We start from the raw sequence: 64,347 nt of genomic DNA, 5'->3' as shown, positions 1-64,347 counted from the left end.
CAAAAAGAACAGGAGTACTTGTGGCACCTTAGAGACTAACAAATTTATTAGAGCATAAGCTTTCGTGGACTACAGCCCACTTGCATCCGAAGAAGTGGGCTGTAGTCCACGAAAGCTTATGCTCTAATAAATTTGTTAGTCTCTAAGGTGCCACAAGTACTCCTGTTCTTTTTGAGTATATACCTGGGAGCTGGCAAATGCCTGTTAAATGGCTTCATTACCACTTGAATGGCTCTTTAACAGTTTCAATGTTGTGCTAATAGGTCTGGCAGGCTGGAAGGCTTTTTCACTTTTAAGTTACTAGATCCCCTCTGGAGTAAGAGTCACCAGGCTGCAGCAGCTAGCTGTCGGAGCCTGCAGGAAGGATCAGAACAGGGATAGGAAGAGGCTGGAGGGTGGACACTAAAACCCAGGGGTGCCCCAAATTTTTGGGTGCCCTACGCAGCCGTGTACACTGCATATGCCTAAGGATGGCCCTGTCCAGGAACGTGGCCTTTCACATCCAAAAGGTCTGCAGCCACTGCTCATCATCCCTAACCTGCATTACAATGCTATCCCACCAATTAGTGTTCATTTCTCAGACCCAGAAGCTCCTATGCACCTTGTGGTGTTGCTCTGTAAATGCCAGAAGCAACCTGACATTTTTATTCCCTGTCTCAATTATCCATCCATTGTCCTCATGCATCTCACCTTCATCTGCACACCACCAGGTGTAGTGGTAGTCGCTGAAGTTCCACAGATAAAGGAGAAACTACAACCCTGTATTAGCAATGATCGTGAGAATTGTGCTGAGCAGTGCAGAGTCCATGCTTCTGCCAGAGAGATGGTGGAGACTGAAAAGACGTGTACAGTACTTCAGGAATTTAAAAAATAGCATGAAAATTATGAGATGAAGTAAACATTATGTGATGGAGAAAGCGGGATTGTGGGAATTTGACCCCTAGTTCCCAGAAATCACTGGGTGAATTGGTGGTATCCCACAAGCGCCAGGAAAAAGTCCCACAAGGCATTGTGCCAGACAGCAGTATTGGGCATCTTGGGATACCTATCCATGGTGCATTGCATTTTCAAATACACTGAAGGGCATATGATATTTATGAAAAAATATATATTTTCCAGTTCTCCACAACGCTCATACAGAGAAAACTGGATTCTTATATGCTGGGAGGAATTTTAGATGTGTTGTGACTATAGTTAATGGAGAGAGAGACAGTTTTAACATCAAGTTCTCTCTCTCTCTCTCTCTCTCTCTCTCTCTTTCTTAACAGCTACACTACATTTTTTAATCTGTGCAGTAAAAAGAGTTACTTTTTTATCCTGCAGAATCTTTTATAGATAAAGACATTTAATCCCCCGAGAGTGTAATAAGGAAGCTGCAGACCACTCAGAGTCCAGTTCTGCTCCTGTTCGCTCCAGTGGTGCAGGATCAACATAATGAGGGACAACCTGGCCACACTGAAGTCAATGGGAGTTTGGCCATTGATTTAAATGGGGTCAAAATTTCACCCAAGGTCTAAGTGGATGCACAGAAAAACCTTCTGGGAGTGTTGGAAGAACAGGGCATTATTTCTAAACGATACTCAGGTTGACATGATGTGCAAAATGTTTAAAATGTTAATCACATTGGCTTTTGTCAAAGACTTAAACTGAGGCCTTGCAAAGAAAGAATGGGATAATATTGAAAAAATAATAAAGTATACCTTAATATAGTAGATCTATGGCAATTCAAGGCTAACTTCTGTAACTTTGTAATAGGTGGCTCAGAGGGCCAAGCAGACCTGACTTCCAGCACCTGGAGCACCTAACTTCCAGCCCTTTGCTTCTCGGTCAGGGTGGTAGAGGTGCCTGTTCCTGACCTTAAGCCAGTGATCTTCAGCTTTTCACCCACATCTGGGTCTATGCCCCTAAGAGGGTGAGGTAGGAGGAACCAGGCCTCCTCCACGGGATCCCAGCCCAGGGCCCTGTTGGAAGCCACACTGGCAAGGTCCTCCCTCCAGTGAGTTTAAGTTGCTTCCCTGGGCTACTTCCTACCTATAGATCCATTCAGTTTAGAGCATGGCCCCTATAGTCCAATGGTCAGTCACCTCACACCCCAAATAGTCCAAAGGAGCAGGACACTTCTTGATCTGCACATTCTCAAAGGGGAGGAGGTGATTAAAGAAGGTGCTGCCTGAGGGTCTTACCTGCTCTGTGGTCCCCTCTCAGGTGCCCTCTTCTTGGAGAAGGGTTCCTCTCTCCTGCAGCCTGTCCACGACCCTTTGCCTAGGCTTCTGAGCATCTTTTAACCTGCTCCTCCAGTCACAGCATGATTGGCAGGTCTGGAGGGGTGGGGCTACCTGGGCCCAGTATTGCCTTTTAACCCCTTCGAGCCCAGGGTGGGGTTTGTATAACTCATGACAGTCTTATTCTACACAATCAAAGTTACACAAATTTAACAGCAATACATTACAGCTCAGTGTGGAAGAGCAGGGGATTGGACCACCAGGGGGAGATGCTCCCAAATTAATTTATCCTGAAAATTTCCCAGGGGAGTGATTCATAACATTACTAAGGAAGTCTTCTCTGAGGCTGTGTCTCTGTGTTATCATATTGGTGAGGTTTGCCTTTTTAAGTAAGTAGAAGAGTAGGAAAACATGTATGCTGTTTTTTGTTGGCAATGTGAATCATTTTAGCTCTTTGGGAAAATGTTGGGACTTAACATTTGCAAGTGGTAATGGAACATTTTAGCAGCAAAGACACGTACATTGATGATGCACAATTAAACTGACTATTAGCAGCTGGTAGTACAGCTTAAGAGATGCCAAAATCTGGTTTTGGTTACACTGATGTAGCCCCAAAGATGGTGTAATCTGAGATGGAAATTTGGCTGAAGATGTTTACAGCCTCCAAACTGGCATCTCGTAATGCCTTCCTTCATTTATAAGAACTCTATACTTTAGGCAAACTGTGTTTCATTTCAATGGTAAACTTAGCTTTGAATCCCATATGGCAGCATCCAAACCAATCCTACTTGCCATTGTCTGGAAATGTTTAGAAGTTCTGGAATACTACACGCAACCCTGTAAGAGGAGAATTTAGCACAATGTGCTTATGTTATCTTGCTTGCTATTTTATCTTATATGTTTTACTGATTTGTTTATTCTTTTAATCACATTAGAATACAAAAGCTTACTCTTCTTTTCTTTTCTTACTCTATTTTAGTTTGAAAGAAACACCACTGAACCTCACACTATCCTTATATAAATAACTAGTGAATCCCGTAATGTGGCCAGGCCAAAAGGTTTTTTTTAAATAAACTCCACTCAGAGTTATTGAGACAAAGAAACTAGAGTGATTCAAGAAACATTTTAAAAAGCCATTTGAAAAAAGCAAACTAACAAAATGGAGGAACATAGATCAGCTAAATAGCCTTTTATCATTCCCATGTTCCTTTAGATACTCTCTTCCCCTCGCTTTTCATTTCTTAATGATCTATAATTTTTCATCTCCAAGAGTAAGAAAAAAGGTTTTAAAAAAGTGTAGATCAAAAAGATCCCCTATCCTTTAAGCACTAGAATAACAAGCAGTCTACAATCCATCTTTCTGGACTGAGAGAAGCTAGGTAACCATCTTTTGTTCTGGTCCTCATGCTCCATTATTTTCAATCCATGTACCCAAGACATATAACAATTGATGTCACTGAAATCTATTTGAGCTGAATTAGACAATGCTAAGTGCTTTAGAAGTGCCTGTATCTATCTTTAAAGGTCTTCACAGTGAGCACTAGTATATCAATGAGTTACACCTCTTCCCTTTGTCGTCATCTGCATTAATAATGGACTGTGAGCATGCCTCCAGCTCTTGTCCAAAGCTTTTTGTTTTTACACATTCCACATAAGATTTGATGATGAAAAGTAAAAGTTAAATGAACTACAAGCAAAGTAGTCGGATTTGTTTTATTGGAACATTATGACAGCTTATTTTATCCATTTACTTGTTGATTTGTGAGGATTATATTGCGCTCTTAGAAGGCTGCTGCATGACAGCATTTAACACCTGTGGAAAGAAGCTGTGCTTTGAACTGCTGGTGTAGTGTTAAAAAAAAAAGAAGAAAAAAAAAGAAAAGATGATCTAAGAAAATCCCCTAAAGACTCATTAAGAAGCTTACTGTCTGCACATTAGTGTATTGTGCTAAATATATTTGCTGATTTTGATGTCAACAGCAACTAACACGTATGAAAAGCTTATGCAACATCAACGAGGTTAGTAAAATAAAATAAAAACATTCAGTTTAAGGGGCTAGATTAAACTAAACTGTGATTAACAGTTTACCACTACAAACAGTATCAAAAGGCAACAAGGAAATGACTGCATTATGTACAGCCACCACTACTATAAAGGTTGTAAAATAAAGTTCTGGGAGTGCAATCCAGATCAGTGAGAGGTTGTGTCACTGTCTGTCCTGTAGCTCTAGGTGCCTTAAATGCTCTGCTGCTGTGACTCATAGCCTGGGCACTAGAAGCCAGCAGACAAGTATGCAGGTCACATCCTGAGTGTCTGCGTGCTGTGCATCTCTGGATAAGCAACTCTGCCTCCTGCAGCCTGCCTACAGTCCTATACTGGCTTCCACCAGCCTTGGCTACTACTTGCATCATGAACCCAACAAACCCCCATGCCTGAATTTTCCTATAACTATGTGCCCTGAAGTGAGGGTTGCCAACTTGCTAATTGCACAAAACCAAACAGCCTTGCCCCATCCCTGCCCCACCTCCGCTCCTGCCCCGCCCCTTCTCTGAGACCTTGCCCCCATTCACTCCAGCCCCCCTCCCTCTGTTGCTTGCTCTTCCCCACCCTCACTCACTTTAACTGGGCTGGAGCTGGGGGTTGGGGTGCAGGAGGGTGGGAGGGCTTCAGATGGTGGTGCAGGTTCTGGGGTGGGGCTGGGGCCAAGGGGTTTGGGTGAGGGAGGGAGCTCAGGGTTGGGGTAGGGGGTTGAGGTGTGGGAGGGGGTGTGGGCTCTGGGAGTGAGTTTGGGTATGGGAGGGAGTTCCAACCTGGGGCAGGGGGTTCAGGGTGCAGGCTCTGGCTGGGCGGGGCTTACCTCAGGTTGCTCCCAGTTGGTGGCGCAGTGGGGCTAAGGCAGACTCCCTGCCTGCCTTGGCTCCGCGCTGTTCCTGGAAGCAGCTGCCTGTGCCCACAGGTGCTGCCCCCACAGCTCCCACTGGCCGCGGTTCCTGGCCAATGGGAGCTGTGGAGCCGGCGTTGGGGGTGAGGGCAGCACACAGAGCTTCCCTGATCAGCCTGGGCCTAAGGGCCAGACATGGTGGCCACTTCTGGGGAGCTGCACAGAGGCAGGGCAGGCAGGGAGCCTGCCTGAGCCCCACTGCGCCACCAACAGGACTTTTAACGGCCCGGTCAGCAGTGCTGACCAGAGCTGCCAGCATCCAAACCGGACACCTGGCAACTCTACCTAAAGTATCCAGCCCTCTCCTGGACCACTCAGAGAAATAATAAGTTTCGCTTGTTCCTTTAAAGAGACAAAAGCACATTATAACATTAACTTAACTGGGATAAATACACCCTGCCCTTCAAACACACTATTGAGCTGGTTTATAGTAAAAATAAAACAAAATCTATTAACAGTGGGACTCAGGTTAAGTGATGCCAAGTAAAAGGAAAACAGTAGAAAGGGTTACAGGCAAATAAAAGTGAAAATGCATCTAAAAGTCTAAAACTTACTTTAGCAAGCTACAGACTTTGTTCAAGATGGTTTCTCTCACTAATCATTCTTCTTCCCAGCCATGGCTGACTTTCCCTCAGTCAGGACCTTCCACAGAATTACAGGGTGCTGGCTTCCCTTGCCTTCCCAGTTGAAAGATCTTTGCCTAAGCAAGTTTTTCACCTAAATTCATTTGCCAGAGACTTCAAACCCTCCTTTGTTTAAGGACCGACCCATCTTTCTCAGCTTGTAAGTGCTCTGGCCCCTTGTGTCTGCTGAGGGATGGATGTCCAGATGGCTTCTCCTTTCTCTTTATATCTTCCCAAACTCACTGTTTTGTCCCCAGAGTCAGGCTGACCTCATGCTGTTCTTCCCTTACTGTTGATGTCCCATCCCCAGATGATTTTTATGTAAATGGGGCTTCCATTGTTTTTGGCCACACCTTGCTTAATTTCATTGGAGACAGGTAGATAGCTGTGACAGTCCTGCCTGTCTGGGAGGGAACATGTTTCTCTCTGAGTTTGGTCACAGACTTTAAAGCCTAAAATAATTGTTTCCATATTTCCTCATATAGCGTTAATACATACATGTCACAGTAATATTAATCACCAGTGTGTCATCAGCTTTCAGAAAAGACCTTACTTGATACACTTGTATAATACAGTAATATTGTGTACAATCAGTTGATTCAATTACTTATCATTTGAGGGTCAGACCCCCTGTCTCTATAGCCCAGGGAAATTTTCTCTCATCTTCTGGGGAGTAGACACCATGCTGTCTTCTCTCCTGCTTGATTACTTTGTTTACCTAATATGTAAACAGACCTTCATTGTCTCTGCCTGACGACCAGCCTGGACAGACAAGCAGATATACATTATTTTGTCGAGGGCAGAATGGGTTTATGGATTTCTTGCCAAACACCTTTTAAGAACATAATTCTAGCCCCTACCCATAGCTGGTTGTACACACCCTGTATATACATCATGCAAGGATATTAATGATCAGTGAGTCACTGGTTTTCCAATGGTATCTTACATGCCACCTTTTAGATACAGATTATGATAACTGTGTATTCGGTGTCGTGAGCATGTCATGTCTGACAAGAGCTGCTGGCACAGAATAGTGAAACACAAATGGGCCTCTCTATTACAGTAAGAACTATTGATGTGTATATTTTTTCTATGGGTTGTTAAAAATATATAAATAAACCTCTATGTCATGGTGAAAACAGGCCAAATTAATGTTATTCACAAAGGCTCTGATCCAGGATGGCACTTAAGCATGTACTTACATCCATTCCTGTCCAGGAAAGCATGTAAACCTATCCTTAGCTTTAGCATATGCTTAAGTCCCATTGACTTCAACGGGTTGTGAGTAAAGCTGGGTGAAATTTTTCAGCTGACTTTTTTTCTTCTTTTTTTTTTTTTGGCAAAATGTAGATTTGCATTGACAAACATTTTGTGAATTCGTAACAAATTCACCACCTCCTCCTTATCCTGGCTGCTCCAATTTGGCTTGCAAAATCCAGCAAAAGCAGAGGCAGAAAGACAGCTTGGTTGCCTGTTATTTCTCCACCATAGTAGCCCTCACGCTTAGGTGGAGAAACTGCACGGAATTCCAGTAGCCCTGAAAAATGTGTGATATTCCAGCTGGGCTGCCAGGAGGTGTGATGAGGTTGCCAACTGTGTGAGTGACATGCAAGATGCCTGATACCGTGAATAGTGTGTGCATTATAATTACAGATGGATGAAAAATGCATTTATTTTCCCTTGTGAATATTCATTCACATTTTAGAATGAATTTACTTTGACCATACACATACCCTTTTGTGTTCACTTTCCATGAACATTGAACAGTTGTTTTACTAGCACAAATGTTTACACAAAGAAACTTTCCAAGTCACATGCACAAATATTTGCAGAAACAAAATTTTCCCTTTGCATATGCGGGTAATTGTGTCTCATAGACTCGGACTGTAAGGTCAGAAGGGACCATTATGATTTTCTAGCCTGACCTCCTACATAACGCAGGCCACAGAATCTCACCCACCAGTCCTGTGACAAACCCCTGACCTATATCTGAGCTATTGAAGTCCTCAACTTGTGATTTAAAGACTTCAAGGTGCAGAGAATCCTCCAGCAAGTGACCCATGCCACACACTGCAGAGGAAGGCGAAAACCCCCCAGGGCCTCTGCCAATCTGCCCTGGAGGAAAATTCCTTCCTGACCCCAAATATGGTGCTCAGCTAAACCCTGAGCATGTGGGCAAGACTCACCAGCCAGACACCCAGGAAAGAATTCTCTGTAGTAACTCAGATCCCACCCTGTCTAGTGTCCCATCACAGGTCATATTTGCCACTAATAGTCAAAGATCAATTAATTGCCCAAATTAGCCTATCCCATCATACCATCCCTTCCATAAACTTATCAAGCTTAGTCTTGAAGCCAGATATGTCTTTTGCCTCCACTGCTGCCCTTGGAAGGCTGTTCCAGAACTTCACTCCTCTAATGGTTAGAAACTTTTGTCTAATTTCAACTCTAAACTTCCTGATGGCCAGTTTATATCCATTTGTTCTTGTGTCCACATTGGTACTGAGCTTAAATAATTCCTTTCCCCTTCCCTGGTATTTATCCCTCTGATATATTTATAGAGAGAAATCATATCTCCCCTCAACCTTCTTTTGGTTAGGCTAAACTAGCTCTTTGAGTCCCCTTTCATAAGACAGGTTTTCCATTCCTCGGATCATCCTAGTAGCCCTTCTCTATACCTGTTCCAGTTTGAATTCATCCTTCTTAAACATGGGAGAGCAGAGGTCTCACCAGTGCCTTGTATAATGGTACTAACACCTCCTTATCTCTACTGGAAATACCTCGCCTGATGCATCCCAAGACCACATTAGCTTTTTTCACAGCCATATCACATTCGCGGCTAATAGTCATCCTGTGATCAACGAATACTCTGAGGTCCTTCTCCTCCTCTGTTAGTTCCAACTGATGTGTCCCCAGTTTATAACAAAAATTCTTGTTATTAATCCCTAAATGCATGACCTTGCACTTTTCACTATTAAATTTCATCCTATTACTATTACTCCAGTCTACAAGGCCATCCAGATCTTCCTGTAGGATATCCTGGTCCCTCTCTGTATTGGCAATACCTCCCAGGAACTATGTTAGCAATTCTCCAGTCATACGATACAACCCCTGAGTTTACAGATTCACTAAGAAATTCTTACTAATGGGCTTGCAATTTCATGTGCCAGTTCCTTTAATATTCTTGGATGAAGATTATCTGGGCCCCCCGATTTAGTCCCATTAAGCTGTTTGAGTTTCGCTTCTACCTGGGAGGTGGTAATATCTACCTCCATATCCTCATTCACATTTGTCATCCTACCATTATCCCTAAACTCCTCATTAAAGACTGAGGCAAAGTATTTGTTTAGATATTGGGCCATGCCTAAATTATCCTTAACCTCCACTCTATCCTCAGTGTTTGGCGGTCCCACTTCTTCTTTATTTGTTTTCTTCTTATTTATATGGCTATAGAACCTTTTACTTCCGGTTTTAATTCCCTTTGCGAAGTCCAACTCTACATGGATTTTGGCCTTTCTCACTTTATCCCTAAATGTTTTGACCTCAATAAGGTAGCTTTCCTTGCTGATCCCTCCCATCTTCCACTCCTTGTAGGCTTTCTGCTTTTTCTTAATCACCTCTCTGAGATCTTTGCTCATCCAGCTTGGTCTACAACTCCTGCCTATGAGTTTTTTTCCCCTTTCTTGGGATGCAGGCTTCTGATAATTTCTGCAGTAGTGTTTGCATGCTCAACCAATCAAGGAACATAAACAAAACTACATTATTTATCGCACTAATTACAACCAGCAGCACAACTCAAAGTTTACATATTTGTGGCCAATCAATTGAGGAAAAAATTCCAAATGATATTGGTAGAAAATACAAGCCTAATTGTAATTCAGATCTAATTTTAATATTCAATCTAGCAATTTCCATAGGATTTTGTCCTTCTCCTTGTGCGGTATGCAGGAAACTATTGAGAATAGACAAGCTAAGAAGTTAAAGGGTAGGAGCGAAGCTCTGGATATGGGTGAAAAATTCTTTAACATACGTGCTCCTGGGGGGTTAGTAAAGACAGTAAATGGAGCTTAGGGCACTTCCATTCTCAAGTGAGAGTCTCAGTTGGGAAGGATGAGATTGGACTGATCTATGGGAATAGACCAAAGTGCACTAAGGAACTTTTAGCACCTAGCAGCAGGGTCCATTCAGTTAGAGCGCGGGCCGCGGCAGGCTAGTGTGAGGTAGATTTACATCCCAGCTTGCCACACAACTGTTCCTCTAGACAACCCTTCAGGAAAGATAGCAAAGGTGGTGGGAGCAGGAGATGGGAGAGAGAGACAGATTCCACTGGCAGAACATTTGGCCCACTATCAGTAAGTGTTTCACAATGGAGAATGCATAATGCAATATAAAGTTACTGAAGTTAGGGTAAATGTTCAGTGCAGTATGCCGGGAACTAAGCACTATTCTCCCATTAACATTAATTAAATGGGAACACAGGGTTAATTCCCTGAGCACTGTGCTGAAATCAGACTCCATAATATCCACACTGCTGTTCTACTTAAGTCACTAGAAGCTGCTTCACACTCCTAGACAGAGCTCGTAAAAGAAAGTATTTTCTCAGGTAGGAAGATTACATGCTAGTGTTCTGCACCAAATGGTTCAAATAGAACCCATTTGTCTGGGAAACAGCAATGTTTTACATTTGGTAAAAACACCTACAGCTGGCAGGTAGCATCTCTCTCAAAGTATTTCTAAATGTGATCATTATTCAAACACCTGGGAGACTCAGCTATCCCAGGCCTCCCTATTTTGTTGTTATAGAGATTTACAAACCCTTGAAGCAGAGATACCAATGACTTATGTTTTTCTTCCTACAAAATAGGCTGCTCAAGTCAAATTTTAATATTCAATCTAGTAAAACTAAACCACTAAATAATTTGCATTGAGATTAATGGCAAGAAGAATGATTTATATCCCTTTATGATTTATAAATAAATTCTGATTTTTTCTGGTTGTTATTGCTCCCTTCCACTCCCCACTCCCACTATTTACCTTAGAAATAGTAGGAAAGTCCAGTTTGGTCTTTCAAAATTTTGTGAGAGGACTCACTGAAGGTCTTAGATATGTGGACTGTGAACCCTAAACTGAAGGGCCAGTGTGTTGAATTTAACAAAGCTGTTTTTTCTCCCAAAGTTTTATATGGTGTTGGTATTAAATAGGTGTTAACAAATAAGCAAACAACTTTGAACAGTGTGAGTTCAAATTACCTCTCAATTAATAATCAGGTTCATTTGCAAGATACTTAGAATCATAGAATCATAGAATCATAGAATATCAGAGTTGGAAGGGACCTCAAGAGGTCATCTAGTCCAACCCCCTGCTCAAAGCAGGACCAATTCCCAGCTAAATCATCCCAGCCAGGGCTTTGTCAAGCCGGGCCTTAAAAACCTCCAAGGAAGGAGACTCCACCACCTCCCTAGGTAACGCATTCCAGTGTTTCACCACCCTCCTAGTGAAATAGTTTTTCCTGATATCCAACCTGGACCTCCCCCACTGCAACTTGAGACCATTGCTCCTTGTTCTGTAATCTGCCACCACTGAGAACAGCCGAGCTCCATCCCCTTTGGAACCCCCCTTCAGGTAGTTGAAGGCTGCTATCAAATCCCCCCTCATTCTTCTCTTCTGGCGACTAAACAATCCCAGTTCCCTCAGCCTCTCCTCATAAGTCATGTGCTCCAGACCCCTAATCATTTTTGTTGCCCGCCGCTGGACTCTTTCCAATTTTTCCACATCCTTCTTGTAGTGTGGGGACCAAAACTGGACACAGTATTCCAGATGAGGCCTCACCAATGTCGAATAAAGGGGAACGATCACGTTCCTCGATCTGCTGGCAATGCCCCTACTTATACAGCCCAAAATGCCGTTAGCCTTCTTGGCAACAAGAGCACACTGTTGACTCATATCCAGCTTCTCGTCCACTGTGACCCCTCGGTCCTTTTCTGCAGAACTGCTACCTAGCCATTCGGTCCCTAGTCTGTAGCAGTGCATGGGATTCTTCCGTCCTAAGTGCAGGACTCTGCACTTGTCCTTGTTGAACATCATCAGGTTTTTTTCGGCCCAATCCTCTAATTTGTCTAGGTCCCTCTGTAGCCGATCCCTACCCTCTAGTGTATCTACCACGCCTCCTAGTTTAGTGTCATCTGCAAACTTGCTGAGAGTGCAGTCCACACACCACACTTCTTTGGCAGTAATTGATTAGATGTATCTTGATTGTAGCTTTTGACGTAGTCCCACATGACATTCTCATAAACAACCTAGGAATCTATGGTCTAGCTGAAATTATTATAAGGTGGGTGCACAATTGGTTGAAAGACTATACTAAAAATTGTTATCAATATTCACTGTCAAACTTGGGAGGGTGTATCTGGTGGGGTCAGTCCTGAGCCTGATACTATGCAATATTTTCATTATTGACTTGGTAATGGAGTGGTGAGTATGCTTATAAAATGACATCAAGCTGGGAGGGGACATGAGCACTTTGGAGGACAGGATTAGAATTCAAAACAACCTTGACAAACTAGAGAGTTGGTCTGAAATAAACAATATGAAATTCAACAGAGGCAAGTGCAAAAGTACTGTACTTAGGAAGGAAAAAAATCAAATGCACAACTAAAAATTGGGGTATAACTGGCTAGGTGGTAGTACTGCTGAAAAGGATCTGGGGGCTATAGGAGACCACAAATTGAATATAAGTCAATAATGCCATTATGAAAAAGACTAACACCACAGGATGACATATTAACAGGACGGTTGTATAGAAGAGTAAAACACAAGAAGTTAGTTTCCCATTCTACTCAGCACTGGTGAGGCCTCAGCTGGCATACTGCATTCAATTCTGGGCATCACACTGTAGGAAAGATGTGAATAAATTGGAGAGAGTCCAGAGGAGAGCAACACAAATGATACAAGGTTTAGAAAACCTGACCTATGCGGAAAGGTTAAAAGAATTGGGCATGTTTAGTCCTGAGGAAAGAAGACTGAGGGGGGACCAGATATATTAAGAGCTGTTATGAAGAGGACAGTAAGCAATTGTTCTCCAAATCCATTGAAGGTAGAAAAAGATGTAACATGCTTAAGCTGCAGCAACTGAGATTGAGGTCAGATATAAGGGGAGTTAAGCTGTGGAATAGGCTTCCCAAGGAGGTTGTAAAATCCCCATCATTGGAGTTTTTAAGAAGAGGTTGGATTTGGAGAAATACCTGTCAGGTTTAGGTTTACTTGGTCCTGCCTCAGTGCAGGGGGCTGGACTTGATGACTTCTCAAGGTCCCTTCCAGCCCTACATTTCTGTAATTTGTGGTATCTCTGATATAATCTTACCTTTCTCCATTGGTCCACAGAGTCTGTCAGGTTTTACTTACACACCAGAAAGAAGCAAAGAGGGCATAGATCCAGGCCAGCCCTTTTTCAGGTGCAGGTCACTTTTCAATAGAGAAAGGCCTGAACCAAAATCCTGGATCAAATACCCCTAACCTTATGGGGTATTTGGGATCCTGCTGTGAATTAGAAAAAAAATAGGACTGGGGATTTTTTCTTTAAAAAGGACACCACTATACAAATTACGTACGCACATTTTGTTATATGAAGGATAGCATTCACTGTTTTACGATGGAAACTGCATCAGTAGCCAAATTCTGGCTAATGCTGGAAAAGTCATGTAATCTCACCCATTACCAAAGGGACACATATGTCAACTGCGAAAGCTGTGTTCATACATACCTATATTCTGTCTGAAGCCAGCTGTATACACAACACTCTCTCCCATTCTATTCCTGCTAAGAGATGGAATGATTTGTGCAGAGGGACTCATTGCCTCATTCAGGCAGCTGCATTTGCCTATGTGCACAGGTGTGTGTGGATCATGTTCACTTCCCCGGTGACCATGCACCATCACCACCCTCTGTCCCAGGGGATCTGCAGATTCTCTGCAAACTGTTCTCTGCAACTTTCCAAAGGAAGTAAAAATCAGTGGTATTATCAGCTTTCACCATGTGCTCCTGTTGATGCCTGTACAGAAGGTTTTTCTGGAAGGAACATATTTCACCACTAGCCTGTTTTTAGTCCCATGTTTTTAACGCTGTCATAAAAGATCAAATCCAGAAAATGAAGTGCAGCACTCAAAATACACATCAATAGGTCTACTCTGTTATTTCACTCTTACGCACATCTCCAGTATCTTGAGTGTATCTCATATGCTCTGCCCAGTATTTTGCTTTTCATATGTTTAAAATGTGAGGCTGTGTAACACTTCAGTTTGTGTACACTTCAGTTATGTGTCCATGTAAATGCACACAACATACTATACATTCGCATGTACTAACAGCAGCTATTTTGTGGCTTTTTTGATTAAGAAGCCACAGCAATACTAAAATGTATTGGACTTGAGCTGTTCCTTAAATTAATACAATGAATAAGAGGCTAACCTGTTTAGGTCATCAGCAACACATTTATCTTTTAGGATTCTTTGCTGGAAAATTAAATTGTTATTGAGTGAACAATTACTTTTACAAAAGTGCTAAATTCTTTCAAATAGGAAAACTTCATTATTTTATCATTTACTACTATACTATAGTTTGGGTGGCTGAAAGACTAATTAATATTTCAATGATTCACATTAGAAAAACAAACAAACAAAAAATAGCCCCAAAGCTATAGGTGAAATTTTTCATAAGACTAGCTAGGAAAAAACACATGAGGCCAGCAGGGCCACCCCAAACAAAAAAAAAAGCCAGAGTGCCGCCGCCAAAGCAAAAAACGACAACAAAAAACGGAGTGCCGTCCCTTGAAAAGAGCTGCCCCCAAAGGGCTGGAATGCCACCCCTTGAGAAGTGGCGCCCCAAGCACACGCTTAGAATGCTGGTGCCTAAGCCGGCCCTGCAGGCAAGCTTCTGGGAATCACACTCCAACAGGCAGGCACTTGTTTTGCATTTAATCTGATAAACCGTAAGGTGATCTTTCATACTGATTGTACTTATCATTAAGGAAAAATCAGTTATTACTTACCAAGGAGAAGATGAGTGGAAATTGATTCTGAAGGGTTCAAATACTCAGAATTTAAGTTAAAACTATCTAGGGTCAGGTCCTCTATGTTTCCAATTTGTTCACTTTATTCAAGAGTAAAATACAGTGAAATTAGCTTGCCTTTATTTCACTGATCACAGCTTGCTCATTTATTTTTAACATTTTACCAGGCCTCCCATGCTGTTTTCCTTAAAGCCTCTCCTACTGTCAAGTTACATTCCATCTACCTGACTTTGTTACATGCTGCCCTTGTCACTGTGACTTCCTCTCTTTTAGCTTCCTTCTGACTCTTAGACCTTGTCATGCAGAGGATAACTGCCTGCCCGTCTGTTTTATAAAGCTTAGCTGACACAACTGTATTTAACCATTATTTTATTTAACAATTGTCAGGACTGATGATCAGAAATTTGTTGCTGGCCCACGGAAATTTGTTGTTGTTCCACTAGCCTCCTGGGACAGAACCACAGAGGCAACTCCTTGTTCAGTGGAGAAAGGGCCTGCTCCAGTTGCCGTGGAATGTTGAATTAGGCTTTCTGCACCACCCCTTTTTTTCAAGACTGAGCCTATCTTCAGGAACAAAGTCTGCGGCCTCACCGCACTCATTACCACCTATGACAGCTAAACTCCTAGAAGGGCATTGGGAGATTCCATTGAGCCTGGTGAAGGAAAGTCCTAGGAGTACCTAGGCCCAGTGTACTGTTGACTTCAGTGGGAGCTGCAGGTGCTCAACCATGCTGAAACTGAAGCCCCTAAATGGTAAAGTAGGGGGCTAGTTTTCCTTCAGCTTGATTAAATGCCAGTCAACAGGGAAGACAAATTTAAAAGGGTTACAACCTGAATGGTACTAACAGCTCCATCCCTAAGTCTGCCAGGGCGAACAAGAAAAGGACCATGAGGCTTGAAGAAATAAGAGATGAAATAAAGTGGGGCGGGGGAGTGGTGGTGAGGGGGAAAGCTTACTGTCAAGGGAGATTCTCTCCTTCATCTGGAATTCTAGGATGGGATGATAGGGGTAATGGGGAGAGGTGAAGGCATGACAATGGTAAATGGAGGAGTCATATAGCACTTAGAGATTGTTACTCCACCCCCCCCCCACTCACTGGTCAGATTATTAAAATCAACCTCAGAGGATTGTCCTAAACCTTGTCTGACCCCACGGCCATAAAAGGGGGGTAACTGCAGCAGTAGAGCTGACTTAATGGTAAGTAAGGCCATAGCCATGGGTTGCAGGGAAAAGTTGCAGGCCCCAAGGAGCATTAGTGGGGAGTAGGAAGCTGATTTTAATCTCAAAATGTGCAGGCTGATGTGGTTTTCATTTTGGCTTTAATAAGCAGCCTCTCAGTCCAGCAATGTTTTGGTTTTACTACATTATGAGACCACCAGGCCACAAATTTTATTGAGCTAATTTCCATATCCTCTATGTGATAATTAAATATTCCCATGGAATCCACTCCCCCTTTGATGGGTACACCTATTAGAAGAGGCCTATTTAGATAGACACACAGAAAATACATACTGTATAAATGTATTAGTAAAGTTATCAAGTTGCAGCTATCATATCTTGCAGTCTGTACTGCATTTCCTTGCACCACGTATTTTATTAAGTAAATAGTAGCCCATAACAAGAAGTATAGTTATGCTGGACAATCAGATGCATTTTAGATATTCATACCAAAGACCAAATGCTTTCAATGACCTCAGAAGTGTGCACTATGACTACGTTAGTTATTGCTTATAGAATGTGTATTATCACACTTTTAAAATAACTGGCTAATGAGAGGAGATCAGTAGAGTTATATCAAATACTTGTACAGTCTGAACTTGCCTCAGCCACCTTCCTGGTTCTTGTCATTTGAAATAAACAAAGGCTTATTTAGTGAATTATAATTATATTGACAATGTAATATGTCCATTGAATCAGAGTTTTTACACATGGATCGGATGTCGCAGATATAGCTGCAAAGACATCTTTTGAAATTGGCCTCCTTAAAATTGAACCAGATTTCATATCTGAATTGTAATGTCAGCATAAGCCATTCTATCATGAAAGGTAATTAATCTGAGTTTCATTTTGTGTAGAGGCAAGAGTTTTGCCATGGGTGGTCCAGGTATATACAGCTTTACTTCTCAAAAGGATTTGATTTTTATTATGTGTATTTCTAGTAAAGTAACCCATTTTTTAATTCTATCTAGGCAGTGTGCTCAACATCTCCTAGAGCAGTGGTCTCCAAACTTTTTTGATCACGCACCCCCTGCCGCGCAGGCTCTACCATTTTTGCCAAAGCAAAAAAAAAAAAAAAAAAAGCGCTCCTTCTGCCGCGCACCCCCAAGGATCCTCTTGCGCACCCCCTAGGGGGTGCGCACCCCTCTTTGGAGACCACTGTCCTAGAGGATCAAGAATATTGCCATGTAGGCCCTTGGGATGGCATAATCTTTCAGTATCACTTGACATTTTTCACTCTTAAATCAGGACATAAGTGTCAGCAGTGACTTGCCAGGAAAAACATATCCATTGATACATAGCATCACTTCTCAATGAAATATTAGCCTGGTACCAACTGCTTGCTTATTTATTATACTATTTGAACAACACGAATATATGAACTATTCAACCACAGTATGAAAAAGATAAATATGACACACAAGCACAGATTTCACATAAGTTAAAATGTTGTTTCAAGGGGATATAAATGGAGTATAGGGATTACATTAAGCAAAGGAAAATATAGGGCTGGATATCAAGAAAACATTTCCTAACAGTGATGTCTGTTAGATAGTGGAACAATCCCACAAGAGAAGGGGTGGAGGCCACATTGCTTATCTAAAACTAGACTAGATAAAGCACTCTTCTATATGGCGGAAGAAACAATGCTGCAGTGGCACAGGAAAGGGACAAGCTAGCCAAATAGGCTTTTTCTATATCTAATTTCTCTGATTCAATGGATTTTTTTTATACAAGCCAATTTGTATAATTTATGGAAGATGTGTAAATAGAGTAAGTGGATTTCAGCTGTAATTTTGCAAAACACAATATACCATCATTTGAATTTGATACCAAATTAAATTTGTGCTAGCAATTCAGACTGTGACATGATTTCCCTTTGTTTAAGGAATAATATCTAATGCTTTGTAGAACAGGATACATCAATATGGGAATGACTGCTAAGATTGATTAGTGGGTGAAATCATTGTTGTACAATTGCTGTTGAAATATAAAAATTCAGCCATTAGAAAAATCCAACAGCTTATTCATAAAACTAAACAGCTGTACTTTCATGTATTGGCTAACATTTGACAAAAACCCACAGTAGGTGTATTTTCTGTGCCAGTGTTTCTTAAACTGTGCGGCTCCAACTTTTTATTGGCAAGCTGATGCAAAACCCCGGGGAAAATGGTTTCAGATGGAGAAGAAAAGGAATATATATGGTTTTGCTTACTGCTTGATAGAATGGAATCTCCAATAGTGAATATTTACTGGTAGTACTTGAAAGGTAATGCCTAATTTGCTCATCTGAAAGTGGAAATGAACAAGAAAAAAAATACAACAGGCTACCTTATCCACTTTAAATGTTTTAAAAATATAATTCCAAAATGCCCAATTCCCCCCTCCATTTCGCCAGTGAAGGCTACATTCTCCCCTCCACCACATTTAAAATAAATTACATGGAGGGTACCTAAGTATATTTTTGTAAGAGGAGGAAGAATGCCTTTGACAAAGTCTGAGAAACAATATACGCCAATCTAAATGTATCTGTTAAATGGTACAGTGTATACCTGTCATTCACCTGTACCAACTCCATCCAAACGGAATGATTAAACCTTCCCCTCTCAGTTTCTATAACAGAAATCAAGACATTGTATTAGAACAGAATTGCCACACAGCTGCCGATTGATTCATATCTTACCATAGAGTGGTAGGGTATGAAGGGTTGTGTGTTCCGGGGTGAGTACCTTCTCACAACCCCTGCAAAAATATCTCTCATAGGAAAGTTAAAGACTTACCTGCTTTGAGTGCCTTTGGGCTGTTGGGAAAGGCTCTTCTTCACCCGAAGAAGGTGAATATTAGGAGTCTTTGGAGCCACTATAAACAATGGCTCTGTGCCCTGAAAGCAAGTGAGACTGAGACCCCTTCCTAAGAGACCACCAACTTTCCTTTCTCATGTCCCTTCTCAAATCACCCTTCTTTGATTAGTCCTGTATGATACTTGTCTGTTATGTTTTACACTGTTTTGGACTCATTTGTGCCTTTAGATGATTATAATCTCTCTGCACAAGGACTCTGCTCTTTGTTGGACACACTGTGAAATCCTGACTCCATTGAAATCAATGGCAAAACTCCCGTTGTCTTCAATGGGGCCTAGATTTCACCCATATCTATTTTACAGTAGCATGCACACTTACTCAGCTGTATAAATAACTGATATGACAGAACTTGAACAGCCGCTATGTCAAAGACATCAGTTTTCATTTTGGTCAGTCCTGTGAAAAGGGCTCTATCATGCAGCTAAGGCCACAAATATAATACATGCCTTTAAATTATTAAAAATTGGATAGGAAATCAGTCTGATCCTAAATGTTTCTTTTAATTCTACAATCAGCTGCTTTGTCACCGAGAAAGTAAAAATACAAAACAGTAGCGACAGGGTCCGATCCTCCACTGCCATGAACATCATGTAGTTATTTACACCAGTGCAAAGTGGGTGTAAAGAACTATCGAATCAGATTTCGCTACACATCTACTAGTAGCATCTTATAATCACTTTGCATAGGTACAAAAACTACATAATGTTCAAGGCCTCAGAGAATAAAGTCCACAATATTTGGGGCAGCAGTTCTCAAACTGTGGGTTGAGACCCCAAAGTGGGGTGTGACCCCGTTTTAATGGGGTTGCCAGGGCTGGTGTCAGACTTGCAGCGCCCGGGGCAGCCTGAAGCTGAAGCCCAAGCCCCACCACGGAGCTCAGGCTTTGGCCTTGAGTGGCGGGGCTCAGATTACAGGCCTCCTGTCCTGGACTGAAGCCCTTGGGCCCCCTGCCTTGGGTGGCAGGGCTTGGGCTTTGGCCCCCCTGTCAGGGCCGCCGGACTCGGGCGGGCTCAGGCTTCTGTCTCCCCTCCTGGGATCCTGTAGTAATTTTTGTTGTCAGAAGGGGGTCGCGGTGCAATGAAGTTTGAGAACCCCTGATTTGGGGGATCTAAACGGAGAGAGCAATATGGTAAACTCTGTTGTTAGATGTGCTTTGACAATTAAGTATGTTTAATAACAGAACTGTATCAACAAATACACAAACAAGAACCATGTTAACTTCAGCTCCAGCAGAAATGACTGTTCATGGAAAGTTTAATATTGGTGAAGTGAGATAAAATTGGGAGGTAAGCAAGTAGGGCTTGATTCTGTTCTCATTTACATTGATTTCACACCAGTGTAACACCATTAACTTCAATAGGGTTACTCCTGATTTACTCCAATGTAAGTGAGCTCAGCATCACAGAGAATCAGTTCACAATGTTTTCCGTGTTTATAGTTCTCAGTCATTAAGATAATGTTTTAAACAATGGAGAATGAAAGTAAATTAAACAGATGGTATTGTTCTTTTAACTTTGATAACAGAGCAAATAACTTCTCTCATCTTCTCCAAAAATAATTGAGAGTTAGAACCTCCTGACAATTCTGATTGGGTCCATTACAAGTCATATAAGAATTTTTATGAGACCTCGAGAACAATAATGTGCTCCAGCTGAGTAGCAGGATAGCTATTTAATCATTTTCTGCATATTCCCACTTTTTTGAGTGATCTAATATTAAAGTGTGAACTAGAATAATAGTGTACCTTTAACTAGGTGTCAGAGAAAGCAAACTTGTAGATTCTGCAGAAATACAATTTAATGGCCAAGCCATACTCTTTGGCACTCTTTACAGTATTACAGTCAGTGTACTTTTTTTTTACTTGTAGAGCAGTAGGCAAAAGATTGTCATCATCCACTTGATATTAAGTTATGTTTTAAACCCAAATAGTAAAATATGGATCTGGAGCTAAGATAACTCATGGGTAACATTAAAAATTTTAAAAATAAATGATAGGGAAAGACACCAGATAGCACTGCAGACACGTTGTACAGTTGTAATACATACATACATGGCACACATTTGCAGAAATTTCTTCCTATGTCAGCCACCTATTTATTAGAGATATTACATTCAGACAAATTGAACAGGAAAACCCTACAAATATGTAAATCCCTGCCACAGACACACACATTTCCCAAACATTATGTATACTCTAAAAACTATATATTTTTTTTCTGGGGTGGTGGTGGTGCACATTTCTCACATTTGCCTCTGGTTTGGATACTGAAGTTTATGGATTAGTTATACCATGTGATTTACCTGTGCTATAGCCAGCTCATCTGACTACACATGCTTTACTGCAAGCATTAAAAATGGTAATTTAGTAATACCCCTTTCTAAGAAATATGAAAATATTTTAATGTTAATTATTAGCAATGGATTATTGAAAAGACTAAAACATTTCCTTTAACCATTGAGTACATAGCCCTGTAATCTCATATACTTGAAAAACTATACTCCGCTACATCTTTTCTTCTTGTACATATATATTATTATACACTTCCTTAGTGTGAAGAAAAGTGGTACATTTTAATTGTCACCTTTTTTCTGTCTTTAATAGGAATGAAACTGTAGAAGTGATTTGAATCGTCTCCACAAACTGGGCTAATCCGATTTCAAATCACTTAAGGTGGCAACAAATCCACGTTATGCTTTCCTGGTCCTATCTCCATCTTGCAATACATGGATTTGCTTTAAGACCCTTGTTAGGCAATGCATTTGGTCTTTGCATTACTTGCACCTTTCCCCTTCATGCTTCACTAACCTTGCATGTAGTCCCAAAACTATGCTTGCACTGATATGCATCTCCTTTTCCTTTTTGGCTCTGTTGTGCCTAGGAGAACAGAGCCTTAGTTATATTCTTAACGAGCATTATTTATTCCCTTGAACGTTAACCACTCCTTTTCATTTTTGTGGTCTTCTACGAGTTCAAAAAACTGACTTTAAAAACCAACCCAATTTTATAGGGTCTGATTCTGTTTGCAACTAAGCTGGTAAATCATTAGTAATGACCAAAGTCAATGGTGTTCCACCCAGTGTAAGAGCCTGAGCCTTTGAGTTGCAGATTGCCATCAACTCTAAGAGAAGTCAGTGGGAGCTCAGCATCTTGCAGGACTGAGCTCTAAATTAAATTATTTATTAGGCCTACAACATTTCCTGACGGTATCCCACTGTGAAGTTGGGAACCAGAAAGCAGATACACGTATCTATCATTTTTCTTAAATTGGCATCATTTATAAATGAGAGGGCCAGTCACCCAATGGAAGAGAAAAGTCTGTCTTGCAGCTAAAGGAACTAAGGGAGGTTCTCTTGTGTATCTACCAGAAGGTGAGAATCCATAAGGTTGGTCAAGTGTCTTACTAGGGGACCTCATGGGGTTAATGTGTTTTATAGAGGTGGAAATGCACACGGCGAGTGAAGGTTTAATGGGACATGGTTAGAGCAATTCATAGGAGAACTTTGAATCGGTGAAGGGAAGTCCAAAGGAGTTGGCCATTTCAGTAAGGAGTGCACATAGAAATAAGCTGCTCATGAGGGAGTGACAGGACCGGCTCTAGCTTTTTTGCCGCCCCAAGCAAAAAAAACGAAAAAAAAACCCCAAAACCCCAGGGAGCGTGGTCATGGCGGCTCGCAGGGGGGTGAAGGGCGGTGCCTCGCAGCTGGGCGAGAAGGGCTCCCCCCCCCGGCCTTGGGCTGCCTCTCCCGGCTGGGCAGGCAGAGCCCCCAGGGGCTGCAGGAGGTGCTGGCTCAGCCACTCCTTTAAAGGTGGCTCGGCTGGGCTGAGCTGAGAGCGGCGTGGGAGGCGGAGGCCGGTGCAGGCGGCGGGGAGTGGTGCATCCCGGGGAGCCCGGTGGCACAGTGAGCGGCGGGGATAGCTAGTTCCTGCACCCTGGGCCGGGGTCCGTGCCCCTGCAGGGCTGGGCTGGGACTGGCGGAGTGCAGGGAGCCAGCCGGGAGCCCCGGAGCTGCAGACCAGGCTGCCAACGCAAAAAAAAAAAAAAAAGAACCACGGCAGGGCAGCCGGAATGTGCCGCCCCAAGATTGTAAGGGGCGGCATTCCAGCCAATGTGCCACCCCAGGCAAGTGCTTTCTCATCTGGTGCCTAGAGCCGGCCCTGGGGAGTGAGCATGCGTGGTTGCGTCTTGGGGTGGAGTCTCAAGGGGAGCTGCAAGTATAAGGAGAATTGCATGCATGGTGAGTGTATGGGGGAGAGATGTACGCAAGAGATTTTTCTACTAAGACAAGAAACATCTTGACTCTCCCTACCCCAGGGTGCTACTGTCTTTTAAGTGGAGAAAGGGAAGTCAGTAACCAATTATCTCCAACAAAGATTTGTGCTATAGCAAAGGCTGGTGGAACCTATGGTATCTTGTCTTGTTCTTATAATAAACAACAAAGAGACTTAATTCACTAACAGACATAACACATGACAAAACAGAACATAATATAGGCTTTGCCTGGGTGGATGCCTAATGTTCCAATGTCTTCCAAGGGCCTGGTCCTGCTTCTCTGACGCACGTGACTAATCCAGTTGAAGACCAGTGCTACTTATCTGAATAAGGGCAGCAGCATCAGGTTAGGCAATTTTGCTTTTTTTCCTATAGCTTAACCTTAAAAATTGACATGTAAATTTTATTTCCATTGGTTAGTATAATGAACAAGTAGAACAAAGCACAATAAATATCAAAGCAAAATTAAAAAACAAAATAAATGGATCATAAAATAGTGGCTACTGCTTCTGTTTAGTGTGATGAATAATAATAATAAATAAGAATACAACAGAGAAGATAAATTATGCTACAAACATGGCAGTATCTTATTTGACTATACTTGTTATCAAGAAGACATGCAGTCCAGAAACTCATGGCATACACATTGGCAAAAGCCATAAACCATGAGAATAACAAGGCTCGAAGGAACAAGGCTGACGAAAACGACCCCCAGGGTGACTTTCTTAGATACCAGTAAGTAGATCCCTAAAGGCAAGGAACTAAAGTATAGTAAACCTAACAACCAAATGAGCACTCGAATTGAGGTCTGGAAGAGCAAGGATGTACAGTTCCACACTGTCCAGTTGTGGGATACAGTTGCAACAGAGTCAAAACTCGTGGGCCTGTAGAATTCCACCACCGGGGTGGAGTTCAGAGTCTGTGGGCTTTCTCTCTGCACTTCCATGATGGTTATAACCAGGCAGTTGGAGGAAGCGTGAGAAGGGCTAACAAGAGATGCCAGCCTTTTGGGAGTTAGCAACAGTTCTGTAGGATTATCTGGTAGGCACTTCTTCCCCTTTCCCCCACAAGCCAAATTCACAAGGATGTTGTTGTCGTCAGGAAGACTACTAACCTCATCATCAGGCAGGCATGTCTCAAACCTACAGAATGGGCACACTATGACTCCCTGAGGAGAATCCCCGAAGTCTATGATCTTGCAAAGGCATTTGGCACATACTCTGTGACAACACTCCAGCACTTTTGGTTTCCTCTGTCTCTGATTATAGCGGTTGTAACAGATCTTGCACTCAAGCTCATCTAAACCCTGGGACTCCACAGTATCCTCTGGTAGTTGACTGATCATTTCTTCTAATGGTTTGTAGACGTATGATGATGGGAGTCAAAAATAAATGCTTCACTAAGGATGCTATTAGGGCGCCTCTCAGATTATCACATCACCCATATCAGTCAGGAAAACATCATCACAAGTACCAGTAATCTTCATTCATTTTCAGCTTCTGTCAATGACTTTGTACTGTGTGTCCTTCACTCTGTGCCATGGATCCATGTAAACAAGACAATGTGGAGTTTCTGTAGAGGAAAGAGAGTCTAGCATTGTTAGCACTGAATTGACAAGTCTTTTACAGCTTTATCTTCCCAACAACATTTAAAAAGCTCTCTAAAAGCATTCTTAAAATAGTTTTTGTGTGTCAGACAGGGCATATACAGCAACCTTGCTGATTATAAAATTTTATACCACTCCAGACATTTATGTATCTTTAGTCTCATGTATAGCCCCATTGCCTCTCTAACCCCATTAAACCCTTATTGGATCCTCGTTCTGTTAGATTTGTTCACTTATCTAGGACCCTGTTTTTTATTTTTCTCTCTTTACAGCTTACACCGCTGTAAGCGCACCTCTTTTCCATTATGCCTCAAAGCCAAACTCACAGGGCAATGAGGCGTGGGCTTTTACTATCCAGTCAACAGTCCCCCTTAAAAATATATTTTGAGCCCAACCAGTACATCTCCCAAGTGCTCTGTCCCTTTTTTCCTGGTGCTTCTGACTTTCTATGCTGTGATGACTGGTTGTAGACCCCTAACTAGAAAGAAGGTTGTAGGAAACTTGCATTGCTGCACCCCTTGTTCTGGGTGGGGTTTCTGCCATCAGGACCTGCAGCTTGGGTTGTGCTGACATAAAGAAACAAGTCCCGCTATGTAACAGATATTGTGTGTATTATCCTGGCTTTGGGGCATGTTACAGATATTAAATACAAAATATTAACCAATGCTGCCTACATTGGATAATAATAATTGTCAACCTCTTTAAACCAGTGCAATGTGCCAGAGGGCAAAAAACTTCCCATAATATTACCCCAAATTCATTCACATTCTTGGCCAAAAAACTACGTTTCACAACATGTTTTGAAGACCACAGCAAATTCATGCTCTGGCAGAGTACCAGAGACAGTGTGGACACAGCTAGCTACTTGCCACTATGAACACCCTGTCCTAATACTCTGATCCAGCTGAGCTGTGCTTGCAGAGGTGGATTAAAATTTCCCAGGGCCCAGGGCTAGAGCAAATGGGTGGGCCCTCCCCCCCCCACTTCTGCCTATGGTCCTGCCCACAGCCCCACCCCTTTCTGCCCCTTCCCTGGGATCTGCCCCTGTTCCACGCATGGTCCCCCCATTCCGCCTGCCTCACAACCTGTTTGCTCCTTTCTGTACCCCCCCCCCCGCCACCACGGCCTCCAGACCAGAGAAGCTCTGTCCCCGTGCCATGAGCCTGGGTCCGTAGCAGGGAGTGAGAACTTCTGCAGGGGACCAGGATCGGGGCTCTGGGGTTTCTCCTGCCCTGCCTGCCAGGTGCTTGTGCCAGAGAGCAGGATCGGGCATGGGGACTGCCCCTGCTGCCCTGCGGCTTTTGTCAGGGACAGGGTCGGGGCACTCGGGGCTTCCTCTGCCAGGGATGGGGCTGGGGTCCACTGTGGGGGCTTTCCTCACCCAGGAGCTTTTGCCAGGGAGAGGGTTGAAAGGTGCGGGGGGGGGCTTCCCCCGTCCCGCAGCTTTTGCCAGGGTTGGGGGCCACTGGGGGGGGGGGAGGGTTCTCCTGTTCCACAGCTTCTGCTGGGGCCACAGGAGGAGCTTCCTCCATCCCATGGCTTCTGCCACGGTCAGGGGGTTACTGGCTGTCGAGAGAAGTCTTTTGGGTATTACTGTGTAGTCCTAATCAAAACTTAGCTCTCTACATATTTTTGTTTTCTGGCCCTGATGAGCGTTTCCAGGCTTCACCACAGCCTAAGTCCTTGTATTTGTATTTGTCTATCAATCTTTAAACTTTATTTTCTTGACCATTAGTTTTGGCAAGGTCTTGATTTTTTTCCTCTCGGGAAATTTATATCTTCATCTTACACTGAGGCAGAATAGTCTCTCTTTTTAGATTCTTCTGTCAATTAATTGTCATCCTCTCAGGCGACCAAACATCTCCTTTATGGATCTCTTATTCCAATGTACTTGTATTTTGTAATATTTGTCTTAACTTCCTGTTCAAATTGGGTTCAATTCTCCACTTCTAGGTTTTTAAAATTTACTTTCTTTCCACAAGATACAACACTTTGTTTTCCATTGCTGTTTCGTTCAATGAAATAGAACAAACATATAATAATATACTCCTGTGAGAATTTATAATATACAGACCCCATCATTCATTTTCTTAACTTATTTCTACATCTTCTCACTTCATTTGCTAATCTTTCCATACATCCTCCACATCTTATTCATAAGTTAAATTATTATTTGTATTGTGTTAGCAATTGGAGGCATTATGCTAGGCACTGTAAACACATAATACAAACAGCTGGTCCCTGCTGCACAGAACTTAAAATCTAAGTATACCAGGAGACACAAGAGGTGGATATTTTACACCTCTACCCCAATATAAAGTGACCCGATATAACACAAATACGGATATAACACGGTAAAGCAGTGCTCCGGGGGAGTGGGGCTGCGCACTCCGATGGATCAAAGCAAGTTCGATATAATGCGGTTTCACCTATAACGCAGTAAGATTTTTTGGCTCCCGAGGACAGCATTATGTCAGGGTAGAGGTGTATATCTCACATGACCCGTGGTTACTTTTTGCACATCTTTATTCATTCACACTAGTCTTTATTTTACTCCTAGTATCTCTAGATGACCTTTAGTCATACATAAATGCCACGAGATACTAATCCATCAGGAATTTGGGAAACCTACAAAATGGGCACAGTAAGATGAAATGCTGCCCTTCAGGGATCCTAAGTCCCCCAGAAAAGGCTTAAAAAAAAACCTAAAAAAATTCTGGGCCTTGGATTTATAAAACCTGAGTCTCATCTGGCTTTTTGTACTGGATGTGAGATAGGGCAGTGAATTCATCAATTCACAATTAGAGTTGGTCAAAAATTCTGTCAAAACTATTTTTTGACAGAAAATTGGGAGTTTGAGAAACCAAATTTTTTTCACAAAGAGTCTGCTTGCCACGGAAAATTTCAACTTCTTGTTAAAAACCCTCAAGCCCTAAATTTTCAGATTTGAACCAAAAATGAAAGTCAAACATTTCTGCAGCAAACCAACCCATTTTCCAACCAACTCTACTCATAATTTTAATCACATTCGCTTGCATACCATAAACATGTATTGTATGCTAAAAAAAGTATTTCGGTGTAGCAAAAAATACAGTATTTTGCTCAATTCTATTCTCTTTATTTGGCCAGATTCAGCACTACTATAAGACATCAAAATTCCATTGAAGTTATAAAAGTAGTAGATTTGGCTCATTATTTCAGATTCCCTGAACCCCTTCTTCTGGCCTTCAAGTAACCCACCCAACCTCTCCAGGCTCATCATCACAAGCAAGCGCCACACAGACCAGAACACACCAACTCAAAGCGGCACCACGCCCTGCCACAACAACAGATGCAAAACCTGCAGCTGTATCTCCACGGTTATGGTGATCAATACCCCCACAACACGCCTTTCAAGATTCCTGGGTCCAACAACTGCCTATCACAACATGTGGTGTACCTCATCCAGTGCACTAAATGCCCCAATGACAACAGTGGGTGAAACCAGACAGACAATCACTATGCTCTCGAATGAGCTCACGCAGCAAAATGATAAAAAAAAAAAAAAAAAAAATACAAAAACACACTATCACCTGTATGTGAACACTTTTCACAAAACGATCACTCTGTATCTGACCTCTCAGTCCTCATCATCAACAGAAGCAGGCACAACGCTTTCAAAAGATGAGCCTGGGAACTTAAATTCATAACTTTGCTAGACACTAAAAATCTTGGTCTTAGAGACACGGGATTTATGGCTTTTTACAACAATCGGTTACCTACTAACCTCCCTTTTTGTACTATGACTACAGGGATGTTAACAGGCCACCTCACCCTGATTGGTCCCTTTGCATATGTACAAACTACTTATGCTAAACTATCTGTTCGACCTTGTATTTAGCTGTGACGCTGGGAGTACTTTTCCCAGAAGAGCTCTGTGTAGTTCCAAAAACTTGTCTCTTGCGCCAACAGAAGTTGGGCCAATAAAAGATATTACCTCGCCCACCTTCTCTCTCTAATCTCCTGGGACTGACTTGGCTACAACACGGCATACAAAAAAGCACGGAGGCAGCCGGGAAGCTGGAGGTGGGGTATGTGTAGCAGCACAGATTCCTGTGCTTATGGGAACTCGAGTCCAGGGGGACACACTAGCACGGCTAAAGAGAGGTTAGAAATCAGTGTTAGTCATGCAAGAAGTTCCCTCTGTATCACAGTTCAGGCACGGTGACAGGGCACTGTTTGTGGGATGCTTGCCTCACGGCTGCTGTGTAGATAAACACACGACTCCATTCGTCAGGGCTATCCAGCCAGTGCTTTTTACTAGCACTCCATTCACACAAATTTGTGTGTGCGTGGAAGTTTATGGTTATAGGTACACTATATGCAAATATTCATATTAGCTCAGTCATTAATTTGCATAAAATATTACCTGGAGCTGTGCAAAACTTGGTAGTTATGAAAAAAGCACTGAGAGAATAACTGGCCAAGGAGCAGGGGAAATGGGTGCTAGTTGTCTGTGTGGGGCCCATTTAAGGGAGTTTTACTCCCCTTACTTGAGCTTGCTTGCTTAATGTAGACTTTTGTAGAGGGTTGCAGACTGGCAGTGTTCATTTGAAAACTGCTCTGCTGCTGCACCCATTTGCTTGGGGGTGGGGGGGAGGGATGTTGCTGGCTTGCAAGGGAGGCATGATGGTGATCCTGAAGGGGAAGCAGGGTGATGTCAGGTGCTTAAACTATCTGGTTGAATCTCTTTCTGTGTCTCCAAGAGGTTATGCAACAAAGTGGGAGGCAGCCAAGTTGCTAGCTGCAGGAGCAGGTGCCCTTTTGTTTCCCTGTGGGCTGGTAACCACCAGAGAAACCTCTGGTGCTTGGGAATATGTCACAAGTGCTGCTGCACTCTACTGAACATGGAACAAATCATTTTTTAGGCTTACAAGCCATTTTTAGGCTTACAGGAGCCCTTTCCTGTTCCTGATGGAGCTGCTCCACCTCAGCAAGTACTGAGAAGGTTAGGGATCTATTGCTATGTTAGCAGAGATTCCCCCAGCCTTTCCCAAAGAGCTTCCTTGAAGATCCTCTTTCTTCCAACTGGAAGTCAAACTGGAGGGAGCAGGAGAAAATTTACAGGGGAAATAAAAATAAACGTAATTCCCTGGGGAAAGAATCCCTTACAAAAGCTCACTTGCAAGGAGCAGAGGAAACATCTGCTCTCTTCCATGGGGTCAGGGCAAAGTATTTCAGCAAATATGCCAGCAGGAGGAGCTTTGAGTTAAAAAAAACAAAAACAAAAAAGGAACTGGCATAATCTCACTAGTTCGGATGGAAATACCCTGATATAACTATAGTCCAGAGCAGGGCATCCATATTAGAGGAATCCTATTTACAAGAAGTATTTAGACTTCACTACAAAGGCCACACTTTGTCTTTAAAGCTCTGTAGCTGATTTTTTTACTATATACCATCCACACCTATATTATAAATCAACAGCTCCTCCAACAAAAGCTCTTTACAAATGACAATAACCCAGTCCAAAATTACAAAGATGAAACAGCCAGAGGCACATTGCCCTTCAAAAGAAGAGACTTTTTAAAGCTATCAAAATACTTTCCTTCAGAAATCTCACAGAAGCTTTGATCACGTCTAGCTTTCCCAACAAATTGCAACCTCTTCTTCGGTATTGATTGAAAACCATATCTCCTGTAGACCAGTGCATTCATATTCAACCACTTCCAACTATATACTGTCTCAGCCGCCCATATCACTGGATTTTTCCAGCTTGTGCTATGCAGGCTGCTAAAATAAAAAAACTGCTTTACTATTGCTGACATTTGTATACACTACATTCAAAGCTCTGGCAGCTATAGTGTGTTCAACCTGTTTCATGCCACATTTCTGCTCGCATTGGACAGTTTTTAACAATGAGCATTTGCCTGTCAGCTCTAATCAATGTGTCACTTTGCATTAGTTACAGGATGTGGGATATCGATCTGTTCTTGGTTTAAAGTCACCTGTGTAACTACACTGAAAAGTGCCTTAGTGCATTCTTTGCATGATGAAATGATTCTTACTGGGCGAGGGAGAGAAGTGTGTTTTTTTTAATAAGGCTTTCAAAGAAAACCCAAGAAATACTGTGCATGGAAGAGAAAATTTGCAACATGTGCAGCTTAAAGATTTTATTAATATTTTATAAATAGCTAATAACACATACAATAAATCTGAGTCAGGGTCTGCTTTTTACCAGAGATTAGAAGAGCACTTAGCACAGTGGGGGCTCTAAGTATTGCTGTGACACAAACAACACTAGAATACAAAATATAGAAAATTGACATTCGGGTACAGGTGCATGAAGCAAGTGAATAGCATATACAATTGTGTTACAGTTACAAAAAGTATAAATACATGTGTTAAACTGTCACAAACCATATGTAATTCTTCCTTGTACCAATAGTCTAGGTGAGATTTTTAGGAGTCTCTTCTCCTTACTAATGCACATGTAACTTAGAGTATATTTATTTTTCTGAATGGGTGAGTGAGTGCCTTGGCCTTTGAAAGTTTATAATATGCAGTAACATAAAGGGTTTAAGGTATTGTGTGGTTTAAGGGATAACAATGTAATCAATGGGTAACACTGTTTTTCCGATTCCGTTGGTAAAGGTCCCTTGTGTAGGCAGGGCAGACATTACTTACCTTGTTTTGTATCTAATAAAGAGTGATCGTTACCTACTACAGTACTGTACTTTGGCTTGGTATGTACTTTCCACCACATTTTTGCCTATACATGTGCAGAGATCACCAGACTCCACTACATGTAACCTAGTGTAATTTGCATTACTTCTTAATTATTCTAATACTAAAACTATGTGCCGAATAGCAAGTGAAAGTGACAGGAATAGCTGAGGATGTTTATTGAAAACACAATACCCTGCATAACTTCCCTTTAGGTCTAGACAGAGGCTAAGACAATGCAGATACAAATCTTACAACTGACTATGACGTAGACTGCTCCATCAATGAGGCACATAGAAACCAGCTTTTCCAGAGAAAGATTTTATTTTTCATATATAATTATTAAATCATTTACACAGCAATATGCTAGTGGAATATTTTTATCCAAAATAAAGCTGTGCTTTAATTTTATTTTTAGAATAAAACCAATAAAACACAAAGGGCCAGATCCCGCAGAAGGTGTATATTGACTTTAGTGGATTAATGCTAATTTACACAATTTAAAGATCTGGCCCCAAATTTGTATTTAAAATGGTAACAAAATTAGTTTTGTTAAAAAAAAGTATTCAACAATTATTTCTTTTTAAAAAAAAAACACTTTTAATTAATTCATTTCCTGTTTACGTGGGCTTCCATTTTTTTCTGTATTGGACAAACTGTTTGGTTACATTTTCCTGCAATACTTTTTCACTGTAGATGGCTTTCCCTTTATGACTCTGAAATCAAAAGAAATGATCCATTATAATATGAATAAATATTGCACAATAGAAATCATATCCTTAAAAACACAATCATTATGCTATACAGAGAGATAAGACAATTACTTCAAAGAGCAGGCTCAAAGATTTACCACTCTCTTCTCTGCTAATATTTTTCCACTGGCTTGCTCAATTAGGTAGATAATCTGGGGACCCGTTTTCCTTCTCCAGATTTTTTGCCCTTCAGAAGCTCTGAGAATTACTGTGCTGTCTGTAAGACATTGATTCTAGATGATGAATTGAAAAAATATACAATGATAAATAAAAAAGCTTTCCAACATTTTATTATGTTCATTAATGTTTAATTATGTGATCTGCAGATATGTAAACCATTTATCTTTATGCTCAGCATTAATAAAAAGCCATGTTATTATACTGGGTTTCAGAATGCCTGCCAATTAAAGATGATAACATTGTGGAAGTTTGCCAGGAAGTTTGCTTGACACAATTCATTTGAATGTAACACATTAAAGTGAGTTAAGAAGCACGGTCACAGAAGCTTTTTGGGTTTGGGTTTTTTTTTTTTCTTCAAGATTTATTGTCGTACTGGAAAGTATTGGTTAATGTATACAAAATTACACATCACTAAAATACTACAGTATTGTTTCCCTTAGGACATATTTTATACTTTCTATCATTTGGAAGGAACCTTTGAGTGTGGGAACAGATGCGAACAAATTAGTTACTCAGTCATTATTTCTTCAGTCAGGTGAAATTACCATCTGCGCCAAGGGAACAAAAAAGGCCTATGTACTGTAAATCCCACTTAAACCTTCAAAATAGAGTTTAAATAGAAATTAAGCAGTGCATGGTTTGCGTAGGTCTTCTGGTCTCGGGCTATAAATAATTCCAGCACGGAGTGCAAGAGAAGGTGTAATTCTTCCTTCTATTATTGCTATTACAACAGCTTCCCTAACACTGCAATGTTTTACTTGGTACACCTTGCTAATTAGCCACTGAACATCTCTATGTGGAAAAGAGACGGTTCTGAAGCAACCCCCTAGATCCGGAAACCCTGAAATTTCAGGAAATTCAGATCTGGTTCTAGATTCGAACTCCATAAGTCTGTGCCTGTCTCTAATATGTAAATCAGTGATGGGTGCAAATCAGAAAGTTTGGACATTTGGATGTTTATCTCTAGTTCTCTGAATTGTGATTCAGTCTGTGCACATGAAGTGAAATCTCGATCCCAATAAAGTCAATGAGAGTTCTGCCACTGACTTCAGTTGACCCAGGATTTCACCCAAGAGATTTCCAATCCTCGTGTAAAACTTCCAGTACTCCCTGGTAGCCAGGCTGGCAAATCCATAAAAACAGCCTGGGTGTGTCCTGGGTGAAACCAGGAAGTCCAGAGCCCTATGAAAATTAAATACAAAAACAATGAACTATGATTGTTTTGATCTCAGAAAATATTCCATTTTAATTGGTTCAAATTTTAAGCAAAGATCTGCTTAAAAGTTCTCTCATATTCTTATTTTATCTGAACAAGTTAGCACAGCCACAATATAAAAGGAAAAAACAAAGGAATTATACTTGATGCAGTGTTGATACTGAAGCTTATGTATATTTTGCTATGTAGGTTTTATGTTTTATTCAGAATTGGTATTATTTTTCTTTGCCAAATAGAAAAGAAAATGTGAAAGACAACTGTATTTACTTTAGTTACACAATGCTTACAATTCATAAGTGGCAGAACAACCTACTTCAGATACGAACTTTCACAAGTTTGCAACCCTCTCAGTCCTTACCTTCCATCAACAAGCCCTTTTGGAGAAAATCTGAACCAAACTCTGTCCTGATTGATGTGCTATGCAATCTCCATACCTTCAGGGGTCACCTGAGGAACATATCATCAAACTCTCTAGGTATATTAACATGTAAGATCTGAACTTCAGTTTACTTGGAAAGCATATTTAAAAATAAGTGTTGGGATAAAATATATACATTTTTTGCAATATGCCAATATTTGGTTTACCAAAAACTTGACATTCCCCTCTCAGTTAACTTTACTACAAATGGAATTTTATCGATGGAACCGAGAAGGGGATCTGGTTTATAACTCTCACAAATATGCTAAAAAGAACCCTAATAAATTAAAAATCCAGATGTTGAGAGAAAATAAAATATCATTAAATTCTGTTACTTACTGATCATAGGATAAAGTTAAGATGCGCGCCTCCATTGTGGTCTTCCTGGTGTTTGAGTGATCACGCAAATGTAAAAATAGTGAAGAGGCGCTAAGTTGGCCCATGACTACATTAGTCATCATGCAGATGTTTGTATTCATATGGGAATGATCCATTGGACATGCTTTGTACATAAGGGGAAAAAGCAAATATAGCAACAATCCAGTAAGTTTGCTTTATGCTTCAAATTTTCTTGATGGTCACTTAATTCGGGAGAGCCCTTGCTGGCAATTATGCTGCACCAGCAAGCTTAATTTTCATCTGATTTTCAAAGGCATATTTCCTTTGCCTTGACAGTTTTCACAAATTAAATGGAAAAATTCTGGCTGTATTTTTACATAAAGGATGAGCTAATTAGAACCTGAGTCCTCCCTTGAACTAGGTGAATACTGCAAAAAAGTATCTGTGAACATTCATTTGAATGTTTATTTGAGCCGTTCATGATTGAAAATAGTCTACAGGGAGTATCATAGCAATTCCTGCTCTGTATAGCAGAATTTCAGTTTCATAAACAGAGGCCCAGATTGTTTCCCCAGCATCTGCACACAGAGGGGGTCCTCCACATGCAGAACTCTCTTCCTCTGCGTGGAAGGGGCACTATAGCCCTTCAAAAGCACTGTTTCCTACATTCACCTTCCCCCATCTCATCCCAGACCTTGCAGGACTCTCTGCACAGTCAGGGATCCACACAAGAAAAGTGGGAGGGGGGTGGTGAGCTGGGAAAATAAAGGGTTTGGGGTAGGATGCTCCTGTAGCCCTATGGAACTTACATTGCAAAATTAATAAAGCTCTAGGTTGTGTTAATATTTCCACAGTCTCCAACAGGGAGCTTGGAGGGAACCATGCCCAGAGGGAATCCCTGTCCATGCAGTTCCAATGGGAGCTGGGCTGGGGGCAGTGGCCATTAGGAACCAGAGTAACTGCATGGATACTGGGCTTTCAAATGAATGGGATTGGCTTTTCCAAAACAGGAGGACCCACCCACTTCCCCACAGCAGGACAATGGGGGATAATTTCTGTGGAGGATTTTCACATAAAAAAAGTCCCCTCCCATGACTTTCCACACAGGCCCATAGGAAGTACAATGCAGGGACATTTTGCTCTGTGTTTGTACAGCATCTAGTGCAATGGGGTCTTGGTCCATAAGTAGGGCTCCTAGGCATTACTGCAACAAACAAAAATACCATTATAGCTAGCCAAGGATTCCACAAAAAGTTGTGTGAACATTTCTCCATCTATAAGCTAACTTTTCCACTGGTGAAACTTCTGAAGTCCACTCCCGTCCTCCACTCCTGTCCTGTAGGGACCTATTCCGATTTCCATTGTGGTGCAATATAGAAAATTAAATTTTTAAATGAATTTACTTCAGTGGAGTTCATGCCCCTTTATTTGTTTTATGTGAATGCTCTAGTTTATGAGTTTATTGGCAGGAATGATCACAAAAATGGCAGATTTTAGGTGAACATTGCAGGGTATTCACAGAAAGGGAAATGCCAACATTCATACTAGAAACCTGATTCTAAGAGTTAGGCTAATCCAGTCCTGGAACAGAAATATGTCATATGCTCTATGTTTTCAATCAAAACCACTTGGATTTCAGATACCAAATAAACCACTTGCAAACAAGCTACAGAAGAAAAAATATTTGCAGAAATTATTCTATGAATAATTTGGAACAACAGATAAATGAGACAAAATGTCAATCTGTTTGCAGAAATTTAAACAGAAAAAGAGGTGAAACTGGTTGAATAAATTGCTTGGTACAAATGATTTTCCCAGCTGCAGTCTGTGCTTACCTCAAATGTGCAATAGAATCGATTGCAATGGACTTTTATGCTGTAATGCGACTGGGAACTGAATGCAGATTCCTTTTAAACAATAGGAATGCAAGTGTTAGAAAGGCAGTTTTGGGACTTCCTTGTAACTGCTATAAATTAGTATGAAGCTGTCCAAGTGCTATAAAGTGCTGCCTCACCAGCCGCATGACTGCTTAACTTGACTTGCTTAAATCAAATTAATGATAGAATAAGACTTCTCAGTCTTCAAGAGGACTGAAATTGCATTATTATGGTACTTAGCAGTGAAATGTGCTGGTCTTGTCCCAGTTGTGGGTTGTCAATGAAAGAGAATATTGTATTGACAGCAACTGGAGACAATCCTTTAACTTAAGCAGTAAAGTTATTGCTATGGGATACAGTACTCTCTAGTTCAAGTGAAGGGCAGAATCTTCACAGACTGAACTTGTATATATAATGGTAATACATGGACCACAAATGTTCAGCAACGAAACTGATGATGGGCTGTTAAGAGACTTTCATGCCTTGCCAGAATGTGCAGATATGCAGTCCCCTTGCACTTTATTACAGCTGGAACCAACACGTTAGTGCTGCTCTTGTTGTTTAGATTAGGACTGATGATGTGATATTCCTGTTGGAGTATTTAATTCTAGGGCTTCCCTGGAACTGGATGAGGGACAGCCATATTATCGCTTGATCCTGCAAACCCTTACTCACCTGGATAGGTCCTAGAGACACGAGCAGTTCCAGTACACTGAGGAGGCTGGCCAGACAGTTGATTGTGGAAGAGACGGGGGAACACCCACTAGATGGAGTGAGCTCAGAATGTCTCCCCAAAGTGCTTGTGGATGGGAAGAGATTGGGTTCTTGGGAGCGATTTTGCTGCTCTCCACTTTACTGATTGCAGTCATAGATGGGAGAATAGGTATTTCAGAGTGTTGGCTGACTCTGGTGGAAAGTGGGAAGAACGAAGGAATTGTCTCCCCTTCTGTCAGACAATGAAACTCTTCTCTTTACTGTGAGAGACAATACCTCCCCCAAAGTAATTTCTAATTAAGCCATGGCTAATATGGCAGTGGAGAGGCATCTCAGATTACATTTACAGCCCTTAGGGATTCCATGCATTGTCTCTGTGGATGCTCTCAAAAATCTCTCTGTAGTGGTTTTGGGCCGAGGTTCGGCCCTCAGCGGGGCTGTGGGGTATCCCACTGCCTGGCTCTGATCCGGTGGCAGTCGGGGACCGCAGAGCCACAGTTAGGGGCTCAGGCATGTAAGCAGGGGCTGAGCCAAGAGGTCCGAACGCAGGCCCTTAAGCAAGGGCTGAGGTAAAGTCTATAGCAGCCCAGGCCTTAAGTCAAGGCAGGGCAGTAATCAAATAGTCAATCAGAGGCCCAGGCCCTTAAGCAGTGGCTGGGTCAGGGCTTGTAGCAGCCCAGGCCCTAGGTCAGGACGGGGCAGCAAGCAAATAGTTAGTCAGAAACCCAGCCTCTCTAGGCCAGGGAAAAAGGGGGAGTCTGCCACCCAAGGAGTGGGTGGCAGGGGGGACGCAGGCCCTCCCACTCCACTGCGTCCCAGCCTGGGGCCCTGGCAGTGGCGGAAACTCACTGCTGTCAGTGGCGATCCTGGCCGCAACACACTGACATTGGCTCTGGCAGTGCAGCAGCCAGACTGGGGTCGGCTGCCCCAGGGCTACTTCCACACTCCCCCTCGTACGGTACCTGGGCCGTCCTAGGGTCCTCAGTGCTCTCGACCAGCATCGGCTCCTCAGGGTACTGGGCGAAGGGCAGGCTCGGCTCCTCCTCAGGGTAGCTGGCACGGGGCAGGCTTGGCCAGTCCTCCTCAGGGTACTGGGCGAGAGGCAGGCTTGGCAGGCCTGGTAAGTCAGCAGGGTGGTCGCGGCCTGCGGCTGTCTCCCAAGCGGGAGCTCGGCCAGAGATGTCTGCTCTCTCTGCCGGCGTGGGCTCCACTGAGCTCCGCAAGTGGGCTTTTATACGTCCGGGTCGGCACCGTGACCTCTGAGGGGCGGGCACCGGACCCGGTGGCTCCGCCTATGTCGGTATTAGGGGAGGTTCGGCCCTCAGTGGGGCATCCCACCGCCTCGCTACACCCCCCCCCCCCCCAAGGCTGGCTCCCATCCCTCGGGGCCAGACCTGTCCAGCTCTCCCAGGTGGGACAAAAAGTCCGCGTTCGCGTGGTCCTTACCGGCCCTATGGCGGATGGTATAAGCATAAGGTTGTAGTGTCAGGTACCACCGCGTTAACCTCATATTACACTGCTCTACAGCCAAAATGCTTCTGAAATAAATGTAGTCAAACTTTACTAATTCTGGGTCACTGAGAACGAAAATGATGCTTAAAATTGTTGATTGGCTCTAGTTTTCAAGATATGCTATTGGGTCAGTATATACAACTCTTGACTTGGGAATGGCGGAGGATAAGTGAGTTATAAAGGGAAGGGATCTCAATTTAAACCAGAAATGACTAAAATACATCTTTGACTGGATCTATGAATAAATCTATGACTGGGTTTGGACAGTACTTGCTTTTTAGGCAAAACAATGAATGATGCAATCTGAAGCTGGTATTGCATCATCCATGATATGAATTGCATCATGTTATTCCTAGAAGTCATGGATGATGCAATCATAACGAAGCTTAAATCACTCTGCTGAACAAATTGCCCTATATCAACTCTAGAAATCATACAGTGTCCTGCTCTCTTATTTGTCAGTGTTTGATTTTGCAAAGGGACACATTTCTGTTTAGCCAAAGTGAGCAGAGATGCCTCGTACTTGTGTGAACAGTGCAGATAACTTCTGCTATGTCTGTGGTGAAGTGACTTTTGCGTCACAAAAGCGCAGTATAACCACTATGGTTAAGAAAGCCTATCACCTTTATTTTGGCTGCAAAATTGGAGATCAGGACAAGAGGTGGGCCCCACACATATGCTGCAACACTTGTGCAACAAATCTTCGCCAGTGGTTGAACGGGAAAAGGAAATCTATGCCTTTTGCAGTGCCAATGATTTGGAGAGAGCCAACAGATCATACCAGCAATTGTTACTTCTGCATGGTGCCTCCAGTTGGGAAAACTGTGTCAAAGAAGAAAAAGTGGACTGTGCATTATCCAAACATTCCATCAGCTATACGCCCAGTACCCCACGGAGAAGGACTGCCGGTTCCTGATGCACCAAAATCATTCTCACTTGAGTCAGATGAGGAAGAGGAAGAGGATGAAACTTCTGGTCCTGAACCATTAATGTCACAGGACCCACATTTTCTCTCATCCTCCTCCTCTGAACCACACCTCATAACACAAGGTGAACTGAATGACCTTGTCAGGGATTTGGAACTACCCAAGAGTAAGGCAGAGCTGTTGGGCTCCAGACTACAGCAGTGGAATCTCCTGGCAGGTGATGTTAGGGTTTCCATGTTCCGTGACCATCAAAAGAATCTTGTCCCATTCTTCTTCATGGAAGGTGATCTTGTAGCCTGCAACAACATCGATGGTGTGATGGCAGCCCTCAACATCGTTCACGATCCAGATGAGTGGAGACTGTTCATTGATTCATCGAAGACGAGTCTTAAAGCTGTTTGACTGCATAATAGCAATGTTTCGCCATCAATTCCAGTTGGTCATGCAGTCCATATGAAGGAAACCTATGACAACATGAAACAACTTTTGAGGTGCATAAATTATGACCAACATCAGTGGCAGCTTTGTGGCGATTTGAAGGTTGTTGCTCTCTTGCTTGGTCTGCAGACTGGATACACAAAGTACTGCTGTTTTCTCTGCGAATGGGATAGTCGTGCAAGAGATTCCCACTACATCAAGAAAGATTGGCCACTCCGACAGTCATTGGAACCTGGGAGGAAAAGTGTTCAGCATCCACCACTTGTTGAATCAAGGAAGATTTTGTTACCACCCTTACACATCAAGCTGGGTCTGATGAATAACTTTGTCAAGGCCATTGACAAAACACAAGCAGCTTTCAAGTACCTCCTTGGAAAATTTCCAAGGTTAAGTGAAGCTAAGATAAAGGAAGGTGTCTTTGTTGGTCCTCAGATTCGTGAACTTCTTCGAGATGATGCATTTGACCATGCACTGCGTGGCAAGGAAAAGACGGCATGGAAAGCCTTCCAGTTAGTGGCAATAAATTTTCTCGGAAACAACAAGGCAGACAACTACAGGTTGTTGATGGAAAACCTCCTCAAGGCATACAAAAGCCTTGGTTGCAACATGTCACTAAAGATACATTTTTTGCACTCTCATCTAGATTTTTTTCCACCGAACTGCGGAGCAGTGAGCGACGAGCCCGGCGAGCAATTTCACCAGGACATTGTAACAATGGAGAAACGCTATCAGGGCAAATGGAGCCCATCAATGCTTGCAGACTATTGCTGGACAGTGACAAGAGATGCTCCATTTAATGAATACAAGAGACAAGCCAAGAAGCGCCGAGTAGACACTGAATAGGACTAAACTATGTACATAGTTTTGCCTTTTGTTTCATAATAAATTTTATTTATATAACCGTTTTGCTGATTTTTAAAGTGTTAAATAAACAGGACAGGTGAAATATTATCATATAAAGCAACTATAAACACACAAAAAGACCTAGGTTTACAATTTATGATTAAAACTCTACTATCTACATAATATACATAGACATAAAATGTAAAAACTTAAATATCTTAGAAACAGTAGCCAATCAGTTGTTTTAATTGTCATATTTGAATTCAGCAAATCAAAATATATAATAAATAGCACATTTTATCTCTGAAGCAGACGACTTCTCAAAAATTGTAGATCAGCGTTATTGTTCTTCATTTGGGCCAACCACCGAAGCGCGGCGTGGTCCGTGACTAGTATGAAGAGGGCCCCTAGGATGTAATAACACAGGGCGTCACAGGCCCATTTTACTGTTAGGGCCTCCTTCTCTATCACAGCGTAGTGTCTTTCTCGCGGGAATAATTTCCGGCTGAGATCTATAACTGGGTGCTCCTCCCCATCCACCTCCTGAGGCCTGGTCCACACTAACCCCCCACTTCGAACTAAGGTATGCAAATTCAGCTACGACGGCAAGCACTTCCGAGATCGATCCATCGCGTCTAGACAAGACGCGATAAATCGATCCCAGAAGATCGATTGCTTACCGCTGGACCTGGAGGTAAGTGTAGACCTACCCTGAAACAGGACCGCCCCTAATCCTACCTCCGAGGCGTCGTTCTGGAGGATGAACCCTCAGTCAAACTCGGGGCTGTACAGGACAGGTTCGCGGCAGAGACAGTCTTTGAGGGCCTGGAAGGTGCTGTCACACTCCTGGGTCCATTCCACCCATCTGGGACTGGTTTTGGTGAGAAGCTCTGTTAAGGGGGCTGCGATGGAGGCAAAATCGGGGATGAACCTCCGGTAATAGCCCGCAAGTCCCAGAAATTGATGTACGTGGCGCTTCGTAGTAGGTGGTGGGCATGCCGCTAGGGCTTGAACCTTTCCCACAAGTGGCTTCAATTGTCCCCCTCCAATCGTGTAGCCCAGGTAGGTGGTCTCCTGCCACCCGATACAGCATTTCTTTGGGTTGGCGGTTAACCCTGTGGCTTGTAAGGACCTCAGAACAGCCGCTACCCGCTCCAGGTGGTTCTCCCACTGGTCGCTATAAATTACGACATTGTCCAGGTACGTGGCTGTGTACCCTCGGTGAGGAAGAAGGAGGCGGTCCATGAGCCGCTGGAACGTCGTGAGGACACCACGGAGACCGAAGGGCATCCGGGTGAATTGGTAGAGGCTCGTGGCGGTGGCGAAAGCAGTTTTCTCCTGTGACGTGGGATCGAGGGGAATCTGACAGTACCCTTTGCTTAGGTCAAGGGTCGTGAGGAAGCGGGCCTTGCCTAAACGATCCAGCAGCTCATCTACCTGAGGCATTGGGGTAGGTGTCGAACTTCGAGATGGAATTAACATGACGGAAATCAATGCAAAAGCGCTGTGTGCCGTCTGGTTTGGGAACCAGGACTACTGGGCTGCGCCACTCGCTTTGGGATGGTTCAATGACACCCAGCTCTAGCATTGCTCGGACTTCCTCCTCGACGACCTGTCGCATACAATAGGGTAGGGGTCTCGTTGACTCTCGGATCACCACCCTCGGCTCCGTCTGAATGGTATGGTACACGAGGGTCGTATAGCCCGGCTGGGCGGTAAATGTCCCACGGAACGCCTGCAGGAGGCACCTGGTCTGTTTCCATTGTTCCACAGTCAAGGACTCTCCGAGCTGTGGTGTGGTGATGTCTTCGGTCAGTGTAACCCGGGGCCCTAACTTGGGCTCTGTGGACAGGGATTAATTAAGAGGCCTTCCCGTTCCCGCCAGGGTTTCAGGAGGTTGACGTGATACCGCTGGACTTTTTTCCAGCGGTCTGACTGGTTGATCTCATAGGTGACCGGCCCAATCTTCTGGATCACCTCATATGGCCCCTGCCGCCGAGCCAGTAGTTTGGATTCACTGGAGGGTAAGATAAGTAGAACCCGGTCACCAGGTTGGAACTCACGGACTCGAGCCTCTCGGTTATACATTTGGGCCTGAGCTTCCTGCACGGCCTTCAGATTCTCTCAAGCTAGGGTTCTGGCTTGTGCTAGGCGTCCCTGCAGCTGGAGGATATACTGGAGAAGGCTCTGAATGGGTGACGGGGCTTGTTCCCATGTCTCTCTCATGAGATCCAGCAGTCCCTCGGACGACGGCCATATAGCAGCTCAAAGGGAGAGAATTTGGTGGAGGCCTGGGGTACTTCACGGACAGCCAGGAGCAATGGTGGAATCAACTGGTCCCATCGGCGCAGGTCCTCAGGGGAGAACTTGCGCAACATGTCTTTCAGAGTGCGGTTGAACCGCTCAACTAGGCCGTCGGTCTGCGGGTGGTACACAGAGGTGCGTAGCTGCTTAATCCCAAGGAGTCTGCAGACCTGCCACAGCAACCGGGAGGTGAAGTTGGTACCCTGGTCGGTGAGGATCTCCCGGGGCAGGCCCACACGGGCAAAGACCTTGACAAGTTCGTCGGCAATGGTCCTTGCGGTGATGCTCCGGAGCAGGATGGCTTCGGGGAAGCGGGTCACGTAGTCCACTATGACCAGGATGTATAGAAACCCGGCCCGGCTCCTCGGGAGGGGTCCCACCAAATCCATGGACACCCGCTTGAATGGGGTCTCCATAATGGGCATGGGGACTAGTGGGGCTAGGGCCGTCCGTGGGGGAGCAACGAGCTGGCACTCCGGACAGGAGCTACAATAGTTTCGCACCTCCTGGTGCACCCCAGTCCAGAAAAACCGAGACAGAATCCGGGCGAGGGTCTTTTCTTGACCCAGGTGCCCGGCCGCAGGGACATCATGGACGAGCTTCAGCACCGCTCGTCGGTGGCACTGCGGCACCATCAGTTGTCTCTGGACCTCCCCGGTGCGGGAATCTCGGTCCACCCGATAGAGGCGGTCACGTCATAGCTCGAACCAGGGCCATACCTTGGCCCGGGCGGGATCAAGCAGAGCATCGTCTACCGCCGCCAACTGTTCATATGCCCGACTCAGGGTGGGATCCTCCCTCTGGTCTCGGCAGAAGTCCGTGCCAATCTGAGGGTCATCTGTCGATGTTAGTGGGAGGTCTTTAGGCACGCCTTCCTGGCTTCGATGTCCTGCTTCTTCAGCCTCCTTTGTGGGGTCCTCACGGCAGTCCCCCTCCAAGGCTGGGGTGATATCGGGGCTCTCCTGTGCATGGGAGCCCAGGACGCCCGGGAACTCTGGCCAGTCCTGCCCCAAGATCACGGGGTAGGTGAGTCACGGGGCCAGGCCAACCACCATGGTCCGCGTGACTCTGTCGACGGTCAGTGGGACTCGGGCACTGGCGTAAGGTCGAACGTCACCATGGATGCACTGCAATAGGATGTTCCCCAGCTGGGGGTCTTCAGGGAAGCCTAGGCTTTGGCGGACTAGGGTTTGTCCACAGCCAGAGTCAACCAGGGCCCGCGTCTGGCAGTCTCCGACAACGACGGGCACGGTGACCTTGGCAGCCTGTGGTGGTCGGGCACGGTTCTCTCCGGCGCAAATGTGCCCAAAGCTGCAGTCCATCTCAGTGCAGCCGCGTTGGAAATGCCCACGCTTCCCACAGGAGAAACAGGGCCCGATTTTGGGTCGGCCGGGTCGGGCTGAGCCTCACCCCTGGGTCCTAGGGGGACTCCGCGGGCCACGGCCGGCCCTGGTCTCAGGCCCCGTGGGGGCAGGCTGAGGGGGACCCTCGGAACGTCTATACCAGGGCTCCTGACTCCACGGGGGATTCCGTGGTTTAGCTCGGGTGCTTGCCCGTCTCTCGGGGTTGGGGCAATCGAGCCCTGGAGGGTGGCCCCGCATACCGAGCCCAACCGGGGTTTCCGCCGCCAGGAAGTCCTCCATGAGGGTGACGGCGGCTGCTACCGTTGGAGGCTGGTGGTGGAGGACCCAAGCCCTCCCCCGTGATGGGAGGATGTGGATGAACTGTTCCAACAGGATTTGCTCAGTGAGCTCCTCGGGGTTCCACCTGTTGGGTTGTAGCCATCGCTGACACAGGTCTCTCAGCTCCTGGGCCACCAACCGGGGTCGGGCGCCCGGGGTGTAGGACAGAGCCCGGAACCGCTGCTGGAAGGTTTCGGGGCTGATGTCTAGGGTGTCTAAAATGGCCGCCTTTACCCGGGTATAGTCTTTTGAATCCTCCGTGGATAACCGTTTGCGCCGTCCCTGTCAGGTATGGTGCCAGGAGGGTGGTCCACTGGTCTGGTGCCCACCCGGCAACGTGGGTGACTCTTTCGAAGGTCACCAGAAAGGCTTCGGGGTTATCCTGTGGTCCCATCTTTGTCAGTCTTACAGGCAGGGTGAACCGGGGAGCCCCCTCCGGGTCTCCCGGCTGGGGCCCCGTGGGCCAGGGCAGGGCTGTTGCCAACTGCTGTAAGTATTGTTGCTGGAACTCCCGGTTTTGCAGTCAGGTCCTCCACCCTCCCATGCCCTGGATGCCAGTACCACTCCTTGGGCACTGAGCATGGTGAGCTGCAGAGCTCCCTCTGCACTGCATCTGCTGAGTGGTTGCATCACAATTTTGCCATCTGCAATTTCTCAACTGTGTCCATCAGACAATCTGAAAACACGTGCGCAACTAAAAAAATAAAATGCACCTGACAAGCCTCAGCCTCAAATAGAATCCACTTAGAAAACAGCAAAGCACACTTCTCACTCTTACCCCATCAGGAAAAAAATGAAAAAGTTAGTCTTCCATTGTGTCCTAAAGGGACCAGAGTCTGTGTCATACAAGAGGAAGGGAATTCAAGAGGTAAATGCCCACCATTGGAAGTGCTCTGACCCTAGTTTCCAGACTTGCAAATCTATTACCAAAGGTATGGTTAACAAAAGTGCTCCAATGATAGAGCATATATAGAGCAAAATCCAGACCTTTATTGCACTCCAAAGGGAATTGATACCCAGACTTCAGAAAACAGCTGCTATATATTCCCCGTTAAACTGCATTGACATCACTGAGCAAGCAGGAACCCACCACACTTTGTACTAGCCGTAGCTTCCAACAGGTCTTCAAAAGGTAACCCCAAGAAGTGCACATTGCAACAAAAGAATATGGAGGTCATAAAAGCCTGGATAATTATGGGCACGTCTGCAATACAGAGAAATGGTTGAAATTATTTAGCCAATGCAGATGAAAAAGGGTACTTCTAACTATTGACACTACATGGGAATTTGTTAAAAATTAGGAGTCCAGAAGCAAACACAAACTGAGACATTTTTGATAAAGGGCATCGTATACACTTTGACAATGGGTCACTACACTCTCAAGATGCTTCCAACTACTCATCAGCACCATTTTAATTTGGTCTGACAGTGTTCCAACAAGTTTAGTCTTGTCCATACTCCTGTTTTGGCAGGCAACGGGACACTGCATGAGAGAAGTGAAAAAGTGACTAAGAACTGCATATCATCATATACTCATGGTGTGTCTCACATATGTTGAGCAGGAAGAGTGACAAAAAGGAACTTTGCAGAATCTCTCATAAGAGCGTTGTCAGGGCAGAAAAAACAATTGCCTAGCACAAGCTTCAGGATCCTCTAGTCTGAGAGGAAAGAGTGGACCCACTTGGTGGTCATCTAGTCCACCACTGCCAAGATCAGCAAAACCTAATGGTCAGTGGTACTGAAGGTTGCTTAGTAATCTAGTAATCTCTAGCAGTCTTTGTAGGCATAATGGCCTCTAGGGAACCTTTTACTAGCCAGAACTTGGAGCAGCCCTGAGGCTACTCTTAGGCCTGGTCAACACTTAAACTGTAGGCTGACAGCTATGGTGCTTAGAGGGGTGAAAAATCCACACCCCTGAGCACTATAACTACCTAAATCTTGGTGTAGATGCAGGGTAGGTCGACAGAAGAATGCTTCCATTGACCTAGTTACTGTTGCTTGGAGAAGTGGTGTTCTTATAGTGACAGAAAAATCCCTTCCATCACTGTAGGCTGTGCTGCATCTACCCTATAGGATTATGCCAGCATAATGTCCTTGTAGCATAGACATGGCCTTAGTAATGCTGGGAGCATATTCAGGCCTGAATATCCTCTCAGGATTAGGTGAGAGGAGCAGAAAGGTGGCAAGTGCTCCAGTGTATCTGAAGATTTATCCCTCAGCATGTGTAACCTATCAAAACTCAGAGATGATGTACTTCCCTCCCTCCCCCCAAAAAAGGATTTGCTACTACAGAGGCAGCCAATCCAATAAAATCTGATCATTCTTGTCTGCAAAATAGATAGAAAACGTCTTGCAGTGAGAATCACCTGGTTCTGTTTTGGGGCAAGAACAACCTAGGTTCCCTAGATTGTCCTCCACCCAGAATAGTTCTACTAGTCAGGACTTTGTGGACTCTATGGAGTAGATATGAAAGCTTTCTTTGCCTTCACCACAGCCATGGCTCTTTTCTGTCATTTGCATACTACTACACTTGAAATGGTGAACTATTTTCAAATATTTAAAGTGTGTTTTACCACTTAAACATATTTAAAACACAAAAATCACTGAGGCATATCACTGTCTCTGAAATTTCTCCATATGGCCTGCCCAGCAGTCCAACTAGAAAATTTAGATAAAGGGAACATAAAAAGTAATATAAAAGTTTAGAAAGCAGGATCATATAAGAGTTATTATACTTGCTCACTTAGCTGTTCTAGCAGGTATTGTCTGAGACCTGATATATTATTTGTCACACAGTACACTGGGTTTTAGTTAAGTGCCTGGTTAATTGCATTCATGGTTAGATGCTGTACAATACAAGAAGAATATGAATTAGAACCATCAAAAATTCTAGATTTCACTCTAATATGGACATCAATCTCCTTAGCAACGTATTAATTTCTTAATAAGTACTCCCAGCAATGTCACTTTTTCTTTTAGAGTGTCACAAAAGAACAGTTTGGTGGAGAAGAAAAGAATGAAGCAGGATAATGAAGGATAATTCTTGCCTGGTCCAAATTAAGAATGAGAAGACACTTTGACAGGGAAAGAAACATTAAGATTAAGATTACATTAAAAAGTATAATTAATGTTTCTTTAAAATAATTAAAGAATACAATGGTTTTAATAAAACAAAACCACCTCTACCCTCACTGCTCTGAGCTGTTAAATGGAATGGTCTGCTGAACACTTCACTGTGTATGATATCTTTTCCAAAAAGTGATGTGCGAATGATCAGCCAGATAAGTGACCTGGCTGACCAAACATTCAAGGATGATTTATATATTTCATAATGCACTCTCTTTCAATGTGCTGAATGCTTGCAATTTGCATATATTTATAAGGTAAAATTCACCTCTCTGCAGAGTGCCACGGGATTAATGCATAGGGGTGCATTTCATCCATTGTGAATCCATGGTATCTCCACACGTCTCCAAACACTGTGCACACAAGTTGTAGTGTATTAAAATATATCCTTTTCCTGGGGTTTGGTTTTATTGACAAAAGGAGCTAACAATGAAACAACATAAAATCCAGCCCAAGCTCTCTCTCTAGATGTGACTGCTTACAACAAGACTAATGCAGGATTTCTCAGCATCCCTCACCCCCCTCTTCTCTCCTTCAGTAGAGCTGCTCCCACCTCTCTTCTATTTGGGTGGAATTATGTGTTACTTGCAACAGAGAGAGATTCAACAAAAGTTATTTAACATTTTCCATCAGATCATCATTTGCTAACAAGTTGAGGTTTTGCTACAACTGCTGCCAATGAGTTGCACTTGTATTTTGCCTGTTTAGCACCAGATCTGTAAGCAGTCTATGGTGTTACATGAGCCATGGAGAGCTAAAAAAGAATGCTTTTTGAAAGGCGATAGACGATATCTGAGAAGACAGCAGAAGTTTTATCTTTCACTCTACAAGTTTCCATAGCCATCCTGGTCAATTTGAGACATGTCTGGGTAAGAGGATGAGTAAAGACATAAAATTGAGACTCATCTCCAGGGTCCATATATTCCCCTCCCCTCATGCAGATTTGTGAACTGTGCTGCTCAGCCATATTCTTCCCTTAGAAAGGGGAGGCAGTGACACACACAGTAGATATGGCTTCACAATACAAGACCCTGCAGATCTTTCCCCAAATGTTTTTGTAATTCTCTTAGACCCATACCTTCAGCCATGCAACAGTGTGTCCCTCTGTAATGATCAGGGCCGGCTCCAGGCACCAGCCTGGCAAGCAGGTGCTTGGGGCGGCCACTCCGGAGAGGGGCGGCATGTCCAGCTATTCGGCGACAATTTGGCAGATGGTACCTCACTCCTGCTGGGAGCGAAGGACGTCCCACCGAATTGCCGCCGCAGATCGCGATCGCGGCTTTTTTTTTTTTTTTTTTTTTGGCTGCTTGGGGCGGCCAAAGCCCTGAAGCCGGCCCTGGTAATGACCCTTCTAATAGAGGTAATAAAGTCTGCCACTGGAAACTTTCAGTAATATTAAACTTCCATGAGTTTCTAACAGAGCCCAATACTGCAGGATCTCTGGCACACTGCTGCATAAATGGGAGGGGGATGGGACACAGGTGAGCCAGGGGGGAAGAGCAAGCAAATGCAGTGCTAGTGGATCTTATGCTATATAGATCTACCAGCCATTGCCCCCTCCAGAGAGGCATTCAGAAACCAGTGGCCACAGTTTCCACACACTAAACCAAAATATCTATGATCAGAATCAGACAGGTTACTTTTATGACACCTGTTAAAGGGAATGACCGTTTTCTTCAATAAGGTTATCTTTTTAAAAGATTTCCATAGTAAGGGGGAAATCGAACAGATTTTTCTGAAGAAAAGACTCTTGTTGCAAATGCTAATAGTGTTATCTTTATGCAAAAACTGTCCTATTGACACATTTCCGAGATTGAACTATGCACCAAATAGAACCTTAGCTCATGTATCCAGATGTGCAATGGCTTGCCTGAGTGAGGACTACAGGATTAAAGTCCCACCGAATTGAATAGGAAGTAGTCTGAGAAAGGTCTGCAAGATAATCCCACCTGGTGAAATTCCTTCCCCACAATGATACAGATTGAATTTTCTGACTTATTTCAGCCTGTTCAAAAGGAAGGTTCACCCTGTTAATGAGGCATTCCTTCTCTATATCAAGAAGTGATTATGTTTTAGCCAGAGGATATCATGCCACCTGTGACCAAACCTCTAGCTTCCAATTATCCCTGCCAAACTGCACAAAATAAAAACAGTACTGAACACCGCTTTCAGTGATGCAATTTATGGTATAATACATCTGTAAATAATTTTTATGTCACAGAGTAAAAGGGTGAAGTGGTTAAAAGCACTTAGATTACAAAAATGGAACTAGGGCATAATGCCATGTCAACAGAACCTCTAGATATTGCAAGCCAGACCCTGTTCTCAGTTAGAACAGAGTAAATCTACAGTAATTCAGTTGAAACCAACGTAAACTTTAGCAAATGTCATGTTAGCAAATCTTGACTATCTTTGTCTTTTAAAAAACAGAACACCAATAGTGCCGTCAAGTAAATAAATGTTATAACAATGGTGGAATATGGTGTTAATGTTTCCCCCCCCCCCAGTCTCATAGGTTGCATTGAAACAAGGTCTACTGTTTCATTCTGTTGCTTTCATTACATTATTATATGTTTCTAAAGGTATGTTAACAAATCTTATTTTTAGGGATTCATAACTTAGTTAATTTCATTTACATTTGCTTGGAACGTGGCATGAGAAATTTAATGTATGTATAGGTACATTTTTTCAAAGGGCCCTAGCTGCAAACTATATAGAGACAAAACTCCACATTCATTTCCTGGGCAAGAGGGGTCAGTGCCTGTAAAGCCTGCAGGCTCAAACCCTAAAAAATACTTTGGTTTGTAGCTTTAAAACTCATTTTGGCTCATGTATTCAAAGATGCAGTAGCCAGTCCTCTAGTTCTCACTCAGGCAAAAGTCCTACTTTTCGAATGGGAGGCAAAGGAAAAACAAACTTAAAAAAAACCATTTTAACACCAGACATTTTTGCAATCTGTAGGGAATGCTGCTGTTACTGAAAACCATTTTTAAATCATCACGTTATTAAAGCTTGGCAGCAGGTGTGCTTGTATCTATATCCACTCTGTGAACATCATCATTAAGAAATGGCATCTTTGTCATTACACCATCATCATACAACTCTGCATGTACTTGCATGCCCAAAATGATACACTTGGTTTAATACCAGAGGGTGTGCAAAAGGGGCAGACAGGATCTCTGTGAAAGTGTTTATGAATGCATGAATTGTGGCAGCTCTATTGGCAGAGTATCAAATCTAAAGGACTTATTGATCCAATAGGTGAATGAAGCATTTGATACTCTTGCATTGACATTGTATCCTGTCCAAAAGAGCCATTATGGTATCAGTAGAAGTGACTCATATAGTCTATTAATGTACCATGTGAAATCCACAATAATATAATTGCTCTGTTGGGTTTGACAGAGACCTAAGTACAATTCACTGGCAATAGCAGGTTTTAAACATATTATTTGGTAATCTTTTAATTCAACTATCAGAAAATGAAATTGAATACAATAACTGATTAAAACATCATCAATAAGAATTATATTTTTACTGGAAAAAAGCAATGGAATTCAAAGTAAAGGTTTTCAATCCATTCTCAATGTCCTGACTCCTGGGGCATATTCTACTCTCAGTGGCACCCATTCAAGCCCACTGAAGTCAGCCCCATTGAGTTAAATGGGCTGCATGGGTGTAACTGAAGACATTTTGTAAGATTTCCTTCTGAGACCCCTATAATGCCTGAGAAAATAGCGGTATCTCAAACTAAAATATAAGCCTTAAATATAAGTTTCTTGGTGTTTGTCAGCTTTAGTTAGCACACTAGTATTATTTTAGCATATTTTTGTATTTATTACTGTTTTTTGGGTCCACATAAAAATACTGGATAACTCTACCTCAGTTTGGATCAGAATACTTCAAACAGGCTTGGTAAACAATATCAGTATGGCCACAGACCACAGCTATATATTTGTACACAATTATTAATTCTTATGATGATTTGCTTTATAGTGCCCAAAATATACTTAGGGATTTACAGAAATATGTAAAAAAACGAAAGTCTTACAGTCTAATATTAGAGATGATGTGATGAAAAAAGGACAAACAGTAGAGGATGTGGAGGTAGGAGGACAAGGGTTACAATTATGTGGTGGTTCAGTTTGGGCAGATGCACATTTTGGGATTGTTTAATGAATATTGAGATCTTGTTTTTTTAAAATGAACTCACTCACTTCTTGAAGGTGCTCTCACAGAAGTGAGTTTGAAGGAGGGAGACAAAGGATGAGAGTCTGGTGGATGGGATGAGGTTACAAACACGTGTATGGGGGGAGTGGTATGGAAGAAGGTATAGACGAGAGTGTTGAAGAAGGAAATTAAGGGAAGGCGGTTTCAAGGCTGGCATTATTTGCAGAGTGGAGGGAGGCAGGATGAATTCAGTAGGAGAGTGTCAGAGATATATGCAGGGCCAGACATAGGGCCTTGAATATGATGAAAACTAGTTTGACCTTGATATGCAAGCCGGTCCTTGGAGTGAGTCAAAGATGGGGGAGGTAATAACATGGTTTGTAAGATGGCTAAGGAAGATGTCAGGGTTTTGGACAGCAATGTGGATTATCAAGGCAGCTGGTGAGAAGCGGGTTACAGGAGACAAGGTGGAAGAGAATATAAAGGCATAGACAAGAGATTGCAACATTGGACAGATAGGAAGGTGGGGGAATTTTAAATATGTTGTGGAGGGAGCACTGGCAGGATTTTATCCTAGCCTGGATGTAAAGAGAAAACGGAGAAGGAAGCGTTGAAATTTATCTTTGCGTTGCAAACCTGGGAATGGCCTTGTTGTTGACAGTAATGGAGAATGGTTGAGGAGAAAAGGATTTAGGAGGGAAAATTACAAAACGGCTTTGGTAATCCTGAGTTGGAGCTATCAGCAAACCATCCTAGTTGAAATGTTAGTGAATGCAGGAGAAAGCAGGCAAATCTATTTCCTCTGTCACTAGCCTCACAAGACTTTCTCACTAGTAAGAAGGTTCAATTTCCAGCCATACTTAATGACACCTATGAAAACAAATGAGATGTTTTAGGCAGGTGAGGTCACTCCCTTAGGTTTTAGGCCACCAAGCTGACAAATGGTTTGGTTCCTCTCATAGAAAATACCTTAAATAAAAATGGATAGCCAGGAAGTGGCAGAAGTGATTTATGGTAACTTCTTTAACATTTGTGAGGAAATCATATTTCCTCAAACAAAACTCATTGGGTTTGTAGTGGAATTGACAGACATGCATGATTCTGAGACATGATTTGATTCTATGTACAACTGGATTACACTCCTGAATGAAAGATATTGTTTGTGACTCCAAGCCCACAAGGTTAGTCTAATACAGCTGGGTTTCCAGCAAGACAGGATTGTGAATCCAGGATAAGGGAGTATGATGCTGCCAACATTTTATAAAAGTGTATGGTACATGTGCCCTGTACCATTTATGGCTCTAAGTTAGCAGTGCTTTGGCTATAGCTGGGGAAGCATTTACATTCTAAGTACCTGATTCCAAATACTTACAAACTGAATGAAGTGTACCCTTGGACTGAAATTTCTCATGTTTCTTTTCAGCCTTAAGATTATTTAGGTAGAAAGTTTAGTAAATCAAAAATTGCCAAACGGGATTTTAAGTGTTAAACATATCAGGTTCTTTTTTGTACTCAGATAATGCAAAACCAATAAACTTTTAAAACTCTGAACTTCGTACCCTTAGTTCTCAATGAGGACATGTGTATTTGAGGCTAGAAGGAACCATTGTGACTATCTAATATTATGTAAGACAGGCCATAGAATGTCACCCAGTAATTTCTGCATCAAGCCAGATCCTGTCTGGGCCTTTCAGAGGTGCACAGTCTGGGGAGGGTGCAAGGAACTTTTCCCACTCTCCCTGTGTGACCCTCATAACACAGGAACTGCTTCCTGACAGGGGTAGGAAGAATGGTGATGAGGTGGAGCAGAGCTGGCCCTTGGACTGCTACACAAGGGGCTATAAGTTGCATCTCATCATGGGGCATAGCTTCTGAGAACCCCAGGATGCATTTTGGACCACATCCTGTGGTCAGCTAATGCTGGCTTGTGCAGCTCTGGTGGAGCAATGTAACCGTAGCATCCTGAAAGGCCAACAATCCCTCACTACCAGGAGCTCCTTAGAGCCTCAGACGGCTGCCTTAAGAGAAAATAACCCTGAGACTGCTCTGATTTACACTGTGGGCTAGGGAGGGGAAACAAAGATGGCTTTATGCCACCTCCTCAACTGTACTGAGAACACCTTGGTCACAGCTCAGAATCCAGACCCCTGCTTTTCTGAGCCAAAATGTCTCCTGATGCTCCCTCAGGAATGGCACAGCTCAGCACTATCCCCAACATGGGACTATACTTACAATTGAGCCCTACATTTTTTAACAAGCCAGTGTGCTGTGTTTGTATATGCCAGTGGTTCTCAACCTGCAGGCTAAGTGCGGCCCAATGAGTACACAGCTGCAGCCCAGCTGTGTGCTAAAGCCTGCACAGCCCCACACAGTAGGGTCTGGGGTTCATTGAAAGAGGGCACTGGGAAAGAAGGATTTTCCTCATTAGGTAAAGGAAAGGGGGGGGGGAAATCTTGGCCTCAGTTACTGTTGTCCAACCAAGATGGAGCATGTAATACACTTGATGCCGCCCTTCTGAAAGCATACTAGAGAAGCTGGGGAGAGCCATGATGTATTTCTCTGAATACCACGTTGGTAAGTGTAGCTAGGTTTTGGTCTATGTGTAGAGTGTGCATACAATATTATTAGCTATTGAATTTTACCTGGTATTTTGGGAACCATTCTTTCTTATCTCCATTCCACAATCAATATCCAAAAGAGAGAGTCTCCCCGCACCCCCTGCAAAAAAACCCATTGCATTCAGGGGAGACTGGATGTCCTCACATAAATGTTGATTTAAGACTTCAAACAAGAAGGATGGGAAGAATTCCCATGGATTTATTTAAAGAGAAGCTATGCTTAAACATTAAGGCTAGGACACATTATGTTAAAAGCCAGAAAAAAATCTCATATTTAATGTAATGGCTTCTCCTTAAAACCTGTCACAATAATAAATGGTGATGACACAGGGCTAGATCTCCCACAGTTTGATTATGTTGTTCTTGGTGCAGGAGGACAGCAAAGGTGCCTTTAAATTGTCTTTATGGTCCCCTAATCTTTGAGGACTTCAGTTGGGAATGAGTCTGGTCCCCATGTAAGTTAGAGCAGCCCTAACCTATACCAGCCTGCTCGAAGAGTCCATTCCAGCAGCCAGGCATCAGAATGCTCCAGCAACACCCTTTTACTCTTAGAAACGCCTTCTACTGGAGGCCAAGAATGGGGTGGCATAAGAGCTGTAACGGTGGCTCTATACCACCTGAGGATTCCTCCACTGCAGAAATCACCCATGCCAACGGGGTTCCAAACCTGTTGCTTATGTGAAAGCAGGGTTGGCAAAAACCACTAATACAGACATCTGGAATAGTATCCAGGAAGCAACACAGGATATACGGAACAGGTCACTGATCCCTGCTCATTTCCTTATACATTCAGTTACTGGAGAAATGTTTCCCGCATTGCAAGGCAATGATGGTTACTGTTTGCTACCTGGCTCATCCTGTTTCCTTTTACATATGGGTATATAGCTATACATGTTTCTAACTATTCATATTCATATTGTTGGAGAGGTGTGTCAGGAAAGTTGTAGGGCAGTTGCTTAATGTATGTGTGCCTGTCTACATGGCCTAGCATGTCAGCGTGGATGAGTGATGTGATATCTGATGAGGACTGTACAGTGGTGGGGCTGTGACATTGCCTACTGCTATGAATGCTACAGAAATTGCTTTTCTAAGACTTGTAATTCCTCTGCCTCAAAACAATATGATCTTGAGGTGTGTGGATTCACTTTGTGTTTACATGCATGTCTTCCAGGCCAAGGCTATTATGTCCTAGACAGTTTCAGAGTAGCAGCTGTGTTAGTCACCTCCTACAAGACAGGCCCAACAAAGAAAATAACAGAACACTACTAGCTGTCACCTTCAGCCCCCAACTAAAACCTCTCCAGCGCATCATCAGAGATCTACAACCTATCCTGAAAGATGATCCTTTACTCTCACAGATCTTGGGAGACAGACCTGTCCTCGCTTACAGACAACCCCCCAACCTAAAGCAAATACTCACCAGCAACCACACATCACTGAACAAAACCACTAACCCAGGAACCTATCCTTGTAACAAACCCCGATGCCAACTCTGTCCACATATCTATTCAAGTGACATCATCATAGGACCTAATCACATCAGCCATACCATCAGGGGCTCGTTCACCTGCACATCTACCAATGTGATATATGCCATCATGTGCCAGCAATGCCCCTCTGCCATGTACATTGGCCAAACCGGACAGTCTCTACGCAAAAGAATCAATGGACACAAATCTGACATCAGGAATCAAAATACTCAAAAACCAGTGGGAGAACACTTTAACCTGTCTGGTCATTCAGTGACAGACCTGCGGGTGGCTATATTACAACAGAAAAACTTCAAAAACAGACTCCAACGAGAGACTGCTGAGCTGGAATTGATATGCAAACTAGACACAATCAACTCCGGTTTGAATAAGGACTGGGAATGGCTGAGCCATTACAAACATTGAATCTATCTCCCCTTGTAAGTATGCTCACACTTCTTATCAAACTGTCTGTACTGGGCTATCTTGATTATCACTTCAAAGGTTTTTTTCCTCTTAATTAATTGGCCTCTCAGAGTTGGTAAGACAACTCCCACCTGTTTATGCTCTCTGTATGTGTGTATATATATCTCCTCAATATATGTTCCATTCTATATGCATCCGAAGAAGTGGGCTGTAGTCCACGAAAGCTTATGTTCTAATAAATTTGTTAGTCTCTAAGGTGACACAAGTACTCCTGTTCTTCTTTTTGTCCTAGACAGTGTGTTTTTTCACACCCCTGAGCGAGAAAATTGCAGTGCTGTAAAGTGCTAGTGTAGACAAGCCCTCAGATCACAATTATATACAGATGAAGAATATGGGGGGTTACAGGGTGCTCCTCCAAGGTACAGAATGTCACAATATATACTACCTGTATGGCCCTGAGGGTGTCACATGGGCCGCAGCTGTGTGCTGCTTGGGTCGCAGGTTGAGAACCACTGATCTATTTTAAATCTAAATACACCTACACCTCTACCCCGATATAAAGTGACCCGATATAACACGAATTCGGATATAACGCGGTAAAGCAACGCTCCGGGGGGGGGGGGGGGGGCTGCACGTTCCAGCGGATCAAAGCAAGTTCAATATAACGCAGTTTCACCTATAACATGGTAAGATTTTTTGGCTCCCAAGGACAGCGTTATATCGGGGTAGAGGTGTACTACGTTATATTGTCTGAAGTTACCTGTCAGCCTGAGTGATTAGAGGCATATAATGGGTGAAAAGAGTTAGTAGTTATGTGTACACATTTCAGATTGTAAACTATATCTCTAATCTATCTGGTAAATAGGTATATTTTGATTCAAAATACCATAGCTGGCTTGAAAAAGTCTTGTAGACTTTCTGCAAGTTAAAATCTCTTGCTTTATATAATATTGTAATGATTCACAGCATCATTATATTAATATGGTTATTTGTATTTAACAGGTTATAGGGCATGTACTATTGTCAACTCCCATTATGAATAATTTAAATATATTGCAATTGAAAAGAAAAATGCACAAAAAGGCCCAATTTGCAACATGGTCTGAAGATTTAAAGACGCTCCTCAAGCACATGAACCAGCTTTCTAACAACAAGAATGCAAAAAGCAAATCAGCAAGTCTCTTTATGAGCACTACTGTAACACAAAAAAAGTTGAATAGAATTTTAATTTTAAAGGAGTACAATATTAATTCATGTTAATGGAAACCACAATTTTAATTCTGACAAACTACCCTCAGTTCCCAAACACACATTTCAGCTTGAAGCAAGTGTGTTTGGTTATATTACTATAAACCGCCTAAAAAGAAACTTTAGATGGAAATGTGGTCAGATCCTTAACCACAGCAAAACACAGTGGGATAAATTCTGTTTGCAGTTTATATACCCACAACACCATTGGTGGACTTCCATACAATTGCTCATAACATGCTTTAATTTGCAAGCAGGACCTAGGAAGGGTGAACAGTCACTTTAAGGTGGGTTCACTCATTCCTTTTGGAGAGCTCTCAGAGGATTTCAACAGGCAATTGTTTTTCCTATCTGAGAATTCTTACTTATGGAGTCTCACCGGGGTTAATCTTGTCAGCTCTCTTTTTCCATGTGTACATTTTATAAAGCCACAGAGAGAAGATTGTGAGATATTATAGGCTACCGTGTCATCAATACGCTGACGATTCTCAGTTATGTCTCTCTCTTACAGTCTGGAGAGAGTTGTTTCCATGATCCCCTTCTAGACATCAAATAAGCACATTCTTAACTTTAAGCACATGCTTAAGTCCCACTGAAATTAAGGATATGTTTAACTACTGTCATGTTGTCTGAAGATAGGTATTGTATATAAACTATTTGGTTTACGTTTAGTCCAGAAAACCTGGATGTGATGCTTGGAAAAGCATTCCTGAGAACTTCCAGGGACTATGACTGCATCCTTAGTTTTGCACACCTATCTGCCAGTTGACAAATTGGCTTACAGTTTTGGGCTCTATCCATCCATCCATCCATCCATCCATCCACCCCAATAGCATCTGAGTTACGGATATGAAAATAAACAGGTGATTCATTGCTGGTGTGTTCTCTCTCCCCCCCTTTGTCTTGTGGTAGTGAGGATAATTTGTACCAGCAATTCGTGTGTTTATGTTTTACACTGAGGGAAATCTAGGGCATCAAGATGGGTTATTTGATCTTATTGGAGTCATACCAACTCCTAGACAGAAGTGATGACTGGAAATAATAAAAATAATAATAACTAGCTCTTATAGAGCACTTTTCATTAGTAGTCTCAAAGTGCGTTACAAAGGGAAGTAAGTATCATAATCCCCATGTTGCCTAGTCAATCTTTTGAGAGCTTGACTTTTCAACCTAAACATTTTTAATGCAGTTTTTTTGGTAGGTAATTTCCTATGTTTTTAAAACAGCAAACTAGAATAAAACCCAGACATTCCACCATGTGGAACGATATGGACTCCCACATGGTTGGTTCATCAGCAAGATTGGGCATTTAATTATATCTACAACACAGACCTCTGCCACTTGAGCGAACAGAGTAGTTAACGTGGGCCAACCAGTAAAGGGAGACAAAGCACACATTTTCCATATGGGTTTTACAGATATCTGCTGAGCGACAGCACAGAAATGTTGAAACTCAGGAACCCTGGATTCTGTTCTAGATTCTTGGGGGAGTGTATCTAGTGGTTACAGGCCCTTCTGTCCCTGGCTCCTCCAGCCTGTTCTTGTCCCAGTCTCCCCCTCCACTACACCTTTGTTTTCTTGTTCCAGCCTTTTCTCTCTTCAGGCCCCCATCTCAGTCTCTTCTCCTCCCCCCTTGTCCCAGTCTTCCTTCTCTCTACCCTCTAGGACCAGCTCCTCACCTCTGCATTTCACTCCTCTGCCTCCTCTTTTTCCTGACTGCCTGGGCACCAGTGGGGCGTGAGGGGACTGAGAAAATGGAGAGACTATCTCCCTGCTCTTGATTCCTGTGCATGGCACCACAGCTGCCCCTGGCTGCCATGAGGAGCAATTGCAGGGAAAGTCATGCTCAGCCTTGCAGCCCTGAGATGGAGCATGCTCAGCAGAGATGGAATCTTCAGTGAATGTAGCTGCAAAACTAACAAACCTCTACTGAGCTTGAATGTGAACTGAGATTTTCAGAGGCTCATAACCTGGCCAAATTTGGGCAGAATTTCACGAGATTGAAAAAACGCACATCCTTGATACAGATGACCATCTGCTAAATTTCAGTTCCCTGCATAGAAGCACCAAAGCAATTTTTAGCATGGAAAAAAACCAATCCATTTCCCTCCAACCTTGTTCTGAGAAATGGCTGGATTGTTTTTGTTGAAATTTTCAACAAAAGTCAGCCTGAGGCAGACATCTGATATGGAAAATTGCAGCGCAACTGGTTAGAATTTGGCAAAGATATAAGCAACTGAAAATAGGATCTTATAATGGAAAATGTTGAGCAACCTTAATTTTAGGCATTGCTTCAAAATTACTCTAAACTATTGATATGTACTCCCAAACTTTAACTCCATTTTAGCATAATTTTTGTCTGAGAATTAATAGAAGCTAGAAAACTGTCCCAGTTTCCCTATAATAAATGTTCCTTTTCTTGTCCAGAAAAAAAAATTGTGGAAAGATACATATGCATAATTATCACATTTTTTTATTGTGCCTCAGTTGCTGTGTATCATGCCATCCAATCTGCAGGAAAAATAAGTTATAAGAAACCATATAGGATGTGGCTTTGAAAATCCAATGTAGTGGTTTAAAAGTCACAGTTCATATGCTGGGGAAGATGCATAGCATTATACATCTTTATATGTACCTGCAAATGGAGCTGAAACACAAGGCATATGTATACATGGACCATTTCTGACTTCTTTGCAGTAGTCTAATATGTAGCCTATACATAGCTACCATTTGCAAGTTGCTTTTTTACGCTTGGAAATCCACTGTCATGATTACTGTATGTATATTATGCCACACTAAACTGCAGATGTCTGCCAATAGCATGTTGCTGCTGGAACATTAATTTACAATGGGTAGGTACAGCAACACTTCAGAAAGTGTGTAAAGGCCACATGAGAATTTCCTGAACCCTGTACAGTTAGGTCCCACAGCACTCCATAGCAACAACGCTGAGAGGGATGAAGTCACAGTCTCCAGGATGCCAGTGCTATGTATCTCTCTGTATGTATGAAACTGCTGCTGGTGTGTACCAATGCCTATGGTGACCCTGTATCACAACTAGCAGTTCCTTGTAATGGCTTCCTATACGACTTCTTGGGCCCTGTCCCCTGCTTCCTGAGATAGTATATGGAATGAGGGACCTCAGGAAGGTATGAAATGGCTTACTCTGCACGGTCCTGATGTGATCTAAGGCCTGGTCTATACTACCCGCCTGAATCGGCGGGTAGAAATCGACCTCTCGGGGATCGATTTATCGCGTCCCGTCGGGACGCGACAATCGATCCCCGAATCGGCGCTCTAACTCCACCAGCGGAGGTGGTAGTAAGCGCCGCCGACAAAAAGCGGCAGAAGTCGATTTTGCCGCCGTCCTCACAACGGGGTAAGTCGGCTGTAATACCTCGAATTCAGCTACGCTATTCACGTAGCTGAATTTGCGTATCTTAAATCGACTCCCCGCTGTAGTGTAGATGTACCCTAAACTTCTACTTCTGCACCTATTTACATAGCAGCTTATGACATAGCCATATTTTCTGTAGTAAATTACCTTGTTCTTTCAGGGTACCAGAGTAGTACTTTGGCTTTTCTCTTCTGTTTCCTCTCACATTTCATCTAACACCATTTTTGGAATTTGCAGATATTCTACATGGAACCATTTCTGTAATGTAATTTGATAGGCAGCGTAACCAGTAAGAGATTTTGGCCTTTCACTTGGGGGTTTACGACAGGATTTGTGTTAAGTTCCAATGTTTTTCTCACCTGGTCCATGCAAGCAAAGGGAGCAGAAGTCCCCTTGTCTTTAATGTACACAACTGACCTTTTACTATCTGATAGGTGCATTCAATTTCACATAGCCTGGAGGAAGGTCTAGAAATGCCATTTTCCATTGTGCTAACTAACCTCAGGTTGCTATTCCTATGCATTTAATAAATTCAGAGTTGCTCCTTGGTGTTACATGCAAACAGAGGGCATTTAGAAGGATATGACTTTTTCAACAAAACAACTGTTATGACACTTTGGCAAGAAAGGCAAACACTTTTTTAAAAAAATATTGAGTAAACCTTTGCACACAGAATATGTAAACCAGCCTACTGGGACTTTGGGGTTTTTTTACTCAATACTTCTGAGGTCTTTTCATGGAAGGTTTAAATGAGGGATACTACAGTGATATACACCTTAGAATTACTTAGGGTATTAAAATTAATACATATTAAACTATCAGGTAATTTGTTTCTTACAAAAGCAGACAATTTCAGCTTTATACAAAGCATCTGCTGCTTTTGCTCACAGCTGCTAAAGAAAGTTGTGCTTTCATGTCACCATTTCTTCTTTATATTTCTTAGCTCAATAGTCTCAAGTCTCTCTCAGTGAAGCGTAATTGGTAGGATAATTATTTCATTTAAGAGTAACAATTTCTATATTCATCTCATAGACTCATCAGTGCCTAGGCTACAATTAGCTAATGAGGGTATTGAAATCCTGAAAGATGAATATTACATTATTTCCTGTGTCTTAAATCTTGATACTGTGATTGTACTCAGAATACCTTGGCCCACTTCAAGTTCCAATCCTTAATTGCCAATCAGCATCTCTACTGCCACATCTTCCTCTGTACATGGTTCTTTCATATACAATCTCCCATCTCTTCCTGTTTACATCAAAGACCACACATGTTTCAAGTACCTGACAGGCTGCACACATGTACTGCTATAATTTCACTCCACTTCTCACAATAGAACACTGCTAGCTAGTTACTTAGGACCTGATCCTGCAAGGTCTGTCTATTTGTCATCATTGGGAGTTGTTTTCATTCAGAGAGCTCTTTCAATGTCTATTAAATACATTTACTTGCAAAGCAAGTAAGTAGCAGTGCTGAAAAAATAATGCTATTTATGAGCCCAATACAAATACAATACAGGCACTTAACTGTATTGCAAACTTCTAGGGACTGCCTTGTCAATGGCCTTCCTATTGATCCTGTTTGGCACTAAGAACAAATTCACCTTCCTACTATTCCAACCCTCCTAGCAACTCAGTCCAGACTATCTTTGGTTGCCTAACCACATTTCTGATAGAGGTTTAAAAAAAAAAAAAACAATCACTTTCTAGTGAAGGTTAATTTGAGAGCAACAAACACATTTCACATAAAACCAAGCTGTAACATATTGTATGTTTACTTCCAAGAGTGTGCAGCAATTTCTTGATTCATTAATCCTAAACCCAATGCTTTAGTATTTCTTGTTTTTCCTCAGGCAATACATTTCAAAATCAGACCCAGTCTTTTCCTAAAAACAAGAATCAGAATATAACAAGATATAACACAGAAGTCCCAAGGGAAAACTTTCTTTTCATTTGCAACAAAATATGAGCTTCATTGATGAACATGCATGTTATTTTAAATATATAAATATCATCCCCACTGGAAATGAAAAGCCAAGCTCACCAGTTGCAGATCAGGGAACTAAAATGGAATGAAATCTGAAAGTATCATTTTTCTGTAAGCTTATCTTTCAAGTTGTTGCCAGGACAGTAAGTCAACCTATCAGACTAACAGAAGAAAGTGACCTCAACAAGCACTGTGAACCCTGGAGCTGCACAATTAAATTGAACCATTTTTATTCCTCCCATACTTGAGGCAAAGTCATAAAACTGCCCATTTCTCTCTAAGCCTTTTGTCCCTCTTCCTTTCAGACGAGTCTTCATCACTGGCACTGAGTTTCTAGTGCACTTCAGAAAAACAAATAAGATTTGACAAAAATCTCAACTTTCCTTCTTTTGCCTTTTACCACAATATTTATGTGTCTGCTCGTCCTCTTCTCTCACTACATCAATATTTGTGTGTATTAATCTTCCCTTTTCCTTCCTTTTATTCTTTCATCTGTTTTTCTCCACAGTGGCAAAGCCAGGCAGAGTTTAGCTCCCTCACTCCCTCCATCACACCCATTTCCTCACCTCCTCCCCAAATAATCCTGACTGCGGGCAGGGGTGTGCAGGGGGCTTTGCATCAGGCTCTTTGGTGAATGAGCTGCTTCAGGCGGGGCTGCTGCTCGCTCCTTCAAGGGGAGACACTGGTGCAGTAATAAACTGTCAGCAAGTCATTAAATCCCATTGACGCTTTGTGAGCCCCAGCCCCACAATGCCACCCAGAGACATAGTCGACCCCCTGTGCAGGGGATGAGGATGCGGTGAAAGGTGAGGTGTCTGCAGACAGAACCGGGTGCCTCTCTGTACCTGTTTTGAGTGCTGCAGGCAGGGTTTCTTCAGGAGACGGTGCCCTCGTCCTCCCTCAGCCTCAGCAGCAGCGAGTGTCTGAGAGCAGGGAACAGGCTTTGTTACTACTCTGGAGCCCTGGATCAGTGCCGTCGCTATAGAAACTGGCTGCAGCCTGAGGTGACACTGACAAGTGGCAGGGGGCCTGAGCTGTTCATTCAGGAATATCCTGGCCTCCTCCTATTGCAGCCAACCCCACAAGTAGCCCAGCCCAGGGAGGGAAAGGGTCTGACCCCGTTTGTCGTGGTTATACTCTGCCTTTAGGGGGCCCAACCCAAGGATGTTTCTTCCCATTCTCCCTCCTCTTCT

General features: G+C 43.0%; 1 protein-coding gene across 1 annotated transcript; it reads right to left on the bottom strand.

Annotated features, from left to right (window-relative positions):
* Positions 1-23,585: 23,585 nt before the first annotated feature.
* On the bottom strand, positions 23,586-64,068 carry RNF182 (ring finger protein 182). The gene is made up of 2 exons (XM_034759428.1): positions 64,000-64,068; positions 23,586-24,774 (listed from the first exon to the last, which is right to left on the bottom strand). Exon 2 carries the CDS (start codon positions 24,545-24,547, stop codon positions 23,810-23,812), a length of 738 nt encoding a protein of 245 aa, XP_034615319.1. The 5' UTR covers positions 24,548-24,774; positions 64,000-64,068; the 3' UTR covers positions 23,586-23,809.
* Positions 64,069-64,347: the final 279 nt, after the last annotated feature.

The sequence above is a fragment of the Trachemys scripta genome, chromosome 2, assembly GCF_013100865.1.
Source record: "Trachemys scripta elegans isolate TJP31775 chromosome 2, CAS_Tse_1.0, whole genome shotgun sequence".
Classification (NCBI taxonomy): Eukaryota; Metazoa; Chordata; order Testudines; family Emydidae; genus Trachemys; species Trachemys scripta.
Note: the sequence above shows the minus strand (reverse complement) of the source record. Positions and strands in the feature narration are given on the sequence as shown.

Bases quoted from the DNA above. Each gene is read 5' to 3' on its own strand.
- RNF182 (XM_034759428.1), bottom strand. From the start codon at position 24,547: ATGATCAGTCAACTACCAGAGGATACTGTGGAGTCCCAGGGTTTAGAT.